We start from the raw sequence: 72,089 nt of genomic DNA, 5'->3' as shown, positions 1-72,089 counted from the left end.
CCTGGCAGACGAAGATACTTTGGCACGAAAATAAAAGGTAAGTGAGCAGCGTTTTTGCATGCCTTACTGTGAAGTGACGTAAAAATGACGTGTCACTCAATGCGACAGTGGCTATACTGATTTCGTGGTATTTCGCTGTTTTTGAATTATAACTTGCAGTATGGCGTTTCAAAACAGCAGTGCTCTAAAAATTTATCACAAACACGTCACCTTCGGTAAATAACAGTTACTCACGCATCAGCTGTAAAAGCTTTGACGATGTACAAAGACGGACAACACTGGAGTCAAAAGTCGCCTGTCTTCATCCTAGCGTAGTGGTTGAGGATGTGGATTACAGACTTAAGGGAAGTAGGTTCGTGTGTTATATTTTTTTTTCATCTTAGCATCCTTAAAACATTCTAGGAATTTCTTATGAATGTAACAAAAGTTTGTTTCGCTACATTCAGTATTATGTACGAGGTCGTGCTGAAATGTAATGTCTCCAAATTAAAAAAAATTTGGAACATTCTTAAACATTTTAAAGAAAACAAAACTTTATTAAAATTATGCATATTTATTCTTCATGTCTACATTCCATTACTCAACATAGTCATCCAGCTGTCAAACACATTTCCCCCAAACAGAGACCAATTTCTTGATGCCGTCGCTGTTGAATGTATGACTTTCTTCACTAAGCCCCAACCTCGTCTCTGCTGGCATCTCTTAATCACTCTCAGAGCGAAGTCTTCGTAGGTGTTCTTTACGTTCTTGAAGTTTTGCAAACAGATGAAAATCGAATGGAGTCAAATCGGGACTGTATGGAGGACGATGTATAACAACGAATGCAAGACGTTGGATCTCTGCAGATGTCGCAGCGCTTGTGTATGGTCTGGCATTGCCATGCTAAAAGAGAGGGTGCTCCAAGTGTGGACAAAATCTTTGAATTCGTGCTTTAAGTTCTCTGAGGATCTCACAGTACACCGCCAAAGATACCTTAAACGCAGCAATGTTACAATGTTGCACGCTGCAGTGGCGAGCCTTTAGCGGCAGAGCGATGCAACCTGCGTCGGAGCAGAGCGGAATTCGACGGAGTAATACGCATTACATGTAATACCACAAGCGATCATGATAACATAAAACTCGTTTCCAATTATTTTTCTGTAAAGTCGTGTATCTTTCTTTCTTTCTTTTGCTACTGCCTCTATGCTGCATTGTGCGCAGGGTCGGCAGATTTAAGTACGCTATTGGCATGGTTAATGTAAGGGGTGCCCAGATGCCTTTCCTGCCGCCACCCCAAAGCCCCTGGGCCAGAAGTAGTGTATCCCAGCTGTCTGTGTACAGTGTAACTCGTGAAATAGTGTGAATGTGTTTCAAATGCCTGCGAGTCGTGTAACTGAAGCGGGACGTGGGGACCAGCCCGGTAATCACCTAGTGGTATGTGGAAAACCACCTAAAAATCACGTCCAGGCTGGCCGGACTGTTCGATCCGGGGCCGGCGCGCCAACCCGAGTCCAGGAAGCAGCGCGTTAGCGCTCTCGGCTACCCTGGCGGGTCTTTAAAGTCGTGTATATTTGTAATTATTGTTTGGTCCACTGAAAGACGTACAGAAATATGTGAAATAGCAACTCTGACAATAATAGAATTCTCACTGAGAAGATACAGAAATGAATTAGCTTTCCTGCACATCACAGAGAAATCGATTCTCAAGTACCTGACTGCGAGTTTGAAAATATTCTTAAACAACTTATAAAGACTGTTCTGCAATACTCCTGTACACAGCGGACTACTTACCTCGACTTGCCGCTGCAACTGCGTGATCAGTAACATGCCAAAAATACTTCCAAAGAAATACTGCGATACACGCAGAGTGCAACGGATGGTCACAATAATTGCAGTAACTACTGCCATATTGTTTTATGTACAGAAATTGTATGATCAAGAGGGATTTGGTCAACTACTGTTAAACGGTGTAAAACATGAAAGAAACCAATGAATACTTTAATTTACTATATTCGAAAAATAAATTATTTAAACACTGTCAAACTTTGCACAGACTTTAATTATTTCACAATGTCTATACTCCGTAAAAACTTCTCTGGCTACAACAAATATACGAATATTACTCTCATTGTATGCATACACAAATCTGACAAAATCTCGCAAGTGCGCAAGCAAGCAACAACTACGTGCAACAAAAAGGCTAATTATCAAAGAAAAAAATCCTTAATTAATATCCAAACCTCCTCCGGCGCTACTAGCACGATCAGGGCAGGCTGCGATCTCTCATGTCGCGCGGCTTCTCTCAACCGCAGGCTGCATCCGACCACTTGCGACTCCTCTCAACAACTATTCGCTCTGCTGGCTGCTGTGGCCGACCAGTTCTATGCACTTCAGTCCGGAATCGCGCTACTGCTACGGTTGCAGGTTCGAACCCTGCTTCGGGCATTGATCTGTGTGTTATCCTTAGGTTAGTTAGGGTTTAGCAGTTCTACGTCTAGCGGACTGATGACCTCAGATGTTAAGTCCTATAGTGCTCAGAGCCATTTAAACAGTTCGCTCGCTGCTACCCGCGATGATAATATCTCAGACCCGGACTTCGTGTATTCACACCAGCACAATCATTGATCAACACTGCAAAGAATTATTAACGTCCAACACTCAAACAGAGTAAAAAATTCGGAGGTAGCCTATTACTCCCAGGAATGATTTTCTTCGATTCTGAGAATTCTGTCAGAGTATCAAACGAAGGAAAAAATTACTGTGAGTGAATACCAGCAGCAATGACGTTTATATTCTTTGCTTGTCAAAAGTATTTGTCTGTTTCATTTTTTTTTTTTTTTTTGGAAACATGATCTAGTTCGACAGGAAACATAGAGGGTAGCTTAATTTACTACTGAAGTGCGCAAAAGTAAGATTCAATGGGGAATAGGAGTACAGGACAAATGCTAAGGGGTTTTTCTTTTTTTTTGGGGGGGGGGGGAGGGGTGTCATCAGTCTTCTGACTGTTTTGATGCCCGCAACGAATTCGTTTTTTCTGTGCCGACCTCTTCATCTCAAAGTAGCATTTACGACCTACCTCCTGAAATACTTCCTGGATGTATACCACTCTGCCTTCCTCTACAGTTTCTGTCCTCTACAGCTCCCTCTAGTACCATGGAAGTCATTCCCTCATGTCTTAACAAATGTCCTATCATCTCATCCCTTCTCCTTATCAGTGCTTACCACATATTCGTTTCCTCTCCACCGATTCTGCGCAGAACCTTATCAGCCTACCTAATTTTCAACATTCGTCTCTAGCACCACGTCTCAAATGCTTCGATCCTCTTCCTTTCCGGTTTTCCCACACTCCATGTTTCACTACCATACAATGCTGTACTCCAGACATACATTCTCAGAAATTTCTTCCTCAAATAAAGGCCTATGTTTGATACTAACAGACTTCTCTTGGCTAGTAATGCCCATTTTGCATTGCTACGCTGCTTTTGATGTCCTCCTTGCTCCGTCCGCCATTGGTTATCTTATTGTTTAGGTAACAGAATTCCTTAACTTCATACGCTTCTTGCCAATCAATCCTGATGTTAAGTTTCTCACTATTCTCATTTCTACTACTTCCCATTACTACCATCTTTTATCGTTTTACTCTCAATCCCAATTCTGTGCTCCTTAGATTGTTCATTCCATTCAGCATATCATGTAATTCTTCTTCACTTTCAATCATAAAAAAAATGTTCAAATGTGTGTGAAATATTATGGGACTTAACTCTTAACTGCTAAGGTCATCAGTCCCTAAGCTTACACACTACTTAACTTAAATTATCCTAAGGACAAACACACACACCCATGCCCGAGGTAGGACTCGAACCTCCGCCGGGACTTTCAATCACAACGGCAATGTCATTGATATCCTTTCACCTTGAATTTTAATTCCACACCTGAAGCTTTCTTTTATTTCCATCACTGCTTCTTCTATGTATAGATTGAACAGTAGGGTGAAAGCCTATATCCCTGTCGTACATCCTTTTTAATTTGAGCACTTCGTGCTTGGTCGTCTCCTCTTATTATTCCTTCTTGGCTCTTGTACATATTCGATATTACCCGTCTCTCTCTATGACATAGATAATGTTGTGGGTAGACCAAACCAAAGACTGCGGATCATTGGCAGAACACTTACAAGGTGCAACAGGTCTACTAAAGAGACTGCTTATACCACACTTGTCCGCCGTATTCTAGAGTATTTCTGTGCGGTGTGGGATCCGCATCAAGTGGGACTGACGGATGACATCGAAAAAGTAAAAAGAAGGGCAGCTTGTTTTGTATTAATCGCGGAATGGGGGAGATAGTGTAGCTGATATGATACGTGAATTGGAGTGGCAATCATTAAAACAAAGGCGTTTATCGTTGCGACGGATCTTCTCGTGAAATTTCAATCACCAGTTTTCTCCTCCGATTGTGAAAACATTCTGCTGGCACCCACCTACGTAGGGAGAAATGATCATCACAATAAAATAAGGGAAATCAAGGTTCGCACAGAAAAAATTATGTGCTCGTTTTTCCCGCGTGCCGTACGTGAGTGGAACGGTAGACACACAGATTGAAGGTGGTTCATTGAACACTCTGCTAGGCACTTTATTGTGAATAGCAGAGTAATCGCGTAGATGTAGATGCAGATGTATAGCTTACCACATTTTCCTGAGAATTTCGAAAATCTTGCTCCATTTTACATTGTCGAACGCTGTTTCCAGGTCGACAGATCCTATGAACGTGTATTTTCTTTAGTTTTGTTTTCATTACCAACCGAAACGTCAGAATTGCCTCTCTGGTCTCTTTGCCTTTTCTGAAGCCAAATTGATCTCATCTAGCACATTCTAAACAGTGTAGAAGCCTTAAAAGTAAAAGCGAGTGTCTACACTACTGGCCATAAAAATTTCTACACCACGAAGATCACGTGCTACAGACGCGAAATTTAATCGACAGGAAGAAGTTGCTGTGATATGGAAATGATTAGCTTTTCAGAGCATTCATACGAGGTTGCCGCCGGTGGCGACACCTACAACGTGCTGACATGAGGAAAGTTTCCAACTGATTTCTCATACACAAACAGCAGTTGACCGGCGTTGGCTCGTGTAAGGAGGAGAAATGCGTACCATCACGTTTCCGACTTTGATAGAGATCGGATTGTAGGCTATCGCAATTGGGGTTTATCGTATCGCGACATTGCTGATCGCGTTGGTCGAGATCAAATGACTGTTAGCAGAATATGAAATTGGTGGGTTCAGGAGGGTAATACGGAACGCCGTGCTGGATCCCAACGGCCTCGTATCACTAGCAGTCGATATGACAGGAATCTTATGCGCGTGGCTGTAACGGATCGTGCAGCCATGTCTCGATCCCTCAGTCAGTAGATGGGGACGTGTGCAAGGCAACAACCATCTGCACGAACAGTTCGACGACATTTGCAGTAGCATGGACTATCAGCTCGGATACCATGGCTGCGGTTACCATTGACGCTGCATCACAGACAGGAGCGCCTGCGATGGTGTACTCAACGATGAACCTAGGGCACGAATGTCAAAACGTCATTTTTTCGGATGAATCCAGGTTCTGTTTACTGCGTCATGATGGTCGCATCCGTGTTTGGTGCCATCGCGGTGAATGCACATTGGAAGCGTGTATTCGTCATCACCATACTGGCGTATCACTCGGCGTGATGGTATGGGGTGCCATTGGTTACACGTCTCGGTCACCTCTTGTCCGCATTGACGGCACTTTGAGCAGTGGACGTCACATTTCAGATGTCTTACGACCCGTGGCTCTACCCTTCATTCGATCCCTGCGAAACCCTACATTTCAGCAGGGTAATGCACGGCCGCGTGTTGCAGGTCCTGTACGGGCCTTTCTGGATAGAGAAGACGTTCGACTGCTGCCCTGGCCAGCACATTCTCCAGATCTCTCACCAATTGAAAACGTCAGGTCGATGGTGTCCGAGCAACTGGCTAGTCACAATACACCAGTCACTACTCTTGATGAACTGTGGTATCGTGTTGAAGCTGCATGGGCTGCTGTACCTGTACACGCCATCCAAGCTCTGTTTGACTCAATGCTCAGGCGTATCAAGGCCGTGTTTACGGCCAGAGGTGTTTGATCTGGGTAGTGATTTCTCAGGAAGTATGCATCCAAATTGCGTGAAAATGTCATCACATGTCAGTTCTAGTATATTTGTCCAATGAATACGTGTTTATCATCTGCATTTCTTCTTGGTGTAGCAATTTTAATGGCCAGTAGTGTACCTTGGCGACAACAGTGCGTCCACTCTGTTGCTAGCTTACCCGCTACGCACGTAGTGCGATGAATTTCAGAGCCGGCTTCGACAGCGCGGTGGGTCGGTTCTTGTGCGGCGTCACGGCGGTCAGACGCACCGTCTGCTGCCACCGCAGTTAAGCTACGCGACGCGCGGCGGCTGCTCAGTGGAGGGGACGCGCGTCTCGACGCAGCCGCCCTGCCCGACTGACGTCAAAGCGAGCAGCGCCGTCTGGAAAGAGAATTATTTAACATTGTTTTGCTGGCAGCAGCGAGCAGACGACCGCGTTAATCAGGGCGACACGGGCCTTTCCTGATCCTCCCCGGAACTGGCGTCTGCAATATTCACGGCACGGTTCCGCACGTACTCATTTCACCCCTGCCTCTGCATCTGTACGCTCCGCGGCGCAGTCGCCCGAGAGGGGTATTCCAGATTCCGCGAATGCGCGGAACCGGTTTGCCGTTTGCACGTTCACCTCCAGGAACCGCGTCCGTGAAAAGGGAATTGCGATTCAATCGTAATTGTGTGTACGCGGCAGTCCAAGTGTTGCGAATATAATGTGAAAGGCGTCGCCTGCTCGCGGTGACTCCTTTCGGTAGGTGGGATAAGTTATTCGCACGCAAGCTTATTCGAAAGTGACGTCAGAATGACGTAACCATGCTCAGCAGCATTTTCCAAGCAAGCCGAGCGGCATAGTAGCACAACTATCAAAATGATCAAATGTGTGTGAAATCTTATGGGACTTAACTGCTAGCTGGCTGGAGTGGCCGTGCGGTTCTAGGCACTGCAGTCTGGAACGAGCGAGGTGGCGCAGTGGTTAGACACTGGACTCGTATTCGGGAGGATGACGGTTCAATCCCGCGTCCGGCCATCCAGATTTAGGTTTTCCGTGATTTCCCTAAATCACTCCAGGTAAATGCCGGGATGGTTCCTCTGAAAGGGCACGGCCGACTTCCTTCCCCATCCTTCCCTAATCCGATGAGACCGATGACCACGCTGTCTGGTCTCCTTCCCCAAACCAACCAACCAGTCTGGAACCGAGCGACCGAATCCTGCCTTTGTCATGGATATGTGTGATGTCCTTAGGTCAGTTAGGTTTAATTAGTTCTAAGTTCTAGGCGACTGATGACCTCAGAAGTTAAGTCGCATAGTGCTCAGAGCCATTTGAACCATTTTTTGAACTTAACTGCTAAGGTCATCAGTCCCTAAGCTTACACACTACTTAACCTAAATTATCGTAAGGACAAACACACACACACACACACACACCCATGCCCGAGGGAGGACTCGAACCTCCGCCGGGACCTGCCGCACAGACCATGACTGCAGCGCCCCAAACCGCTCGGCTAATCCCGCGCGGCATACAGCTATCTCTTGCGGGTTAGTGGACCCTCGGAAATCGCAGAATATTTCACTCACAGTAATTTGAACTGTCCACTGAAATTCCTGCCCAACCACATCCTCGGAGTTCGCAATACATGCGAAAATAAACAGCCAAATATTTGTGACAAGGAACAATTTGCGTTTTTCAATGCTCCAGTCTTCTTCTGAGAACATTTCATTAGCGCAGATGATAAAATTTTGGACATTGAAAACTAGTTCCAGCAAATCAAATTGCAACATTCAGATCACTTACTACAAATGAGAAGTGTCTACGTGCCGGCACCTGTGGCCGAACGATTCTAGGCGCTCTGCACATGTTATTTTTCTTAGCCGAGCGGTCTTAGGCGCTGCAGTCGTGGACTGTGCGGCTGGTCCCGGCGGAGGTTCGAGTCCTCCCTCGGGCATGGGTGTGTGTGTTTGTCCTTAGGATAATTTAGGTTATGTAATGTGTAAGCTTAGGGACTGATGACCTTAGCAGTTAAGTTCCATACGATTTCACAAACATCGATCTTTGATATTGGACAATTTGTCGTAACTTTGTTCCACAATTTTACTCACAGTAAAGCCAGTATTGTGGCACGCCCCTTAGCATATCATAATGTAACAGGTACATTAGAATGGTACAATAAGCAGGTAGCAAAATTCGTTTCGCGTAGTACTGTGTCGAAGGTTTGTCCCTGATGATAGAGGTGGGCCTACTTTGTGATCCTGGATAGTAAAGTGTTCTCACAAGACGGCTACAGCGTTGATAATTACAGATCGCCTCCTACAGGACAATGTCAGGTAAAAGTAATTTGAATTTCACTGATGCTCACTTATTCCAGGAATTAATTAAGCTGCCCTCATATGTTCCCTCCTAAACACACCATGTTGAGGGAAAAAACAGCCAAATACTTTTGACAGGCACGGAATATAAGTGTCATTGCCGCTGATTTCACAGAAGTTTCTTACTTCGTTGTCGAATCAGCTAACTTGCGTAGGGGTCCATGCGCGGATATAAGAAGGCGTTCCCGGGCGCTCCGCGGATTCTGCAGTCCGCGCTATCTGTTGGGAGTACGCGGAACTAGAGGCGCCAGCCTCCGCCACAGGAGCGCGGCGCTTCTTGCAGCACACGGGTCGCGTCTTCCCACTCTGGATACAGTCTCCCTACGTGACGCTACAAAATGTTAAGTATCTTACCTCTTCGTAAGCTGTTACGTTAACAAAACAGTAGCCACAAGTTCCAATTATCACAGAATTATCAAGGACTACTTTGTGGTCTAACTCTAGATACCCTCCCAATCAAGTATGTATCTTTTACTTCCCATGTTATTCACTCTATATAATTTTCTGAACATTTGTTGGAGTAATCCCCGAAGCATCCATCCTGTCCCCAGTCCCATACGTACTGTACACAATCTACTTTTCCAAACCACCTCCCCATAACTTTCGCATCAGTACGTCGACAGAAACGCCTTTCTAGCCCTCCATGCCATAGACCCATCCAGCTGCAAGCTAACTGTGTCCGCGTAGTGAAACCTACGGTTCTCGCGTTCATTTCTACCAAGATTGAAGCAACAATTATAAGACAAACAACCCGCCGATTCTGTTTCGTAACTATCAACGCACATTTCACAACCATTACACAGAAATCTCTAAACTATCTGGGAATAACATTCTACCGCAAACCATCGTAGAAGCACGACTAGTTATGTACCTATGAGAACATTTAAGAATCCAAACTTGCCACGACTGGTATTACACAGAGAAATAATTCTGTCCATCCAAACTCATTCACATGGTGAAATTGTGCCCCTCGTCATTGATGAGGGGTATTTGCACTTGTTACCAACTCACCTTCAACTCTTCGCAACAATGATCATACATAATCTACTATCTTATCATAAGTATCCGGACACCACCAAGTAATTAAGAATTGAATGTTAGCTATCATGAAAGCCCGACTCACCAGTATAAAATGGGGAAGGCAGTCTTGTAAGCGAAGAAGCAGGAACAGCTGAATGGTTAGGTCTGGAGAGCTCAGTGACCTTGAAAGTGGACCAGTCACTGGATGTCACCTGAGAGACAAATCCCGCCCTTCTGAAGTTGCGAAAATCGATTGTTGCTCATACGATTGTGAAGCAAAGACACGAAGGAATAACCACAGCTAAACCAAGAGCAATTAGAGACCGTCAAGCATTTCGAAGGGTGGCTGTAAGATAATTCCTTGAAATCAACGGAAAGAACCACTCATGAGTTCCAGAGTGTTATCAGGAGTAAATTTAGCACAAAAACTGTCTGTAGTCACTTGGAAGGAAAAGGGGAAAATTTTCTTAGAAATCCTCAGAAGTCATAGATCTATGCAGCCGTTCAAATGGCTCCAAGCACTATGGGACTTTACATCTCAGGTCATCAGCCCCCTGGGCTTAGAACTACTTAGACCAAACTAAGCTAAGGACATCACACACTTCCATGCCCGAGGCAGGATTCGAACCTGCGACCGTAGCAGCAGCGCGGTTCCGGGCCGAAGCGCCTAGAACAGATCGGCCACTGTGGCCGGCTGTGCAGTAAGTAAAACGTAGAGCATTTGTTAGTAAGTGGAAAAATGTTTCAATATAGACTGTCATACAACTCCCTTCACAACCTCTGCATATTTCATTTAACTCATGTTGTGACCAAATGCATAGTTATGGTCTGGGACAAAGTAGACATTAAAATTAGGGACCATATGCAAGACAAAGGAAGGAATTCTCCTAATTTGGAAGCAAAACAATGCATGAAGACCGATGCGAAGAGGACATAACCAATAGACGATCATGGGAATAAGCTTTCCTCTCCAAATGAAGCCTTCCATAAAAAAACTGGCCTTTTCTTCAGAATAAGTTTTGTCAGTGTGCATGTGGAGAACAGAATTCTACAGACTCAATAAAGAATCGTGAAAAAACAATAAATCGTAAAAAATGAGACTCAGAGCGTTTGGAAGTACCGACAGAGAAGGATTCTCAAAATTGTTTGGCATGGTAAAATAACTGACAATGTTCTCCAGGGAACTGGACAGGAAAACAGTAGGCCGAAATTAAAAATAAACGATAATGCGACATGTCATAACTTCCACATACTATAGGGAGCCACGGAGGGTAAAAATTGTTTGCTAAATCTTAGATTGATATATATGTAATAACTGACTGAGAACGATGTCTTCAAGTGCTACTCTAAGATTCTAGAAGGAAAGGTAATCATGATGAGCCACGTCAACCAAAACACTGATTAGACCAAAGGGTTATGAAACTATGTAATCCAGTGGTTCCCAATCATCATTTCTCTTCCCATCGTCATTAGCGTCCAATAGAATTTTAAAACCAAGGTAACTGTCTTGGAATATTTTCATTTTTAAAATGATGAAAAATAGATGATGTCGGGTTTCGAAGATGTTTATTGAAATACGAACTTGTGAGACAGCGGGGCAATATTGATACGACTTATTTCTAGGAATGTCTTTTACAGAGTGACGAAGCAATTCTGAGTGCATCAAGAGTGCTACCCACTTCTCAGAAATGAAAGCAAACTGTTCACATTGGGAGGAGACAGCTGTTAGTAATCATGCTTCCTCTGCGCCACTCCCCCTTCCAGCGACGTCTATTTCAGCCGCAGCCTGCTCTCACATTTAAAATCGACCAAACTGAAATATGTGATTGTGTTGACGCGACAGTTTGTTGAGCGTCAATAGGTAACATGATCTATAATTTTTACTTAAAGTGTTAAATAAGAGTAATAAATGTGAAATATGATCATAAGATACAAGGAGCAGTCAAATGAAAACCAAACAGCCTTTATAATGGGACCATGGAATGGTTACCATACGTGTTACGACGTTTATCCCACTGTAAGACTAGAAGACCAGTTCCTTTTTGTCTGGTCGCGGTCGGCCGCTGACGGATCCACAACCGTACCCACATTTGCACTTTCTCGTCCGACTGAATCCGACATCCACCGATGTCTTTCTTTCGGTCGCCATAAATGTGAAAATCACAGGGTTAGGATCCGGACTGTACGGCGGATGTCGCAGTGTTTCCCAACCAAACCAATGAAGCGTAGCCTTCAGCCATTTGGCAGCGTGGGGCTTGGCGTTATCTCGGAACAGGATGATTCCGTCCGACAGCATTCCTGGGCGTTTGGACTTTATGATGCATTCCACTTTCTGCAAAGTCTCTTCTTAGCACTGCGCATTGATTGTGGTTCCAGTTTTGGGGAACCCGACAAGCAGAGGGCCACGGCAGTCGAAGAAGGAGGTCCTCGTGACCTTACCGGAACGTGTGTGAACAGCTCTGATTTCCCTTTGAGAGTGCGATGTGGGATGTTTCCACTGTTGGCATTGCCGTCTCCCTTCGGGCTGTCAGAGTCATCCTGTTGCCATGTAACCCCGCCACCACACTAGAAACGGAACCGAAGTCCCCGCCACAGCGATTTTGCTGGGGAACTGCAACGTTCTCCGTACAGCCCCAACCTTTCGCCGTGTGATTTTCACATCTGTGTTGACCTGAAAAAAAAGACATGCGTGGACCTCGGTTTCAGTCAGATGAAGAGGTGCAAGAGCGGGCGTGGTTTTCCATCCGTCAGCAGCCTAATCCGTTCTACGAAGCAGGGAATGATGCTCTCGTCTCCCAGTGGGTTAGATGTCGTAGCACGTGTGGTGAATGCTTTCGAATGGAACCATACCGTGGTCCCGTTGTGGTGGATGTTCGGCTTCCATTTGACTGCCCCTCATATTACGATCGAGAAATACATTAAGACGTGTGTATCGCATACTTCAATATGAGATTCAAGGCTGTTATATTACAAATTCTTTCAAATTCAGCGAATCTTATCATAATGGTCGAAAAACATTTTTCACACGGTATCTGTAATTCCTACATACACTACTGGCCAGTAAAATTGCTACACCATGAAGATGACGTGCTACAGACGCGAAATTTAACCGACAGGGAAAAGATGCTATGATATGCAAATGATCAGCTTTTCAGAGCATTCACACAACGTGCTGACATAAGGAAAGTTTCCAACCGATTTCCCATACACAAACAGTAGTTGACCGGCGTTGCCTCATGAAACGTTTTTGTGATGCCTCGTGTAAGGAGGATAAATGAGTACCGTCACGTTTCCGAGTTTGATAAATGTCGGATTGTAGCATATGACGATTGTAGTTTATCGTATCGCGACATTGCTGCTCGCGTTGGTCGTGATCCAATGACTGTTAGCAGAATATGGAATCGTATCAGTAGCGGTCGAGATGACAGGCGTCTTATCCGCATGGCTGTAACGAATCGTCCAGCCACATCCCGATCCCTGAATCCACAGATGGGGACGTTTACAAGACAACAACCATCTGCACGAACAGTTCGACGATGTTTGCAGCAGCATGGATTATCAGCTCGGAGACCATGGCTGCGGTTACCCTTGACGCTGCATCACAGACAGGACCACCTGCGATCGTGTAATCAACGACGAACCTGGGTGCACGAATGGCAAAACGTCATTTTTTTGGATGAATCCGGGTTCTGTTTACAACATCACGATGGTCGCATCCGTGTTTAGCGACATCGCGGTGAACGCATATTGGAAGCGTGTATTCGTCATCACCATACTGGCGTATCACCCGGTGTGATGGTATGGCGTGCCATTGGTTACACGTATCTGTCACCTCTTGTCCGCATTGACGACACTTTGAACAGTGGACGTTACATTTCAGATGTGTTACGACCCGTGGCTCTACAGTTCATTCGATCCCTGCGAAACCGTACATGTCAGCAGGATAATACAAGACCACATGTTGCAGGTCGTCTACGGGCCTTTGTGGATACAGAAAATGTTCGACTGCTGCCCTGGCCAGCACATTCTCCAGATCTCTCACCAACTGAAAACGTCTGGTCAGTTGTGGCCTAGCAACTGGCTCGTCACAATACGCCAATCAGTACTCTTGATGAACTGTGGTATCGTGTTGAAGCTGCATGGGCAGCTGTACCTGTACACGCCATCCAAGCTCTATTTGACTCAATGCCCTGGCGTATCAAGGCTGTTATTACGGCCAGAGGTGATTGTTGTGGGTACTGATTTCTCAGGATCTATGCACCCAAATTGCGTGAAAATGTAATCACATGTTAGTTCTACTATAATATATTTGTCCAATGAATACCCGTTTATCATCTCCATTTCTTCTTGGTGTAGCAATTTTAATGAGCAGTAGTGTAAAATATTGGATAATGAGCGACAAATATGAAATATGTTCGAGTCATATATTTGAAGCCGTGTATCGCATATTTCAATACGAGATTCAAAACTGTTGCTTTATAAGGTCTTTCAAAATCGGCGAAGCGTCTTATTTTTAGCACGATACCAGTAATTCCAACGTTAAATGTTAAATAATGAGTAACAAATCTGAAATTTGGTCATAACAGAGTTATAAGCTATATGCAGTGTATCGCATACTCCAAAGCTGTTACATTACAGGCTCTTTCAAAATCGATGGATCTTTTCATTGGGGTCGAGAAACATTTTTTTCGCACAATTTGCTTGGCTGTGACTGTGTGGATCCCGGGTAAGAGCGCGGTGTCGGGTTCGTGCCTAGAGAGACCCGCAGGGCCTGGATGTTAGTCGGCTGCGCTCAGCAGCAGACGAATAACACCCTCCACGTAATTTGGAGGCGGCCGTCTGCGCTGCACTGTACGCCCCGCAGGAACGCCGGCCGCAGCCGCGGTACGCCCCCGACGTATTTTATTCCGTCCAGCCCTCCATCCCCCTCCCCCAGACACCCCACAACTGGGCCTGCTGATTCTCTCTTCTTCCTCCTCCGCCACACAGCCTCCACCTTCTTCCTCGCATTCTGTTTTTCTTTTTCTGGCCTTTCATTTTAATGTTTGCGCTGCTGTGTTCTGTTTCTTTTACAGGCTAAATTTTTTAGGTGAAACAAGGAGTGAATATTCATACCTCGGAGAGGGCGCAGTGCGAAAACCGCGGAAAACGTTTGGGGCCAAGTTGCGCCCCGCCGCCGCTGCTGCAGCCGGGACAAGCCCCTGCAAACCGCTCCTCCCCTACTGGCGCCGTAAAACCCCCTCCCCCGAACCTCCCTCGTGGCTTGGCTTCGCGCTGCAAACATATTCACCAAGTTGCGCAACTTGGAATGAATAGCGTTCTACTCGGCGGTGTTAATGCGCGTCTCGGGAGAGCAATGCCGAGCCGCCGTCGGCGTCGGCGCTGCCTGCCTTACGCCGCCGTTTTATTAATTTTTATCGGGTTTCGCACCTTCTCGCGCGTGGGAGAACTCCCCAAGATGCGGACGCGCCACCGCGCTCTAATTATTAAGTACACGCGCCGCGGCGTCTACCGCTTGTTCGCCGTTAAGCGGGCTGACGAAGTGAACAAGGTACCCACTCTCTTCTTGCTGAGGACTTACTGATTGAAGCAGCTGCTTACGAACTACTTGTGGTTCAAATGGCTCTGAGCACTATGGGACTTAACAGCTATGGTCATCAGTCCCCTAGAACTTAGAACTACTTAAACCTAACTAACCTAAGGACAGCACACAACACCCAGTCATCACGAGGCAGAGAAAATCCCTGACCCCGCCGGGAATCGAACCCGGGAACCCGGGCGTGGGAAGCGAGAACGCTACCGCGAACTACTTGTGACCGAGTAAGCAGTTGCGCAGTGAGCTCACTTTTAGTATTTCAAAAGCAGTTAATCCCATGATGGGATCGGTCATGTGTTCAACGCAAAATGGTTACTTGATAGGTTGAAATTTACACCCGTAAGTCGGACAGATGAAGCTGTTTAGTAAATTAAATCAAATTCTTAGTACTACACCGAAGTGCCAAATGTCACTTCACAAGGGGAGGCCGCCAATTGTGAAATTCAGATTCGATTCATACTGCGCATAATAAAAGCTCATGGCCAGAGGTGTAATGTGGCAAAGCACCAAGATGCACTTCTCAGCCGTTGTCGAGAAAATCGACAGTTAATAGAAACCATTGCGGTGAAATACTCTCTATGATGTATAACTTTCTATAGCGTCGTGGCGCAGCGGTAAGTGCTTGGGTTCGTAAGTTAAAGGTCGCCGGATCGAATCTCGCGACATGCAATTTTTTTTTAGTATTTGTTTTTTGTAATTCAAATCATGGGCTCTCTAATTCGAACGTTTGACTTACACTATACGTATTCGTTTCGGAATATCGTTTCTACATCTTCCGTTAACTACACGTGTAAACATTATGAAGACAATTAATAACATTTGTGAAATACAACTTTGTTTGCAGAAAACATAATCATGTTCGAAGTCGCCAGTTTTTCCACGACAAACTACTTTCAACAACTTTTTATATGCATAATTGTTGCAACCGATTGCCGGGAATTTTATATATAAATAACAAATACTAAAAAAAAGTTTCATGGCGAGAGATTCGATCCGGCGATCTTCGGATTACGAACCCGAGCGCTTACCGCTGCGCCACGACGCTGTAGGAAGGTACTAATCGTAGAGAGTATTTCACCTGAACGGTTTCTTTTAACTGTCGATTTTCTCGACAACGGCTGAGAAGTGCATCTTGGTGCTTTGTCACATTACACCTCTGCCTATGAGCTTTTATTATGCGCAATATGAATCGAATCTGAATTTCACAATTGACGGCCTCCCCTTGTCAGACTCGAGGTCGGAGTAATGCATCTCATATACCAAACATCATTCAAAATTTTAGTAGCCTGGAACGCAATAAAATTTGAAATTACAATTTTCTAATAACCATTTTATGGTGATTAACTGACATCTCCAGAGCATGCTTACTAAAGAACAACTATCTCTGTTCAGTGTTGGGCTCAGCACTGTTGCTATAAAGTGTAACTTTGATCAGGTTTACTAAACAGTTACTATGTATGTACAATTGGGCAACATCATCGTTAGTAAATAAAGGGCAGCTGCAGATGGCAGGAAAGTTTGACACTACAGCTGTAATGAGCTCAGTATACGCTCATTATACTCACCAGAGCGGCATATGACGTCATCTCCGAACTCGCCATTTCCGTAGACTCGGAGGCATAGTGATTATTAAATATCAATACAATAACCGATCAGGTAGTAGGGAATACTTATTCCTATACATTTGCCACGCCAGGTTTAAGCTTAGGACCTGTTCTGGTATCACCCTCTCTTCCTTGGTAATATTGTTATTGTCCTTAAATGTGACTGCGACCTACCGGATAACACAAGCTATTTTAGTTGAATCTTCCATGTTTGAACCTGCTCTCGTTTTTTCGCTGTGTATTGTTTTTCTTTCTTCGGTGCATTTTGTCCCTGATCTCCTGGTCTGGTGGTCATTTCATACCCTAGCACAAATTCCGTTTTGCTACTTTCTGTCTGCGTGAGACTATTATATCCCGGGATTTGTTTTTCAAAATTTTCTGCTACAAACACAAACAAAATATTTCATGTACATGTATTCACGAAAATGCCTTTGAATTTACGAAACTGTAGTCGAAACAACCAGGCATATCGCACAAATATATAACTGCAGCATCCCACCTACAAAAAAATAGTATGAAAAATACAATTTCCCCGTATTTATTGTTTAACTCAGAACTTGATTATATACTATATTCCCGGTTATACGTTCATTAGCTACATCGCGATTTTGTAAACGTGTCTATAGCAACTTCTCTTCAGAGGTGTCAGACGGCTACTGTTTTCGCCTAAACCTGCGTGCATTTCGCAGTTGAAAGCTGTCAAAAGCGCTGCCAGATGTCAGACTGTAGATGTGCCTTGATAGTGAAGTATAAACGCATTAAAACTTCATGCATGATGCGGAATTTATTCATGCATCTGAATGTTTATGATGTCATGTCTCCTCAACAACGTGAGATAGGTGGTTCTTACCCCCCACAACGATTGTTGGATGACAGTAAGGGATGTGTGTAGCACTTTTCCTTGACATTAGTCCTGTGGCGTAGAATGAGATGTGGAACATACACAAACATAATTCTTACCCCCCGCCCCCTAGCGATTGTTGAATGAAAGTAAGGGATATGCGTACCAAGTTTGGTTGATATTGGTCCAACGGTGTAGGATGAAATGTGGAACATCCACAGACATATACACATACATACAGCTATTTTTACAATTTTGTGTATTTCGAAAAGGCGACGTTGTTTTGTAAATGAAATCTAATTCATAGTAAAATACTGAAGGAGTACTGACAAACTTCTGCCCTTACTCGACGTCGGAGTGCTGCATCGTCTATACCGCACTTTATTAAAAATTTTAATTGCCTTGATCGCAATGAAAATAAAATTGCATTACCCTGTTACTCATTTCGAATGACTGACAAGTATCTTCAGATCACGCTTCTCTACATACAATGCTGATCATCGTTATTAAGTATATCCCCGAACGCGACAACAATAGAGTGAGTATGTAAGCAAAAATTAGGCGAAATTAAATTAAATGTTATATATCAGTAGTCAATGTTGGTTAAAGCATGACTGTTTACGTATAAAAATATCAGAGGACTAAGCGCTGTTGAGAGAGACGACCAGTAGACCCCCCATTCTTTAAAGATTGGAACTCACATTATAAAACAGGTCCAAACATCTGTTTATTTTGCACATGAATTAATGTGTTACGTATTTGAGATTAAGCATATAATCAAGAACAAATCTGGGAAAGGTTTTACATTTGTTTAAAGGTTTTTGGAAGTCGCAAAGCGTACTCTTTATCAAGTAATGGATACGTATAGCCGGGAAATCTACGTTCCGTTTTAATAGCAGGCTAGTTTTTCAGGTATCTCAGTGTTTATGATGTTTTATCTGCTGATGTATGTGCCATATAGTGATACATTTTGCAGGTACAATCACTGATATATGAGCATGCTGCGTGCAAAGTGTGTTGCGGATAGAGTTAGTAAAAAAAAAATGACTCAACGAACAGCGGACAACGTAGTAAGTGATTACCAACTGCCAATTCATCTGGTGCTTCACTACACAAATAACTTCACAAAACGCAGCTTCGCATGCACTTTGCACCCTCTCTACTGGTATCGACTGGCTTAGCGATAGGCAGAGGTCGAATTCGGCATGGCATGCTCTGCGGCCTATAATGGACGCCTGCAGATCTTTGCAGATAAAAGAATTTCACCGGTGCTTTAAAAGACCTATAAATGATCCCACACGGGGTTGTGGTTCTAATGTGCTTCCTCAAACGCAAACAGTTTCCTTGTCGGTTTCATATACTCACTTCAAGGAGCCAGGATATCGCGTTGTCTGTCACATTTCGAATGGTTTTGAACCTGTCTCAATAGAAGTAATTTCTCACTTCATGCAATTATTACAAATTTACAAGTTAGCTTTGAGTGACATAATTCTGTTGAAACAGCTGTTACTTAGCGACCATCTACCATGTTAACAATCGCTTCATCAGAGTCTGTTGCCAAGTAAAAACAATCTTTCTGGAATGACGTACTAGCGGGCACACTGTACAACCAGCGGCCAATAAATGTACCGAATAAAACCTTTTCTTCTTATTTTCTTACCGGTATTTATAAAAACAAGTATTGCAACAGACAACGATAAAGTATTTAGAGCGTTACAGACATTTTTACCTCAAGACAAGAAAAGTAAATTTACGACCACCGCCTGTTGTTGGAGACAACATACACTATTGTGGTCAAAAGTATCCCAAAACCCCCAAAAACGTATGTTTTTCATAATAGGTGCATTGTGCTGCCACCTACTGCCAGGTACTCCATATCAGTGACCTCGTTACACATTAGACATCGTGAGAGAGCAGAATGAGGCGCTCTGCGGAACTCACGGACTTCGAAGCGGTCAGGTGATTGGGTATCACTTGTGTCATACGGCTGTACGAGAGATTTTGACACTCTTAAACATCCCTAGGCCCACTATTTCCGATGTGATAATGAAGTGGAAACGTGAAGGCCCACGTAAAGCAAAAGAGCGTACAAGCTGACCTCGTTTGTTGTCTGACAGAGACCGCCCTCAGTTGAAGAGAGTCGTAATGTGTAATAGGCAGACATCCAACCAGATCACACAGGAATTCCAAACTTCATCAGGATACACTGTAAGTATTATGAGAGTCAGGTGGGAGGTGAGAAAACTTGGATTTCGTGGTCGAGCGGCTGCTCATAAACCACACGTCACGCCGCGCCGGTAAATGCATAAGACGCCTCGTTTGGTGTAAGGAGCGTAAACAATGGGCGATTGAACAGTGGAAAAACGTTGTGTGGAGTGACGAATCACGGTACACAATGTGATGATCCGATGTCAGGGTGTGGGTATAGCGAATGCCAGGTGGACGTCGCCTGCCAGCGTGTGTTGTGCCAACAGTAAAATTCGGAGGCGGTGGTGTTATGGAGTGGTCGAGTTTTTCATTGAGGGGCTTACACCCCTTGTTCTTCTGCGTGGCATTATCACAGCACAGGCCTACATTGATGTTTTAGGCACCCTCTTGCTTCCCACTGTTGAAGAGCAGTTTGGGGATGGCGATTGCATCTTTCAACACAATCGAGCACCTGTTCATAATGCACGGCCTGGGGCGGAGTTGTTACACAACAGTAACATCCCTGTAATGGACTGACCTGCACAGAGACCTGACCTGAATTCTATTGAATACCTCTGGGATGAATTGGGATGCCGACTTCGTGCCAGGCGTCACCGACCTACATCGATACCTCTCCTCGGTGCAGCACTCAGTGAAGAATGTGCTGCCATTCCGCAAGAAACCTCCCAGCACCTGATTGAATGTATGTCAGCGAGGCTAAGGGTGGACCAACACCATACTGAATTCCAGAATTACCGATGGAGAGCGCCACGAACTTGTAAATCATTTTCAGCCAGGTGTCCGAATACTTTTGATCACGTAGTGATGACTTAGTGTATTTCGACATGGCAAGGAACCGAGGACCTCTGTATTTGAACTGTCTGAGAGGAATTATCTTACTCATAATTTTAATAAGGACACCAGAGTGTCTGGAAAGGGTCGATTCATGGTTTCCGCAAAATGTTTCCAACTGTGAGGTTGTTGTAAAGTGCCTATGATATATAGGACGATACGTGAAGACGAAAATGACTGTTCGTGCGAAATCTTTGTCTGGAATTTTTGAATCACTTTAATTTTTCTCGGCAATAGTCTGCAAGATTGATTTCTTTTTGAAAAAATAAATAAATATTTTATTATATAATTAATTTGTTACTATCAACATGTGTAATTTGAATCTGAAATATGTCCTTTTACTCGCAATACTGGTTCTTTCGGTTTATTTAGTCCTTTTTAGCGTTCCAGCCATTATGCCTTAACCCGTCGCCAGAAATAGCCCATCGGGTATCTCTAACATATTGACGATTTAGATGCTTTCCTTTTGTCTAACGAGAATGAAAAGAGTCATAGGGATAGGAAGATAGTCTGACTGTACACCGTTTTGTTTGGAGTTCCTAGATCGATTGAAACTTAGAACAAAATAATTGACAAACCTTATGGCTATTGTCATCACATTCCTTCACTACTAGCTGTCTCTCTCTCTCTCTCACGCATTCACTCTGTGTCTCTGTCACACCCATTCACATACAATACCCTAACAATGAGAGTGATAAAATTACCGGTTTCGGAAAATTTAGATGTGGTTGATCGATTGACAGCTTCATAACGATATATAATAATTCCTATTATGCACTTTGACCGTCAGTAAGTCGTATAAAATATGCCATGTCGTCGCTTAGTAAGAGAGACTGACATTGAAATTTGCCGCGCGCTATTTGTATGAGGATTACGGAAAGGGGGCTATGAGAAATGAGAAGAAAAGAGCCAATGGCAAAGAGAGGCATAAAACAGCGCACTCTAAATTCAATTATGATTGTTCTATGGAATTTTTAAACAGGAAATCTCAAAAATACGAACTAGAGTGAACATAATGAAACTTATAAGACTGTACAAATTTTAAATATCTCTTCTTTGAAAAAAGTGGTATGAAAAAATTTATGCACATGCCAGTGACTGTCGTATCTGAAGATTACGTAAATTCTGCAAAAAGGTATTCTACCGAAAATACAAGTGATCACATTAAAAACATATACGTATGTAAATAATTGGCGATTAGCAGAACCATGCACTTTTAAACTTTGTGCCATGAATGAAATAGGTGCAGTAAAAGAAATTCATTAACAAAAATCAGTCGTAAAAGGTGCATCTATGATAAAAATGATGGCAGCTAGTTACTAAAATTATTAATGTAAAGTTACACACAAATGAAGTAAAATTGGTTGCTCTCATTTTAGATCGACATGACTTTTACAACTGACTAATATTAACTAATTTTTCTTGCAGTACATTCTTCATTAACCCTAGCAATACCAACCTATTTTCCACAACACTAAATACCAAGAATGGGGGAGGGGGGAGGCAGTGGTAAAGCGGGGAAGGCATGGTAAGCTACTTTGTGCGCACCACCAGAAACCACTTCAAAAAAACAAGTTTCGTTAAATGTGTTTAACCTCTATTACCAACATACATTTAAGACAGGTACTGATAAATAGTGTACAGAACCTGAAATCTTTTAGTACAATCTTACCAACACCAAGTCATTTTTTGTAATGGCGATACCGAGTGAATGGTACTTTATGACCACCACAAAATGATTTTTAAACATTTAGTCAACTGTCGTTGATTTTCGTCCACAACACACTTTAAAGTTACGTAGGTGTGTAACAGAGGTCCTGAACCTGAAAATATGAAAATGGTATTTGTTGTGAAAAGTCACATTCACTATTAAGATTTAATTTTTTTGTGTTATTGAATAATTTAAAACAGTTACGGAATCTGATACAAGCATTCATTAAAAACAGGAATATTTTTCAAAATAAAATATACAGTACCAGACTTCATTTCAGTACTTACAAAAAGTGGGCACAAAGTAACCCGTTCCCCCTTGGTGTAGCGAGGATTTATTATTAAGCGATCTTGACGTAATTGCTTATTATTCAAAACATTCATAAACGTCACACACTCCCTTCCTTTTGGCAACATACAAATTCTTGAAAAATTAGTCTTAGTTCTCCGTTTATACCTATATCACCTGTACCACCATACATCTTCATACCAAAAATATTGTTCAGCATTCTCCTGTAGCTCCGATTCACCTGAATAATCAGTATCGTGTCTTCTAACGTAAGGCGTTGCAAACTGGTTTTAGTTAATAAAAAGTGCCAATTATTCCACCCACAAATTGATGTAGCTCTGTTTCAGTAATTTCCGTCCCCTCTTCCAACTCCCCCGTCCCCTCTCCTATTTCCCACAAACCAACTTACCCCCACCCACTGCCGTAGAACACACGTCCTTCTCATCGTCAACTGCGTAAAAGTACCAAAGCCCGTCGTCAAGCCAAATAAAGGTTGAAATAATCCTTTGCAAAGCTTACAGCATCTCTTCCTGCATCATCTGTCTCATTTCACCTTAGACCAATACCTTAAACAAAAAAATTACTGTATAACAAACATGCTGTGGTATGAGAATACGTGAAAGTTTTTTCTGTTCCGCAACGGAGCAATGTTCCGACAGGCAGCTGTGCGTGGCGTGCGATCGAAGGAGGGTAGACTCATTTGAAGCGACTGTCCCTGGAATGATCTTTCACCTTATATACGAGAATTTGTTAGAAACTTCCACCCTTCCCAGAATTATATCCGGAGCTCAACGCCAGAAAAAGCGTCCTCTGTGATGCAGGCAGCTCCTTAATAAATGCCGTCTTCATTTTGTGAGACTTACGAATTATAAATTGAAGGCAAGAGTTGGAACAAGTCACGGTAAATAAAAGACGCTACAACGGTACGAGCTGAAAGAAGTCAAATATTTAAGGAAAAAAACAGCTCCGAGATACAACAAGGTATACGAAATATATGAAAACCTCCGTCACTGAAGCGTGGCACTGATGGTGAAAAAAGGGAAGAAAAGGAGAGACGGAGACAGCAAGGGCCAGCTCAGGTCGAGACAGATGACAAGGAAACGCCGGAGAGTATAAAATAAAGGGGACTGTAATGTAAACAAAGGAAATGAAACGTCCTCAGTTGAATCTGCGACCCACCGGCAGCTCAGCTAAGGTGCCTGCTGCTCAGACTACCTCGTAATGCTCTCCAGGAGCGAGGCGATTAACAGAGGCCTACCTATTTAAAATGAGCGAGTGTATTATAAAGAATTTTCTCAGCTAAATACCGAAGACACAAGTGAAAAGCACAATTTAAGGGTTTTAAACGTAGGAAGATGTCGGTAGCAACGTAATGACTACACATGTAAATAAGCTGTAAGAAATACGTTCAATAATTGTAAAACGTGGCACTTGTGATGGAAAAGGATATTTTCACTAATACACGTTAGACAGTACGTATTACGACAATTCTCGTTTCCTAGCAAACAACGAAAAATAACTTTCAAGACTAAATATGAAAAAGATTCAATCAGTTTGTTGAGGTAACAGTTAACTTTTGTGGAAACTGTTTAATAAAAGGCTTCTATGGAAGAACAGGTCTTTTGAGTATTGTGTAAATTCATCTGAATCGAAACATAAAGATTCCTGTGTCGACAAGTTTTTCAAGTGTCAACTCTAGGTCGCATTATCAGTAACTCAGTTATCCATTGAGAGGAGGAACATCGATTTTAATACAAATTCATTAGCAGGGCCTTGGTAACTAAGAATTCAAATTTCGCCTCCAGTGAATACAAACTGCTCTGCAAAAGTTAAGGACGACCATCCAATGTTCTCGACTGCGCTATAAGGGGAATGGAACAAATGTCATTTCTGTTTGACTCGTTGCGTATTTCCTTCAGTTACCTTCTTTACTATGCTGTATCAGTTGTTTCCATGTATGGCCCAAGTTTCGAACTGTATTACTTGGTAGCGACACATCACGCGAAAGTGATTTTCGTCCTGAAGTTTTACATACCAGTATACTTAATATGTGATAGATGTTTTCCCATTTGGTTGCTGTACTCTACCAAAGAAATTTCTTAGTGTCTAAAATGATGAGAAAGGCCTGTTCATTAGTGAAGTTTGGGTTGATTTAGGAGAAGAGACCAAACAGCGAGGTCATCGGTCTCATCGGATTAGAAAAGGATGGGGGAGGAAGTCGGCCGTGCCCTGGGAAAGGAACCATCCCGGCATTTGCCTGAAGCGATTTAGGGAAATCACGGAAAACCTAAATCCGGATGGCGGACGCTGGATTTAAATAACAATTTCAAAACGAATTTCACTCTTAAATTGGGAATGTGCTTATTTGAAACTTCCTAGACAAATACGCATATCGAACCCGGGGCCATTGCCTTTGGCGAACGAGTGCTCTGCCGATCTAGTTATCCAGGCTGACTCACGATCAGCCTTTCAGCTTCGCTTTCACCATTATTTCTCTCCTACTTTCCAAGTTTAACAGTTCTCCTACATACATTACGAGAGTAGCACTCATACAAGGAACGATTTTACGGGAAATGGCTTAGCCGCAGCCTAAGGGAATGCCTTTTGAGAATGAATTCACCCTGTAGCCTAGTGAGAGCTGATTTGAAATTGCTGTAAGGTAAGAGAGAGCTTCTGACGAAAGTAAAGATTGGAGAACGAGACCCTGGATATCTAAGGCGTAGAGCATTTTCCCAGCAAAGCCAGAGGTTCTGCGTTCAAATCCCAGTCCGACAAACAGTTTCAATCTGCTAAGAAACATCAAATTTACATATTGTTATAAAATTACTGTGATGCGATACTAATGAACTTGACAGAGCCTCGTAATTGCTAACGCACTCACAATGTGTGTTAATTTCATAGTTGGCTATCGATTATTAAAGCCAAGACCAATACGAGTATTAACGAAAGACTCTTCGCCCAATGCCTATATTGATAATTCATAGTTTCCATATTTTTATACCCAAAACATGTTTATACAATAGTACTACACTGCTGATTGCTTTCTGAGTCCATGGATACCATATAATCCTCTTCAAAACGAGTTTGAGGAATTGTGTGAGAAGTTAAAGCTTCTAAAGTAGGAACCAATTAAATTCATCTCTCCATATTTTGCTACCATGAACTCAGAACCTATAACGGCTAATTATCCTAATAGTGTAATAGATTTCAAGGAGGACCTACTCTTTTGGCTACTTACAACGACAGTGTTTATCATGCATTAGAGAAATTCAGATAAGCGACCACTTTCAAATGTATCCTTCATTCAACCAGTGCTAGAGAATAAAAGGTCGTGTTTTACACATGCAAGTGCAACCGAATTGCATCAGGTCAATTATTATAAATAATGTATCAATCGTAATTTACGATTCTCCAGAACGTCGGAAATAATATTACAGATTCGCAAAATCTAAGACTAGTTTTCTTATCAACAACAGATTACCTTCAACATGATTTCTCTGCCTCGTGATGACTGGGTGTTGTGTGATGTCCTTAGGTTAGTTACGGTTAAGTAGTTCTACGTTCTAGGGGACTGATGACCATAGATGTTAAGTCCCATAATGCTCAGAGCCAGAGCCTTCCACATAAAGTATTTTGCACATCTATTTACAGTGGTTTTAAGTTTCTATTAAATTACGTTTATTTTAGTTTGCTAAGATGGCGGAACGGTTTGTACATGGAAGTAGAGACTCAATTAATGTCGGTAGCACATTAGTAAACACTACGATTAAAAAATTGTAAATTTGTGGTAAGGTCTTACGGGACCAAACTGCTTTGGTTATCGGTCCCTAAGCTTAAGCAGTACTTAATCTAACTTAAACTAACTTACGCTATGGATAACACATACGCCCATGCCCGAGGGACGACTCGAACATTTCGACGGGGGGAGCCGCGCGGACCGTGTCAAGATACCCCAGACCGCGCGGCTACCTTGCGCGGCGCACTACGATTAGTGTAGTACACAAGAGGGTCAGCGGGCAGGAAGCGTTTCCAGTCAGAGGCGCCGTGGTTGACGCTATGCTCTTCTAGAGTGGCGCTACAAATCGATTGCATTGTCAGGCGTCCACCTGTTCCCTTTGTTGCTCACCTTCCGTCAAGAACGTCATTCTGGTCAAGTCACGTGTACGCTGGCTAGGCGACTGGAACTCACTCCTCAATTTTCACACGACTTTCTGAGAGACTCATCTACGCGCTAGTCCACGCTATATGATAGTCTGTCAAACGACACAGTGTCAACAACTATTTTTCACTGGCTTCTTAGATTCATGACCTTACTGAATTCCGCGAAGAATAACACCATTTCAGCATAGAATATTCCATCAGAGGAATCATATTCGGCGTTTGCTGAAACGTGTTCCTTTGCTTGTGAAGTGATGACAAAGAATATAGTTAATCATATTGGGACAGTGTGCTGTACACTCTCCCAACTCAATTAGTCTGACAGTTCATTTAATCCGATTGCGTATGACTAATTTCGTTAATATCTAGGGATGAATGTGGTACAGAAAAGAAAATTCTATTCTGTAGTCACACTCAGAAACTGTCGTAAAATTCACTTATTGTTCACTTATTGGATTTCTTCGTTGCCCAGATAACCAACGATATACACTCCTGGAAATGGAAAAAAGAACACATTGACACCGGTGTGTCAGACCCACCATATTTGCTCCGGACACTGCGAGAGGGCTGTACAAGCAATGATCACACGCACGGCACAGCGGACACACCAGGAACCGCGGTGTTGGCCGTCGAATGGCGCTAGCTGCGCAGCATTTGTGCACCGCCGCCGTCAGTGTCAGCCAGTTTGCCGTGGCATACGGAGCTCCATCGCAGTCTTTAACACTGGCAGCATGCCGCGACAGCGTGGACGTGAACCGTATGTGCAGTTGACGGACTTTGAGCGAGGGCGTATAGTGGGCATGCGGGAGGCCGGGTGGACGTACCGCCGAATTGCTCAACACGTGGGGCGTGAGGTCTCCACAGTACATCGATGTTGTCGCCAGTGGTCGGCGGAAGGTGCACGTGCCCGTCGACCTGGGACCGGACCGCAGCGCAGCGACGCACGGATGCACGCCAAGACCGTAGGATCCTACGCAGTGCCGTAGGGGACCGCACCGCCACTTCCCAGCAAATTAGGGACACTGTTGCTCCTGGGGTATCGGCGAGGACCATTCGCAACCGTCTCCATGAAGCTGGGCTACGGTCCCGCACACCGTTAGGCCGTCTTCCGCTCACGCCCCAACATCGTGCAGCCCGCCTCCAGTGGTGTCGCGACAGGCGTGAATGGAGGGACGAATGGAGACGTGTCGTCTTCAGCGATGAGAGTCGCTTCTGCCTTGGTGCCAATGATGGTCGTATGCGTGTTTGGCGCCGTGCAGGTGAGCGCCACAATCAGGACTGCATACGACCGAGGCACACAGGGCCAACACCCGTCATCATGGTGTGGGGAGCGATCTCCTACACTGGCCGTACACCACTGGTGATCGTCGAGGGGACACTGAATAGTGCACGGTACGTCCAAACCGTCATCGAACCCATCGTTCTACCATTCCTAGACCGGCAAGGGAACTTGCTGTTCCAACAGGACAATGCACGTCCGCATGTATCCCGTGCCACCCAACGTGCTCTAGAAGGTGTAAGTCAACTACCCTGGCCAGCAAGATCTCCGGATGTGTCCCCCATTGAGCATGTTTGGGACTGGATGAAGCGTCGTCTCACGCGGTCTGCACGTCCAGCACGAACGCTGGTCCAACTGAGGCGCCAGGTGGAAATGGCATGGCAAGCCGTTCCACAGGACTACATCCAGCATCTCTACGATCGTCTCCATGGGAGAATAGCAGCCTGCATTGCTGCGAAAGGTGGATATACACTGTACTAGTGCCGACATTGTGCATGCTCTGTTGCCTGTGTCTATGTGCCTGTGGTTCTGTCAGTGTGATCATGTGATGTATCTGACCCCAGGAATGTGTCAATAAAGTTTCCCCTTCCTGGGACAATGAATTCACGGTGTTCTTATTTCAATTTCCAGGAGTGTATTTCGCGATACCGCGCGACTGCTACGGTCGCAGGTTCGAATCCTGCCTCGGGCATGGATGTGTGTGATGTCCTTAGGTTGGTTAGGTTGAAGTAGTTCTAAGTTCTAGGGGACTGATGACCACAGATGTTAAGTCCCATAGTGCTTAGAGCCATTTGAACCCATATTTCGCGACGATGTCCCTGAATAAAAAGGTCTCAGTAAACTTGCCGCGTTAAATTATGATAACATTCCAAGATTTCGATGATTGCCTCTATCATCGTCTTCTGGGACAGCGTCTGACTGTCATGAAACTGGTGAGGACTTTAAAACATGTAGGACAGCCGGACTTAGCCCCTGACAACGTTATAAAGAAAATGAGTTTTAAATCGGGATTTGTATTATCGATATGTATCAATATGGACTGTTGGGAGCAGCTATCAGAGGAGGGCATTAATACGACAAGTGATCGATGATGGATCAAATGATGCTATGGCAGCCACAGTTAAAGTCGACACCTCGCCGTTTAAGAACGTGTATAGGACAAGAATCTATGAGACCTCCAAACTCTTCACTATAATTCCGGAAAGACCATGTGACTCTATCCCAAGACAACCAACAACTATTTAAGGTCTATAAAGTAAAAAAAAAGATGTAAATGATTCCGATCGTCATCAACTTAAGCAGTAACAAAACTGGTCCAGGCCCACAATAAGAACAAACCGTCATCTCGACACAAATTTGTGAACGTTCCATACCCAGTCTGGACATTAAAAGTTAAAAAATTAAAAAGAATAAACGCTGCGGGCCTACATGCGTTGCAGTTGGAAGTCAGTATCTTACAACCTGCATTCATCCTAAAAAGATATTTGAATTTTTTAAAATTACAGTAGCGCATGTTTTTTGACATTTTATCCGCGCAATTTGGTTGTAGACTTTCACTTGGATTCATTTCTTTTGGTACAAGTAACGGGAAATTTTACTAAGAAAGAAATAAGTATTCTCTTTTGCATTCTTCTTGTTTTTAGTATACTACAAGCAAGAGCTGGCATCCCGATTAACAGAATAATCAATTGTGAAATCCACCATCAGATGACTTGTCCACAGACGTGCTTACCAGTCAAACAAACATTGAAAGTCCTGTGTCTAATAAGTTTCAGTTTATACCTCAGTGAACAGTGGATAAATGAGGTTGGCCATTTAAGAAAAAGCGAGGGAGAGGTTGCAGATATTAATTTTGAGTCTTTTCGAGCAGAAATTCATTAGAGACTGCGTACAAACTAGAATGTGGCAGATAATAAGACCCGTCGGACTCAAGGGAACAGTCTCGACAGTTACCATAAATGATTCAGAGAAATCATAGACATTTAATCCTGGCTATACAGACACTGATTTGACACCCAACTCTTGGGACACCAATCATTAAACCACCTCGCTTAGCATGTGTTTTAATACGGCATTTCATTGTTAATCTCAGGGCAAATTTTAGATGCCTTTGTGAACTCCTTATTGAAATCCACGAACTGAAAGATATGTAAATGCCGCGGGAGTGGCCGAGCGGTCTTAGCTGCCACATCATGGAATGCGCGATCCCTCCCGCCGAAGTTCGAGTCCTCCCTCGGGCATGGGTGTATGTGTTGTTCTTAGCATAAGTTAGTTTATGTAGTTTGTAAGACTAGGGGCCGATGACCTCAGCAGTTTGGTCCCTTAGAAATTCACACGCATTTGAACATTTTGAGATATGTAAATGGATTATGAAGGGAGAAATTTGTCTTCAAAATTTGTGCAATTCTGTGTATATAGAGGTGACAGAAGAAATCCCAGAGCGTAAAAATAAATAGCAGTTTCTTTTCTTCATTTGTAACGCATGTATGGGACCTTCTGCGTCGTTGAGCAAACTTAAGGTGGTCTCCCGTATACGTTATCACCGTTGAATCACCAGGTAGATAGTAGTATGAACGATGGAATAATATTAGCGAAGCTTACGAAATATAATTGGTAGCATCATGTCTAAGACTCGAGCCTTGGAAATTCTGTCTACCTCGTCAGCAGCTGTTAGCTGCTAAGGATGATGACGAATATCTCAGAAAACTGGAGTCTTAGCCATGATGCGATGTCGTATTTGAAACAAATTTTCTACATACAAAAGACACCGTAATTAGAATGCGGTCAACGTTTTGAAGCAAAAGGACGAGTAGCGTTCGTATGACACAGACTAAGGTATTTTGAAATCAAACTGGCTTGATAATGACTCGAACACTGTCTTTCTCCAGTACGACTCCCGTGCCCTAACCGCAGTTCTCCCTCACTTACCATTATTTAGCAATTGTGACAAAAGTAGCTCATACAGAATAGACACACACATACATGTACGCGCGCAGACACACACACACACACACACACACACACACACACACACACACACACACACACACACACACAAAGAGAGAGACAGCAGCAGCATGAGCTCAGTACAAACGTTAAGTGCGACAGCACGGCCTCCCACGACGTGCTCAGCGCGACCGTGGCGGTTCCTTCGCCGCCGACAAAGTCCTCTTAAGGTCTCCGCAGGCTACCCCATCCGCCCCCTACAGTACGTAAGATTAAAATTAAATGGCGTGTGTAATCTAGAGAACTTGGTTAATGTTTCGCAAACAACGAGAAACGGTGCTTACAACTTCAGTAATTTTAACCCCTCCGCCTGTTCCTTGGGTCCGTAATATTATTTGGCAATAAAGGTAGGCCTCTTTCGTCGGACAGTTAGTCAAGGCTGCCAACCTCCCGGCAACAAAGAGACGTCGTCGCCCCGCCAGGCAGAATAACTTAATGTTTGGGACCGTACGCTGGAAACGATCCATCTTCCCCGAATCTCTTCTTACGTATAGTTAAAGAGAGAATATTCGAACAAAAAGCAAGCTCAACAGTGTTTAGTATACCTAATTACTATTTTATGCGTAAGTTAGCAACAAGGGCATATAGAGGGACTGTCTTATAGGAAATAGCATACGCATTCAGAAAATTCACTTCCATTTTGTTCAAAAACGGTTCAAATGGCTCTGAGCACTATGGGACTCAACTGCTGTGGTCATCAGTCCCCTAGAACTTAGAACTAATTAAACCTAACTAACCTAAGGACATCACACACATCCATGCCTGAGGCAGGATTCGAACCTTCCATTTTGTAATTCGTCGATCTCATTAGGCGCTTCCTACATAATTCATAAAATTTGCTATTCTGCAAACTATAGGACGATACAAACAATCCTGTCTGTCGAAGGACAATACGCAACTGAGCATTACACCACAGGCTGAAAATACCGTTGTTTTATTTAGAACACGATCGGTTTCGGGCTCTTATACGCCCAGAGCTGTGCTCTGCGCTCGCTAGTAATATACCGCGCTCTATACTAGTCCACTGCGGAGCTCGTGGTCACAGCACGAACTAATAAGATGAGGGTATAGGAGCCCAAAACCGGTCGTGTTCTATATAAAAAATCCTTACTACTCTAGCGGCATTTTCAACATCTAGTAATAGTTTCTTCAAACTTTTCTGTACAATATTTTCACTGTGTTGTCGTTGTTCACTGTAATTCTGATAGAATAGGCGTACTACGTCACCCAAAAACAGCGACCGCCTTGAAAACAATATTTCTGCGTCGGGTCACACAGGAGATACTGTCATCAGTTTATAGTTCTCAGAAAATCATCATGAGAGGATATCAATATTTTGTTGACCCTTTCTTCTGGTGTGTTCAGTTTTTGATTACTATGTAACGTATTCAAATCTTCTGCTGATGGTATTCAAAGACATCGAGAACTGTTGTGATGCTACATTTGTGTCCAAAATTAAGTCAGAATACGTAAATTTTGCATGTTTGCGTTTATTTTGCCACAAAACAGTATAAACAGGTGATACTAAAGTAAAAGCAACGTAAAGAGTACTCGAACGTAATCAACCACAAAATGGATAACGCTACACAAAAATGTTCTTTTTTTTTTTCAACTTAAAGATGTGCATGCACGTTCTGACAACTGAGTAATGAGCTCAGTGTGGGGTGTCACCACCTCTGGCACCAATACAGGCCTGACAACGATGGGGTATGCTGAGAATCTCATCAATCTCATCTTGAGGCAATGAAGCGCATGAAGATCTGTTCAAAAGTCGTGGAGAGTGGTTAGTGAAAGCTGACGTGGTGGAACCCATCTCCGTAGTGCATCCGAGACTCTCTCTATGGGATTCAAGCCGAGAGAGCGAGCAGGCTACGTCATGCGTGTAGTATCTTCAGTTCCTAAAAAGTCATCAACGCCCCCCCCCCCCCCCTGGGTACACAGTGATTCTGAATGCAGGACTACCCCGCTTGATAAGTAAGTGCCCGTCGTCATTGTTGGCATGGATGTCCCTTGATCGGAATGCGATCTTCCGTGATGAACACGATCGTAAAGACATGTGTTGACAGTTTGTATGATTATATCGTGAAATAGATACAGGACGGGGAAATAGCAGTTTGTTACTCTAATTGTCAACACTAGTGTATTTGAGTAGAAATTTAAAAAATTCGCTTAATTTACCAAATTGTTTAGTAATAACATAAAAGCAAATAGTTCTTTAGGAGACAAGCGGGTAAAAATATATGTTGTCTGTTGGAATACCTCATGCTACCATAATTTACTCAATCAAAAAATTTCTAGCTTTAAGTTTCTATTCGACAGACAGTTTACGAAAACAGTTTTTAATTTACAGAGCAATTGGCCGAATGATACAATATTTTTTCTGTGTTGTACTGACGAAAGCGTTTTCTCAGCTTTTCAATTATGACGTAGGAACAGTATATGTGTAAAATCTTTACAAAACTCCACACATTTGAGAAGCATGTTCAGAAGTGCCACGTTGCTTCAAACGTGCGATGTTGAAAGAGATTTGTTTGTCAATGTCATTATTGAGGAGTAAGATTGGAAGTTTGAAGGGATCTGCTTGCTGTAGTCACTAGTGAGCATAAAGTATGAACATGTCTGCGTACAAAAAGTCTGCGAGGAGCTTTCGTTATAAACTGAGGAAGACGTCGACCAACTCTTAAGTAATTTAGGAGCAACTCTATGATACAGCAACTGAGAGTGGAAATAATTTAATTGTGACATATTTCTAAACTTTCGAGGCCGAAAGAGAAACTATACTCACCTATAGCCATTGACTCGTCGTAAATCTAGTGCCGGGAGCACACAGGAAATGCAGTACCCATTGGTTACATACCAGTCAACAGACCACCATCAAATGGGCTACCATCTCGATGCTTTACCGTCACATACTCCAGTGACTGACGACATTTCACTAATGTGGCACGTTGTACTACTTGTTTCGCAAATTAAAAGGTGTGCAAAAAAAGAAAAAAAACACGCCATCAAGCTTTAGGAACAGGTTCCTTTTCCCAACACTAGAACAAAAAAGGTCTAGTAAACAGGACTCTAAAAGGCATACCTAAAGAGCTGTGACACGTTTCCTATTTTATTTTTTTATTTCTTTCTAATTTTATTTATTTATTTATTTATTTATTTATTTATTTTTTTGGCGCCCTGTATACAGGATGAGAAAATAAAAGGGGGCAACTTTAGTTGGGCAACCCAACTTGCATCATACTCTCCTGATGCGGAATAAGTCAGCTGGGTTGACCTTTTGAGGAGCATGAAGCATACTCTCGGCAACTATTATTTGGCCCATCCTATGCAAGAGACTTTGTAAACAGATGCATGAGTAAGGGAAGTAGTTTTCCGACCCACAAGCATCATACACTTTTTCATGAAAACCAAAATCCATCATTACAACACGGTCACATAGCCGTTGTGCCATACATTCATCTGAGTGTGCGGGACTGCTACGGTCGCAGGTTCGAATCCTGCCTCGGGCATGGGTGTGTGTGATGTCCTTAGGTTAGTTAGGTTTAAGTAGTTCTAAGTTCTAGGGGACTTATGACCTAAGATGTTGAGTCCCATAGTGCTCAGAGCCATTTGAACCATTTGAACCATCTGAGTGTCTTACCTTTTCTGTAAGACATTTATTGTTTATATCAGAACGAAACTACAGAAACTCTTACATAACGTACCGGCTGGAAAGTTCATATAAAAATACAATAGAAAAAATTACGAATAGAATGTGCACACATGTACGGCCACATGTACACGACGAATGACTACAACATTTTTCACTCGAAAGCGAAAACAAGAATACTGGTGTATATACTCAAAACGGATCAAGAAGAAATATTTACAGAGTATGGAAACAAGCAACATCAAGACTCACAAATCCAAAAAACGTCCAGAAAAGCGGAGACGAGAAACGGACAACTGGTTCTTAGTGGTTGGATGAATGCCGTGCTGAACACAGCGAGTTGGTGACAAGCTCGGGAGTAAACGAAAAAAAAAAAATTGAAGTGGAAACAACCGTCAATTCTGTTACTTGTTTATCGCGGTCAGAAATGTTTGGATCACTTGCATATCTCCTAAAGCGTGTGAGTTCAGATTCAAGGGGTGCACGGAATAAAAGAGTAAGCCTTCTGAAATTAAAATATTAGGTTTACTGTGAAATGGGAACATGAACAAACCGGAATAACGGTAGTGTGTTCGGAAGTGTACATCTCTGCACATTTGCGAAATCGAAATCTGCTGCTATAATACTATGTTGCTCCAAACTGCCTCATTCTGACATGCTTGGATGCCCTTAGTAGGATCTCCACGAGATGTCTTGATACTACACAAGCCTGTCCCAATTTTCGATGGCAGGGCTTCTGATGTCATGTAATGTGAGTTGGGGGTTCTTACTTTAATTTTTGTCGTTAGCGCGTTGCTTCTCCTGTCCATCATCTCGGAGTGGCAATTCCACACAGTTTCCTCAATTATTTCCTGGATATATTCCCATTTTACCTCTCCCTGTAGCTTGTACGACCTGCAGCTCCCTCTTGTAACACCGGAAGTAACTCGTGTCTTCTCGTCCAATCCCCTCTACTTGACACATTTTTCCAGTATGTTGTTCTATTGCCCGATTCTACGAAGACCCTACTCATTCTTTATTACAGCAATCTTATATTTAACATCCTTCCTTAGCCCACCAAGTCAAAAATTTGATTATCTTTTCCAGTTTTAACAAATGCATGATTCAGATCTAAACAACGCTGTGCTCCAGATGTATACTGTGCGTAACGTATCTTCAAATTAACGGTGATGTTTGATAGTAGTAGATTTATTTTTGCGAGATATGACCACTTTACCCGTGGTAGTCTGCTTGTTATACCACCCTTGCTTCGACGGTTACAGGAAATTTTGCTTCCAGTATAGAAGAATTACTTTATTTCGTCCACTTCGTGGTGCCCAATTTTGATGTTAACTTTCACGCTAATCTCATATCTGACCTACTTCTGATCCATTATTCAACGATTCATCCCATTCAACATGTCCTACAGTTCTTCCTCACTTTCATTTTTGTCAGCTATTCTTATCAATGATATCCTTTCACCCCACATGTTCACTAACATTTGAATCGACATTTTTATTTCCTTCATTCCTTCTTAGATGTATAGAACAGTAGAGTCACAAGACTACACCGTTTTGCTATATCCATTCTAATCCGACCACGCCATTCTTGGGTTTTCATTCTTGCTTTCCTCTATTAGTTCTTGCACAAATTCTATATTATCTGTTTTTTTTCCTATACCTTACATCTATTTGCCTGAGAATAAGAAATCTTAAGTTTCCAAAATTCTACGTCAGCGGTGTTGCACTCTAGTTTCTTGCGGGTATAAATATAAAATTTTATGTTAATTGTTGACTGTACTGTTAGCTAACCAATTACGCTAAAATTGTCTGTCCTTCCTACAAGCAACGTCACCCAACACATCGTATATGACACTGCATGTACGGACCACTAGAATCCCAGACGTTCTATATTCCACCTTTGTGACAGAACAGTACAGTATATGGGATAAGTCTCTCTCTGGGGCCGAGGACATAGCAGTAACCCAGAGCTCGACCGCACATCCAGCGCTGTAATTGCACGGGACCGCTATCTGATCAGCTGTGGCGGCAGTTTCGGGAAGGCCCTGACCGGCTTTACGCTGATGGAGTACCTACAACCTACTGCCCAGCTCGGCGCAGCGCTCACCTACCACCTCCATCGCTCAGCTCGGTGCCGATACGGCAGCGGCGGTAGCAGCCGCAGCCGGAACAATATCTCGCAACTTTCCTGCGGCCGCCTGCTACTTACGACCCATAGATTAGGGCGCTTAATGGGCCGCGAGAAATAAACCGGAAATAAGACGAGCTCCAAGAAATGTGCGCCGGTGACCTAGAAAACCAGCGGCCGGGGCACGAGTCATTTGCTAGCAGCCGGCGGACGCCGGCAGGGTAGGCCGCTCCGCCAAACACGGCTGCAGCTGGCTTATTACAATAAAGTTTTCTCTACATGGACCACTACGTGAAAGGGTAAGTTTCACGCAGGTATCTGCGAATTATAGCACGTGAACTTGGTGCTTGGGACACTTCCGTGTAAGTTTCAAATTGGAAATTTGTGTAAAGGTCTTATGGGACCAAACTGCTGAGGCCATCGGTCCCTAAGCTTACACTAACGTAAACTAACTTACGCTAAGGACGACACATCCACTCATGCCCGAGGGAGGACTCGAACCCCCGACGGGTCGAGCCGCGCGAACCGTGACAAGACGCCCAAGACCGCTCGGCTACCCCGCGCGACTGTATGTTTCACTTCCATCGAATTCTTGAGATGTGAACCAAGGGAGTTGTAGTCTTAAAATCCCTTCATGTTTGGGTGATTTGAAGGTTACTGGAAGATCGCCAGTTTCTAACAGTACAATGCAACTGTCAAAACAGTTCTCAAAAGTCCAATTGAAGAATAAAGCAGAGTCTAGGGCTGTTAAGTACAAAACATTTGTAAATTAATGCGGCTATTGGTATCTGAGACCATAGCGTAAAAGTATTGTAAGATATAGTCGCTGGTGTGACTTTCCCTAGTAGCAACATACGTTTTTTACTTTTATTTAAACTCCATAATTATCTATATAAATAGAAATATTATGTAAAAATTATTGAAATTTATTTTTTAAAATAAAAGTGGCGTAGTTTTAATTTCATTACTGGTCATATGAGAATATTAAAAATTTGATGTAGAGGTTTTGAATGCCTTGTTGTTAAACAGAAATGAATAAAATATATCACTAATACTCTTCAATCTGTAGATGTAAATAATTAATTGAATAACGTCTTATGTAACACGTTTTCAAATTGGACTGAAATCGATGCGTGTATACTTCACCCATAAATATCATCTAATGCATGCGCCCCACAATTTTCGTTATAAATCTTGCAAGCATTGTCACAGATATTACATATCCAGAAACACAAATTTTCACGATAATCTGTGCAGGATTAGAAATCTGTATGAGACCAAGAGAAATTATTTTATGCTTTATAGTCTGACTTAAAAACTTGTTGTATCAAAAATTTATTTTTATTTAAGTAATTATTTTCTGCTCTTCAGTCTCGTGGGTGTAAATTTTTCTGAACTGGTTTTAAAGATTTTGACGAGATTATATATTTTATTTTAAGTAATTATATATAGATGTATAGCTTTTAACCTGGGCTTTGCCCATGTACACATACGTCCCATATATTACACATATCTCTCCGTCCACCTTCTCTTACCGCCTTCCTCTACTCAGCTGTGCCCATCCTTCACATTCTGATACTACCCCTATAACACGCCGCTTCTGGAGCTAAGATGTCAGGTGTTACCAACGTTTTTTGCCTCTACCCCAACTCCAAATGCGCAAACTGAGCTCATGATGGATTGTCATCCATTGCTGAACTATGTTTAATAGTCCAATTCATAAGGAAGTTACCTAAAAATCGATTGCGGAAATTATACCAAACAAACAGACAGGCAAGTAAGCGACCTACTAAGAACAAGTTACAAAGTATTTGATTTTCTTTTTGACATTTCGTACTGCATCACGAGATTTCAATTGTTGTGAATACCGGCATTTGTATATTGGTACTTTCATCTGATGTACAATTAAAAATACAAATATTTTATAATTATCAGAAATGACCCAATATTTATGACGTAAAATGCCATTGCATCGTAAATATGGTATTTAAATAAAAGTAAAAACCAATTATAGTGAGCTTCGAATCAAGAGCTTTACAAGACTTTCACTACGCATTTTCTTTATCTATGAAACAAAGATAAATTGAAATGTGAGAAATAAAAGAGAGGCACTTTTAAAATCATATTATTCCCTCATCCAAGTACATATCTGTTATTGGTTTTTAACTGCCTTTTATTGTATTGTTCATTCTGCTCTAAAATCAGGTTCATATAACCATCGACAGAGACAATCGCTCACAGTTTATGTGTATCAAATAATTTGCAAATAAAGTTATGAGTCCATGGACTTCTTCAGTGTTCGGTAGCTATGTTTCAGATTTTTAACCCATTTCAGTTGCACTGGACTTTATTCTGTTACTTACTTATGAAATATCAGTTTTAAAACATCACCAATTGTTTATTGCCATGTCGAAAACACTCAGCTAGCGACGACTTGTCGGTATTTTACAAATGTTTTCTAACGAACACTCAGAAATCATTAAATCACCAAAGGACTTTTTCCTTTTTTTTCAGAACTCCGCCATATTGTTTTGAGGTTTTGAGTTGGGCACTAACCTTCAGCTCTTTTACGTCCAAACGTCTCAAGTTCCCCATTTAATATAACCAATAATTTAATTTTCATGAATTGTAAGATGATAGTTCCTACAGTTTTGTCATTTGGGTCATGAAGGGATGTATTCTGTTTACATTAAATGATAACCTATTTTCACGACACAATTACAGCCAATGTTTCAAAAAGATTTATTTTCTAGTGTTGAAATGATTCTGTATCCAGAACTGGAAATTACTGTAATACAGTTGACACTATTAAATTTAATTGTATTCTCTTTGTGGAATAATATCGTTATTTTAGAGATATGTGAAATCTAACAATGGAAAATCTAAGATGGATTATGAATAGGATAGATTGCTACTTAGCACATAGAGGTGACCGAAAGTTTAAATGTTTAGCAGTATTTTAATTGTGCTTTTCGGCGACTCAACGCCTCATCCATTTAGCGGCTACCTAGATTCGCCACAGACTGTATTATCAAATTACCTCACAAAAAGTTATTAAGCCTACAGCATGGTGTGACAGAGCTGTGTGGATCTTAATACATTTTTACTGCCATAACGCTTAACAATCCCCAAGGGGAACAAATTAACTAACTGCCACACAGTGTCATAAAGTGACTATTTCAGATTAAAAAAACCAAATATGCCCAAAAATGCTTTCCTTTAATAAAACTGCAGGGGTTGTGGACCAATACATAAAAACGAGCAGCAGAAAAAGTCCTAGTGTCTCTATACAGTTCTTAGAAAATGTGCTACTTTTTGTATTACGAGGATTGACATGCAATACAAAAAAATTTGCAAGAAGAAAAAGGTAGAAAGTTTTCTGCTACTTTGGAAAAATTATGAGAGATGAAGCATAGAGGACATTAGAATCAGACTAGGACAGGGAAAGAGGGAACTCCTTGATAAAAGAATTATACTGCTCTCAAATATATTCCTTATTTTGCGGAGAAAGATTCTGAGAATGAATGTCTGCTGATACAAAACTTTATCGAAGTAAATCCTGGGATGTGATAAAAGTGGGAAAGAAGAGAATCCAGTTCTTTGATGTATAGAGCTGAAATTTAAGTGAATCCATCAGACTTGAAATGGTTAGGTCCTTCCCAGGATGGACGAGGTAAGAAATGCAGGAGAAAATAGCAAGCAGCAAATAGCAGAAGCGAAACGATCGTAGGATATGGATGAAAGGAAATGTGGTGGGTCACGACGGAATAATGTTCGTAGCACTACAGGTAGACGAAGAGAAAGAAGCTGTAAAGAGACAGAGATTGACATACATATAACTAATAATTGACGACTTTGGGGGTAAGTGTTTCTCTGACGAGAAACCGTGGCAGACCGCATTGAACCAGTTAACTCATTTCTCCTCGCAGTTTTCAGTGTACGTCTTATTATGTATTACTTCCAAAACAGAGGAATACATCCTATTCGTGTCAGTCGACTTCTGTTACCGTGTGGTAACTTACTGTTAAGAGCATTATCTCCACTCTCCCGCGGTTACTATAGTTGTCCCTCAAAGGCACACACAAATGTTAAGTCCTCTTTCATTTAAAATCCTTGCTTCACAGAAATTTCAAAGCCACTTATGTAGTCTGGGGACATCACATTTCTGTGTTCCTCGTATAACGTAGGGACGGTCACTTTGCTAATTAATCCGTTTCGTGTGTAATGGCAGCGTTAGTATGTCTTGATCGGTCTTCCAGAATATTCTTCGCCTTGAATGACACCTCTCTGCGTAGAAATACCTTACATCAACGACACAGCGTCATTTCTCCAGAATTTAGTGCGACTTTACTGCTGCTAATTCTGCGTCAAGGAATCACCAACACGTAATTTCACTAAACTCTTCGTGGTTGGTCAGTCAGTGTACACAGGAAGTACGCTCAAAATTAAACAGTAAATAAAGAGGTAATCAGTTGGTGGCATTCTTTCTGTGAGTCGCTGAATGGAAGTTACTTAATACCTCAAAATTACAGGTACTGACAAATTGTATTATTTTAAAAAAAAGAAAAGAAAAAAAGAAAAGAAAGAGTCCTGTAGATGTTCCTAAAACTTTAATTGAGTCTTCAAGGAGATCGAAACGATAGAAATGAAACTAAATAAAACATTTTAACAGTGTTATCGATTACTTAAACAATGTGCGGTGCAAAGAGTAATAGTTATGCAGTAAGAAACAAAATATTCGTCCTTACTAATATAAGTACTAACCTGTAAGGCAAGAGAGTTGGTCCAACGCTTGATGCAACAGAGTCTTCTGTGTCCTCGAAGCAGAAGACATAAATCTGGAAGTGTCATTTCTGAGGCTTAAATAAGTACCGCAGATTGACTTTCTTTCAATTGTCTGACAGAGATATGTAAGTCTGCCGTATGTTACATCATTTCCTCCTACACCTTTCTGCGCTCAGTAGCAGGACCAATGTTGAATGCGTCACAGCAGACAAACAAGAAATACAGTAGTGTACATGCCTTCGCAACTCGGGTACATTTCCCTAACATGTGCTGTTGTATTTGATGGGAGTGGCGAAGAATTCATAAACACTGTCGCACTAACGTGGGCGCCGACACATTTCAGTTCTTTTATTCACTTTTACCAAAAGCTGAAGATGTTATTTGTCTCGTCGTCTATCAAACTCTCTTAAAGACAGTATAACGGTGATCTCGATATAGTATTGGAACGTCAGTTTTTAAAGTATTAACATGCAGATGTGTGGCTCATTTTCACGAAATAACAGTCAGCTTCTACGACCTCGATATTTATGTGCACTCTGTCTGCGACAACGAAGGAAGACAGAAATTACTTCTGGGACTTTCTCTGTGTGTGCGTGTGTGTTTCATCGTGTTTAACGCATAACAAAGACCACATAGCCATTTAAGCCCTCATTTCGTCTTCTACCCTACGTAAATTCTATGGAAAGGCTATAACTGCCAGGATTTAATTTGTATAAATGATTCTCTGTTGACTTGTCGCGTCAGATCAAGTCGAAATCTTGAGGTTTCGACGAAATCTTTGATCGGCATCGTCAAGATCACCTGACAGTCATGGCTTGTGACTGGTCAGCGTACGCCATCATCATGTCATGCTGCCAAAGATTGTGTCCTCGGCTGCGCTCTGGTAGGAAGATAAACGGTTCATCGTCTGCTCAGTGCCAAGAAACACCTCTACGCACCACCGACGAGGACACCACACGTCAATCGAATTTCTACATTTTTTTTTTTAGGTGTTTGTCGTAAGTGAAGTGCAGACCTTGAATTTCAGTTCGCAAAATCATTTCCATACAACTCTGAAAAATTCTCTACCAATTCGACACTAAAGTTTTACAAGCGTCTTCAGTAAATTAAATCAAACACAATATTTCAGTGGGTCGTGTGGCACTGTGGAAGAATGCTCCCCTGTCACGTGGGCTGTCCGTGTTCGACTGCTAGCAGGTCATCTACGCTCATTTTTGTGAAGCATACAATACGTGAACATGCTGAAAAGTAATGCTTCTGAATTTTTATGTGAAAACTCTTAAAGCTTTTTTTTAATAAACAAACTTTATTAATGTTTAATATTGTCATTTTTCACATTTACGTATTTTCAGCCCTCTGCCTCAAGACCGATCCTAGTTGTAGCTTGTGACATGGTAGTTTGTAAAGTAACTATCTCGGTGCAAGAGAAACGGAGTGCCGTAATCGAGTTTCGAATTCCAAGAGTTCGTCTACACATATAGCACCCTCTCCTTCAGTTTGACAATGCCTGACCATATACGAGTTCTGCGACATTTGCCTTGGGTTTGCTGTCACTTTATCATCCTCCATATAGTCCCACATGGCCCCATACGATGTTCATCTATTTCCATACTTAAGAATTACCTTCGAGGACTGCACTTCGAGAGCGATGAAGCGGTGATAGCAGAGGTGAGGTTGTGCCTCCGTCAACAAAGTCAATCGTTCTACAGTAACGATACCAAAAAACTTGTCTCTCGTTGTGATACACGTGTTTGTCGTCGAAGTGATTATGTTGAGAAATAAATATGTAAACACGAAGAATAAAGATATAGAATGTTAATAACCTTTGTTTCATTTAAAAGCTTTAAAACTCTTTATATAAAAAAAATCGGACGCACTACTTTTCAGCGCGTGCTAGTACATAAAGATGGATGCAAAAAATCAGTAGGCTCGAGACATGTACTAACTGGATTACTGATTCGAGTCACGTTTTGGTCATTAGTCTCCTCGTCTTTCTACTGAAAATAAAATTCATCACATAAATGCTAATTAACAGATATGTAATTGTCATTTTTATGAAAAGTCAAGATTTTTTATTTTTAATTATATATCGCGTACAAAAATTCAAATTTTCAATGTACAGATAAATTGTTAATTACCTTGTTTAAAAATGTGCGTCAGCCAGGGATTTATCGCATAGCAAACCTAAGTAAGGCAAGCATTCCTCCACACTGCCACGTGATCCATCGGAAAATTTACCTAGCCTTAAGATATTAAAGACGTTTGAAAAACTTCAAAGATGATTTTGTAGAGAAATTTTTAGAGTTGCATCAACTGCTTTGGACAGCTGATGTTTGAGTTTGGAGCGCCGCATAACGTAAATATATAAAAAAAAAATCCAAAATTCGACTGGCGTGTGGTCTCCTTGTAATATTATTGTCACCGTCCGTGTTGAAGTTGTTCTGACATTTTCTAACTCCTGCTGCTTCTTTAACAACAGAATCCCACTATGTAGAAGCGTAAGACAAGATTTTATTTTCATTAAACACTATTCTGTGTTTATTTGTGATATGTGTTCAATAGTTGCTGATTCTGAGGTTTCATTTGTTATGAGTCTTTGATGTTATGTACAGCGATCGACAACGATGCGTATAGACAGACAGATGTGCAAGGTAAATCAGTAAGTGTCGGAAATTTTGTTCTAATTGCCTTTAGGATGGCTATTCGGCTTTGTGGGTTCTCTAGCTAATATGTTCATCAGCTTCGTCACATCAGTCCGCTTTGCGATGTAAAGATGGCCGCGCCACTCTCTGTTTGCATTATAAAAGGATAGCGTACCGTAATCCGTTTTTTATGGTCTGAAGGTACAGAAGAATTGGCTATTCATCCTTTCAGTACAATACGGGGACCCTGTTTTGTCACAGCAAAGATTTTGCCAGTTGACTGAACAGTTCAAAAGTGGCTTAACGAGTGTGAAGGATGAGGAAAGAGCAGATAGATGCGACTGTTGCCAGTTTGAAACAAGTCCATGCCTTGATTCTGAATAACAGACGAGTGGTTTTTGATGATCTGGTGAACAATAATCTGATTTGGTCCACTTAAAGATGCTTTAAGAGGCTGTCGCTTCAGCTCCGACAAGCAGAAGAAGGAAGCACTGCGCAAACGAAAACCTTTTTTCAGAGAGTATTCATAACCTTGGGCCACGGTGGACCAAATGCACTGAAAATCAAACTATGTCGAAAAATTACATCAGAAAAAATTATGTGTACCTGTAATTAATTAGAAAGAATGATTGCAGATACTTGACTTGACCTCGAAGTTACTTCCACATTCACAACGAATCTCATAAATTTCAGGTAACTTTAGCCCGAGCCTGCCGTTATACTGGCGCAGCATCTCCATAGTCTTTCTGAGTGTTTGGCAAACAGGCCTTGCACCTTGTCTTTCCCTATCTATTGTAGTGGATGTAGCAAGGCAGGAAGTAAGAAATACAATAGCTAGATCGTCGGGTCACTGTTCAACATTTTCGCGGTTTTGTTTCTTTGAGAGCTGTAACTATTTATATCGAATTCCATTGCTATTCCTTCGGAACACCTATTTTAGATGACGAGTTTCTGAATCCAGTCGCTTTTCGGAGAGTCTAATACACGTTTATTTTATGCTGAAATCGCTCTTTTTGTTAATATGTATATTGACGCCAGTAATAGTGTCCGTTGTGGCTCTGAGCACTATGGGACTTAACATCTATGGTCATCAGTCCCCTAGAACTTAGAACTACTTAAACCTAACTAACCTAAGGACAGCACACAACACCCAGTCATCACGAGGCAGAGAAAATCCCTGACCCCGCCGGGAATCGAACCCGGGAACCCGAGCGTGGGAAGCGAGAACGCTACCGCACGACCACGAGCTGCGGGCAGTGTCCGTTGTGTTCAACCAATTGGAGTGTCGCAGTTTTCTATCCTACATTGACTTTCCTACATTAGCAAATTTAGAGAGCCGAAAAGAGCCTAAAAGTACCACTTATAGCGTAGTTCAGATAGTGCACCGATGCATTGATTGAGACGATGGCCTCGTATCCGGAAGGATCTTTGATTTTTCTACCGGGAAAGTAAATGTGCTCTTCATACAATTTTTCTGACCAGAGAAATAATTTGCGACGCGTTTTCAGCAGATGCTAATTCAGCGTTCTCAGGGCCGCTTTCACCACTCGTTTGATGTAGACTGGAACGCCAATTTCCAGAATGCTAAGCCTAAACTACAACTTTAATCGTAACAGCGTCATATTAACGCGACACGCATGTAGCAGCTTGAATCTATTTTTACAACAGATGTTGGAGACGCATAACGTTTCCGGTGAAACGAACCACAGCGAATCGCGACCGCCGCCGGCATTCTCGTACGTCATACCCACTCACATGTACACGTCATGAAATAAAAACGTGTGCACTAAAAAACAGCCAGGGCTGCCGCAGAAAATTCATTTAGCAAATTAAACGACATAACAGGGCGGTACACGACATGCCTCTCGTCATAGGCCAACAGCTGATTTGCATGTCAAGATTTTGATTGCTTTACCACTGAGTCACGTCTATTTAGATGGAGAATGGAAATTTGCTTGTCCATGTTTCATCGTCCATTTCCTGTAACAGTATGTAAATAAGAATTTTCTACTGAAAATCGTTGTCACTCTGGCAGAAATAGCGGTAAGAACTGTTTACATATATTAGGATATTCCGATAGCGGAAAACTCGAGATTTATTGAATTACGATGGTATTCTGAAAAGCAATGCCTTGTGATCCTTGTGATTTATGTGAAAACTGCCACTTTTTTTTAAATTAAAGTTTATTAACTTTCTACATCTTTATTCTTATTGTTTACATTTTTATGAGTCCGCTTATCAATTGGTAGAAACGTAACTCTTTTATGATTACTTTGCTGTCCGTCTGTCCTTTTATCTGTCTGTCTGTTAAACTCCCATTTCCCCGAGAATGGGTAAAAGTATCACGTTGACATTTATTTTACTGAGATCTGTACTCCCGTGGCGTTGTAGTGAATGTAAGCTTCGAAGTCAATGCAGTCAAAAGATAAGGTCATTTGTGCCACATGCGTTATTTCGCAAATTCACTCGTGAGAACTACTAAGCTACTTACCTTTGACCTGGAATCATTATATTTGGCAAGAAGCAAGGTTCCACAGTAAAAGCAAAGGAGACTATCCGGAAATCGTTAATTGTTAATGATATCACACGAAACAAATATTTTTTAAATAATTTTTATATGATTGTTTGTCTGTCCTGATAGGACCCTTATTCTCACAAATGTTTCGACGTATATCTCGAACATGTTTCTCCCAACGAGAGACCTGTTTGTTAAAATAAAAAAAAAAGAAACACACAGGAAACTTTTCACGCCTAGACCGCAGTTTTAATCATGTTTACATATTCTTTTGACGTCTAATGTAAGTTGCAGTCTAGTCAGTAAAACTTATTAAATATTTTTTTTTTATTTTAATAATACAGCTTTAACCATCTAATGCAAATTAGGGTCCAAGCAATAAAACTTATTATGTAATTATTTCTTTAATTTTTAACCATATCTTAATTGTGTAATGTAAACTGTGGAGTAGGCAGTGAAAGCTTTTTGTATATATATATATATATTTATTATTGGTGTTTTGCCCTTAAAGAGCGCATTTGGACTAGACTACATGGCCAGTTCCTCTTGCTGCCTTCCTTGCTGCCCAAACTTCCTTCATTCGCTCGCTGTGTTTCTGTTTCCAGCCCTCTGTCCATGCTTCTTGTCGGCTTTGTGTCTTCGGCTTCATCTTGATTGCCTTTTTGGTTGCCCATATTTCTTTCATCTTCTGGCTGTGATCTTGCTTGCGTTCTTCGGTCCATTTTATGCCTGTTCGTTTGTCACATTGTATCTCATGTAGTTTACTTTTCTTAATGACGTTTCTGAGTTTTATTCTGTCTTTTATTGTGTCTGCTGTTATGTTGAGTTGGTTCAGGTCGTTTTCTACCTCTGCCACCCATTTGTTGTTTCTAGTGGTTACCCAGTCAAAGATCTGTTTGGTCAGCCTGTGTGATGGCATTCTGTATAGGTGTCCATAGAATTGTAGTTGCGTTTTCTAATCTTTTCTGTGATTGTCTCCGTATGTTTGTACATTTTCTCTGTAGGTTTCTTGATCCATATTCCATTGTTGTTAGTTGCGCCAAATATTTTCCTAAGTATTTTCCGTTCTACTTTTTCTAATTGTCCGATACGTGTATTCCCTAGGATTAGTGTGGTCTCTGCTGCATATAGTGCCTCGGGGAGCACCACCGTGTCGTAATGGCGTAATTTGGCTTTTTGTGAGATAGACTTCTTGTTGTAATGATTCCACACTACTTTGTATGCCTTGTCCAGTTTAGTCTTTCTTTCTTCGTTTGAGTCTCTGTTATGTCCACTCATTTGTAGTGTTTCACCGAGGTATTTGAAGTTTGCCGTTTTGTAAATCGTGCCATACTTTGTGTTCAGAGATGAGAGTTTCTTTGTGCTCATAAACTGTGTCTTTTCGTAAGAGATCTGTACTCCAGTTTTGGAAGCGATTTCGTGCAGTTTTTCAATCGCGTCTTTTGTTTCCTTTATACCTTTCGTGACAATCGCCAAATCGTCTGCAAAAGCCAGGCATTTAATCTCTAGGTTTCCTAAGGTTATCCCCTGTTGTGGTGTTTCCCACTCTTTTATGACCTTATCTAACACCAGATTGAAAAGGAGAGGTGAGAGGCCATCGCCATGTCGGACACCTGTGCGAATTTCAAAGGGCTCTGATCGTTCCCCACAGAACTTTACTTTGGAGGTCGTGTTGGTTAAGGTTTGCTCTATGATATCTCGTGTTTTGTTGTCTACTTTGTATTCTGCTAGAATTTTGAAGAGAGTTTTCCGGTCGATAGAGTCGTACGCCTTTTTGAAGTCAACAAAGGTAATGATCAGGTTCTGTTTGTGTTGTAAAATCATTTTCAGGTTCCAAATTTGTTCAGCACAAGACCGCCCTTTACGGAAGCCTGCTTGGTATTCCCCAATCAAGTGGTTGGTCTGGCATTCTAGTCTGTTTAGTAAAGCTTTAGAGAGGATCTTGTATGTGACCGGTAGTAGGGATATTCCTCTGTAGTTGTTCGGGTCAGTCTTGTCACCTTTTTTGTGTAGTGGGTGTATCATGGCAGTTTTCCAGTCGTCAGGAATTTTCATAGTCTTCCAGATGTCTTCCAAGATCCTGTGGATGTCTTTGGTGGGTTCTGGGTCTTGTATCTTCCAGACTTCCGCGATGATGCCATCTTCTCCTGGTGCTCTACGATTCTTGAGTGACTTGATTATTTCTTTAACTTCTTCTAGAGTTGGAGGTTCACTATCTGGATTGTATGTGCTCGTTTCTGTCATCATTTCTTCCATAGGGGTATCCGTATTGAGCAGTTTTTCAAAGTACTTTGCCAGAATGTCACAATTGTTTTTGGTATTGGTTTCTAGGGTTCCATCCGGTCTTCTGAAGCACAAGTTTGGTGGTTGATATCCAGTCATATTTTCTCTGAACGTTCTGTAGAAGTTTCTTGTATTGTTCTTCATGAAGTTCGATTCGATCTCTGTCAGTCGCCGTTTGTCATACTGTCGTTTTTCACTGCGAATGATTTTGCTTGATTGCTTCTGTGTTTTCAAGAAGTTCGTCCAATTCTCTTGGGATTTACGGCTATTAAATTTTTTCCTTGCACTGATTCGTTGGTCAATAGCTTGGTCACATGTGTGGTTCCACCAACGGTGTTTCCGTGTGCGTGGTGCTTGTGCTAGTTTCATGGCCTCTCGGATTCTTCGTGAAAGTTGTGTCCAGTCTGTCGTTTTCTCCATTTTAATTTTGTGTAATATTTGTGTCTGGTTTAAAGTAACGTATTCTGGATCTGGTCTAATAATTTTGTTCTTCTGGAGCTTTTTCTTGGGCAAAAGACGAATCCTCATCTGTAGTAGGTGGTGGTCTGAGTCGAAGTAGCCTTTACGGGTGTCTATGTTCAAAATTTCTTTTTGTGAGTCTTTCTGGACTATTACGTGGTCGATTTGTAGTTCTTGCTTTCCGCTGGGGAATTTTCATGTGGTAAGTTTTCGTGTTGGTTTCTTGAATTTTGTTGACATAATGGCGAGGTCGTGGCTTTTGCAAAAGTCTATCAGATGTTTTCCGTTTTAGTTGGTGTCCTTGTGTGGAGTATGTTTTCCTGTGATATGTCTGTATTTCTTTTCCGAGTTTAGCGTTGAAGTCTCCCAGTATTATTTTGACTCTATGTGCAGGATATATATATATATATATATATATATATATATATATATATATATATATATATATATATATATATATATTAATAAAGTACGTTTAGGGAAACAAATGAAAATCGGACGGGACATACTTGGGACGACTGTATGGAGGATGATCGAATGACAGTGATTGTTACAGATCGTTACGGAAACACTGTTACAGATTTCACAGAACACGTGTATGGTCTGGCATTATCATGCTGACTGAGAGGCCACTCAATTGGAGACACGTTTTATGGGGTAGGAACTCGATTACAGCACAATGTTTCTCACATACCGACATGGTTACGTTACACTCCGCCATATTACACGCCACAACTTGCAGCCGTCCAGAGGGAGAGGTTTGCAGCTTGCATCAGCGAAGTAGGGAGATCGACCGAGTAATATGCAGGTCGTGTCATACGTCAAATTCGAAGGCTTCGCTTTTCAGCGTGACCTTGTAAAATCGTTTGTGACATTTCCATTGGAACATGTTTCAGTCATTAAGTACTATGATCTGATACTCAGTAGAACTACTAAACTATGTTTATAGATTATTTTTTTAGTCGTTCCAGGCAAATGCTGGGATGGTTCCTGTGGAATGGATATTGCTATGGAATAGGCATGGCCAAAGTCCTTCCCCATTCTTTCGTAAACCCAGCTTGTTCTCCGTCTCTAATGGCCGCGCTGACGGTGGTTAAATTTTAATATCCCTCTTTTCAATTGTTTCCGCTCTGGATTCTGGTGGCTTCAATACTGAAAGGTGTTTAGGAAATAAAACTGTTATGTATAAAGAAATCATTTTTGTTGCAGAAAACCTTTAATTTGATCTTATGTGAGTATAAACTTGAATTTGTCCATCCGCTCATCTAGTCTGTCAAAGAATCTGACACCTTTGTGTTTTATTTAACAGATGCCTTTTTCACTTATTCTGCATATTTGTATACTACGAGATTTAAGGAGTCATCTTCATATAGTAAGTTTGCTGTATAGATTTTTAACACGATCGTACAGTATCTTTTCCTGAACGCACCGAATGTTGTCAGCAAAAAACTTATTATTTCTTGAAGCAGGTTTTATTTTTTTCCCTTGTTTCCTGTAAAGCTTTAAGGATTTCACAAGTGCACTTATTGGAACAATATTCCTCATTTAAGTACTACCATGTACAACATAAGGGAAATGAAATTCTCCCAGAAAACACTAGCCACTACAAGCAACAACCCCGTTTTAATTCATCATAATCTTTAATGCATCATAATATTGTGCATATTCTAAACAGAAATTTACAGCTGGGACATTTTTTTCCGGAAAATAGCTTTTTCACTGGTATAGTATTTATTTTTCAGTGGCTTATGCTCCTCATTGAGAGTGAGCAAATAAATAGAGAAACAGTGAAGTTCCAAAGAGACATTTTCCCAAAAAATTCCGTGAATAGTTTGTTGCTACCTATAAGCAATTCCAAAAACAAAATCTGTGTGACAACAGTATATAAGATTTTAAGTCATACTGTAAATATCCTACAGCGTATTCATCAGTTGTAGCTGTTTCAGCAGCAACGTATTTGCAACAGTGTGTTGACAATGGTGCAATTTATTGGTAACTGGAAAAATGAAAATAATGTATGTAAATCTGGTTACCGAATAATTTATCATAGACTTACAAAGAATAAACGTAAACATTTTAGACACTAACGTGCAAATTAGCTACGTATATCACTTGGAAAATATGTCTCTCATTGAAAAGAACTACGTATCGCAAAACAGGAAGACGGCGGTATGTAAGTTGCAGAATTAAATATCTATATTCAGTAAGTTTCCTTCCGGTATGTAACGGACAGTTCTGCTCGCACTTACCTACTTCCCTTTTCCAAACACAAATTGCAGGTCGATTTGCCGCTGTAATTATATACATAGATATATATGACGGAAGTAAATTATGACCCTGCTTGGACAACGCGTTTTTGTCGAAGAAGAACTAACCTCCCCATAACGAACAACGCTCAAAACTTCTCTTGTGGCGCCTGATAACGAAGCTGCACGTATTTCTCCGTTAACGCATTCATTCTTACGTCATGAATCTTTGTTGTAACTTGGTGGGCATATTTGAATGTTGTCTGTCTTGTCTATTAATTTTACGTGTTGAAGGTCACAGACAACTGAGTGATCAAAAACTAGATGACCGAGTGTTTTGGAAGCTACCTCTTTCGTGGGTGGATTATACTTCCTTAAATTTTTTCCAATGAAACTGCTTTTGCTAGTGGTCAACAGAATCGTCCCATTAAACGACGATGCGATGTATTGATTTAAGCACTGATAAAATCATTTTACTGTACACACCATAAAAAAGGTTTGTCGAAACTAGAAACTATTACTTTTATCAGCTACCTAAGCAACAATACGTAATCATCTACAATTATCGGGTTAGGAGTTGAGCAGGTGACTGTTTGGGGGGACGACCAAACAATGTTAAACAGAAAACTCTATAAAAACAATGTACAACAGAAAACTGTAGAGAACTTTATTATGTAGGCTCGGACCCAATCAAAAGTCCCCTTTCACAGATTTCCGCTTTCCTGCAGCATTATGACACAAACATACTGTTATGAATTGCTTCGTTTTCCGGTAGCGATACAAAAAAGTATCCCTTGTTTCCTGAAAGCTTTCTAGTGTATGCAGAAGTTTCACCTATTCTGTTAATGTGAAGTATTTCCGGAAGCTTTGATGATTTTGTGCAATTTATATACATAAAGAGGAAATCATTTTCCTGTATGCTTACGGTTGGGAACATTTTATCTATCATGATACTGAAACAGGTATTTTAACATTAGTCGAAATTGCTGAATACAAATTTATCACAAAAATATCGTTCAATGTGTTTCACTCTTCTGTGTTTGCCGGCCGCGGTGGTCGTGCGGTTCTAGCGCTGCAGTCTGGAACCGCGGGACTGCTACGGTCGCAGGTTCGAATCCTGCCTCGGGCATGGATGTGTGTGATGTCCTTAGTTTAGTTAGGTTTAAGTAGTTCTAAGTTCTAGGGGACTGAAGACCTAAGATGTTAAGTCCCATAGTGCTCAGAGCCATTTGAACCATTTCTTCTGTGTTTTTTATTAAACGTAGAATATCGAAAGAACGAAATCTGTGCACCAAGAAGGTGAGTTAAGAGCAACATATATAAAATCAATAAAAATAATGGTTTATAAAATAATGACTGGAAATCACATAACTCAGTTGCACTATTGGACGTCACCTGAGTGTCGTTAAAATTACATAGTTGCATAAAATATTCTCTTCCTCGGCCATCTCGTTGTATAAAAGATATACGAACATTATTATACATAAAAACACAAAGGACCTTCTAAGTGATCTCGAACTATTGTAAGGACGCAATGTACAGTGTTGCTGGGAAAGTATGGCTCTGTAGATGGCTTGCTGTGAGGATTCTAAGGCGTATGGTAGACTACGAATTAATGATGATCACGTGTATCATGAAATCTTAAGCTTTTCGTCAGTAACGGCTGGTTTAAAGACTTGATCAAATACGTCACTCTAAAAAAGTTAATCACAACACCCAGAGATTAAACAGAACGAATGTCATAGAGGAGGTAAATTCACCACTAGGGTATTCTTTGTTATCGCAGTTAATGAATGAGCTGTTTAAGCGTGGTCGTGCATCCCACTGAAGATAATGTACATCCTGGACGTTCGTAAACCGGTACGACCGAGAGCTAGCGACAAAAATTCAAGCTTCTTTGTTCTGTGATCGTCAGTTGGAATTGCCAGTGGTAGTTGACATCGCACATATCGCTGGACAGTATTTCTATCACATGCTAAACAAACGTTTTGCTAGTTCAAAGCTTATCCCGTAATTGATAATTCTTTTGATAAACATCAGCCAAAAGATATACGACATTCCATTTTACTCAAAAGGTTTTAAGGCTTATTTAAACGCAAGTGAATTATAAGAGATTACAAGTGGATTTGTAACTACATTGCAAAGACTGCAGAACAGTCGAAAATGTAGCTAGTAGAAGATTAAAGACAAACGGTTCCATCTGCTGTCAAAGTGGAGGGTACGCAACTTGAATGTCGACATAACTGTAGCATATTCTAACAGTGATTCCTAATCGTGGCAAAGTTACTGCATGAACTTTACTTTGAAGTTCATTCCCGTCATCGCACTAATCTTATTTCGCACCTAGCAAACGGTAGTTGTTTCCATATTTGAAGAACTGGTTATTATGTGGAGAAATAAATGGAGAAAAAAACTAAACAAAGTTTGGACAGTCCCATAATTAGATCATTCGGAGCCAGGTCGTTTCCTCCTGAGCAGTTTAAATAGTTGAAAAGTCTTATGACTATAACAAGCTGATTTACCGAGTGATTGTGTTTAGAAATGGTGAGTCCTTAATCGCCAGTGGAATTCCATGTCGTTTTTCTCGTACCTCAATAATTTATTAATGTGAAAATGCCAAATTGTACCTCAATTTTGAGGCTAAGTTAAAACTTAAGTCCTCACATAACTCTCTGAGTAAGTCAATTCAAAGATCGGCAGAAGGTATGGGCATATCTCCTCCGATAGAACCATGCCTAGTAAAATTGTACTGTATTTAAACAAACGTTTGGACTGAGCATTTCTTTTACACTTAGTTTTACGATATAGCCACTTCTGTACAAACTAATAAAGTCCGTGCCACTCAATGAACACTCGCTCATTTAATATCACAATAGCAACGCACTTCTTTCCATTTATAAAAGACATTTATACATACTATGTCAGTTTGGGTGCCCATGGTGAGTGCTGGTCCCATCCACAGAGAGTCGGGTAGTGTACTTATTTGTATCGAAATCCTTTTTGCACTTATCCCTATCCATGCTAGTATTATATGAGTGAAAGGAAAACTGTTTCACTGCAGCGCTTTGGTAAAGTATCTAATGAAAAGTATCTAATTAAAACCCTGGTCGCTAGGAGTTGTATATGTGTATTCGGTACTGAGAGACTACTGGGACTTCCTTTCGCACTGATATGTTTCGTAACTGGAGGTGACTCTCCGTCGCAAAACCGCACCTCCTTCACGCTTTTCAGGCATATTGAGGTATCTTTGCGCCATACGTAAGCCAGGTTTACGTTTTACCTGTTTCTGAATAAATGATTGTCTGTATAGTAAGGAGGACAAATTTCAACAGCGACTGAAACTGGCGGCTTATCTAGAAACAATATGGATTCTGAATTTGATACTTTTTATTGTGCCATTCAATAGTGCCATTCAGGCATAGGCTTATCATCAGATGGAACTGCCAGAAGGACGATCTTTTATTGATTATATGCACCTAACCACAAGTATAGTGTTGCTGACGATAGTAACGGATATGTAGGCATTAATGAACTGCCTACGAAACGAAGAGATCTTATGCTTTAGGATAGATACATTGCGATGTCTCGTGGTATCCATGACAAATTCGTTTCGGCAGGGTACATTTTAGCCGGATTAAAACTATGGAAATGAATTTTTCAGACAAACATTTAGAATTTTTCATGGATACCATGAAACAGTGCAATATCGGTGACTTAAAGCATAACGATCTTTTGGTTTCAGAAAAGATTCGTTATCATATGCCTAACTTACTGTTATTTCCCCTGGCACTAACGATCCTGCCTACCCCTATATTAAAAAGTAAAGTTCTTGTAACACATTCTTGCGATGATGAGCTTGCAGTAAGTTATACAGTAAGTCGTAACAAGCTGAAAAAGTGGCCGACCGCGTACATAACCTACTAAAAAGCCATTATATTTTTAATGTAATTAGAGAAATTATTGATCTCCATCGTAATCTCATGTACGTCCATCACCTTTCCAGGCATATTAATTTTTTTACGCCATTGAATTCTATTGGCTAGCTCATTCTTAGAAAAGCGTTACCTTTTTCGTTTATGTTTAAAAAAATTTTTTTGTTCTTTCACTTTGTCAGATTGAGAACGTTCGGACCCTAATATCTGAAACGAATCCTGAATTTTTGTAAGATAACACTGACTTGCATCCGCAAACGGGGGAAAGGGGGTGCCAAGAGGAGGCAGTTGGCTGTTGCGCTCACCGCCCCCCGCCCCGTTTCCCTGGAATAAGGAATACAGATTTCTTTATTGAAAACAGAAATGTTGTACAGTGCTAGAAATCAGTGGATATCCACCGTTTTCCTGTAGTATGATAAGTTTTTTGTACAATCCATAAATTTCAGTTTTTGTGGCACGACACATCTCGAAACCAATCAACGCAGTTTAGTCTCGTATCTGCCCTCCACCCCCTCTCCGCCCGACGTTAACAACTAGCGCGACTCACCATGTATATTGCGACTTCACTTGAAACTTCAGGGCTAACATGCCGTGTTCGATGCATAAACTTTATGCTAACATTTCATCTCCGACTTCGGGACGCATCATCAGAGGTATGCCGGCTTTACCACTCGTCTCCCGCAGTCGGAGATGGAAACTTACAATGGCCCATAAGTCCATAAGATTCATCTCATCAGGTAAAGCAGCTTCATATCTCTCCCAATCAGCAATGAAACGTTAGGAGAATGTTTTATACATCGACCATGGAATTATGATGTGAATATAGTAGTGGTCGTGAGAGCTTGTATGATACATTGCAACTGTACTTTTATTTATTTATTTTTAGGATGAGAAATTTTAGGGCCTTCGTCATAGTCGCCTGTACCTCTCTCATATTTCTGGGCTAAACCAAGGTGCTTTTTATGCCTATCTGCTAGGCCATTTTTTTTACTTTATTAAAATTTTTGTCTCTTTTTGTCAGGATCGAGAACTTCTGAACACTTGTATCTGTTTTGAAAATATGCGAAGCGGATCCCTAATTTTCTTTTGTGCATTTGTAGCTTACATAACTCACCGTCTATCCTGCGATTGTGAAGGAGAAGGAGCTAAGATGTTAGAATGAGTGTTGCGAAAGATATTGGTCCCCGCGTTGAGAACGCGTTTGCGAATCGCCTTTGAGAAGCACGTACGCTTCGCAGCGGCTGCGCCGCGCGGCGCCGCGGCGGTCCGCTCGCGTGCGTGGTCGCCGGCTTTCTGCCGGCCGGGCAGCGCAGCGCCGGAGCGCCGCCGCCCCCGGCCCCGCCGCCGCCGCCACCGCCCGCGCCGCCCCCGCGCGCGCGACGCGCCTCCCCACCTCTCCGCCACCCCTCCGGCGCCCGCCGCCGCCGCCGCCACCCCCTCTCCCCTACCCGGCGGCGCCCCCTGCCACCCAGCGGCGCTCGGCTGCGTCCGCCACCCCCGGCTCGGGCGCGTTCGGCACCCTTCGGCGCCCCCGGACCACAGCGGCGCGACGCCGAGCGCCAGAGTGGTGGCAGTCGCGGAACAGTGAGCAGCAGCACAGCCGGCGCACCGCACCTCCGCGACCGACGGCCAACTGCGCATCACCTCAGCCGCACAACTCCACACCGCCCCCCGCTCTCTCTCTCACGTTCGTACACACGTTCACTGAAACACCTGCTGCGACGATGACGCCGGTGCGGTCGGCCGTGCAGTGAGGAAGCGACCGCAGCTGCCGCCGTTAGCGTGGGCGCCCGACTCGTGCCACGGTTTCTCGCCCGCCCGCTACACCCGAGGCGCGCGCAGCCCAGACAGAGCGAGCAGCAGCAGGCAGCAGCCGCCGCACAGTAGCCGACCGGAGCCGGAGCGAGGCCAGGCGGAGGCGCGTGTTCTGTTCGCGAGTAGCTCTATGCCTGCAGCCAGCCTGCTGCCCTACCTGCCGGTGACGCTGAGCTCGCGCTCCCCGACCGTTCCCATGCTGGCCATGTCGACGCTCATGATGCCGGCGGGCCCCGCCGCCGCCGCCACGGTGCCGCTGCCGCCGGTGGCGCCGCACCAGCCCGTGTCGCAGCCCAAGTTCCCCGCCGAGCCCAACGGCAAGCTGCCGCCCCCGCTCAACCACGCGACGGCCGCCGCCGCCGCCGCAGCCGCCGCCGCGGCCGCCGCCTCCGCGTCGTCCGCCGCGTCGGCCAACAAGTCAGGTAAGCCGCGATCCGCACCTGCGGCCACGTGCCGAGCCCTTCCGACGTCGCCGACGCCACGGCCCCAGCCAGCGATAATCGAATATCGATAGCGCCCTCGCGCCGACGCTGCTCTCGTAATTAATACCACTAATAACTAGCCACTACTGCCAATAAGTTTCGTAGCTGACTCGTTTTTTCTTTCATCCACATAAACTTCCCTTTCATCCACACGAACTTTGGTGTGTGTTGCCATATTGCTCTGTAATCGCATCCTCGTCCGCTTTTCATCCTGTGGCAATACTATTTACTTTTAAAAGTAGTCCCTTAGCACGGCGCAAGAACGCAGACTGATGATGTCAGAATGTAGCAATGCGCTGCTCGTATACACCTGCTCATAATTTTTCAGGCGTGTAGGCCTATCTACCTGTTAATCAATTCTTGCATTTTTTGCGACATATTTGACGTTACTACTGCAACTAACACCGATAGAAGCTAGCCACATTAACTTTTAGTCTAGTGATTCGTATGTTTCATCACTGTGCTCACAGTCACAAGACCGTTTTTCGATCTCTGGCGATACTATTTACTTCCATAAGTGGTTCCTTAATGTGGGGCAAGAACGCAGATTAATGTTATCAGAATATAACAGTACACTACTCATACACGATTCTCGTAATTTTTCACACTCTTATTTACCTCTTAGTCATTGCAAGCACTTCTGTGACCTGACGTTACTCTTGCAATTAGTACCAGTAATACATGAACTTTACTTTATCCACTTCCTTTACTGATTCGTATGTATTACCACTTTGCTCTATAGTCACAAGATCGTTTTTCGGTCTTTACCGATACTATTTACCCTTGTAAGTAGTCTCCTAACACAGTTCAGGAGAGCAAAGCAGATTAATAATACGCAAACGAAACAGTACGCTGTTCGCACTCACCAGCTATTACTTTTTCAGACGTCTCGTCTTACCCTTCATCTATATCAACTTCTCAAGCCTCACTTTCTCAAATGCTTCGAGTACGTTATCACATTGCTCTATAGTAACACTGTCATTTGTCTGTCTCTGGTGATACTATTTACAAGTAGTACATTAACATGGCGCAAGAGCTCGTAATTTTCCACATTCCTATTTACCTCTTAGTCATTGCATGCACTTTTGTGACGTACTTGACGTTACTCTTGCAATTAATACCAGTAATACATGAACTTTCCTATATCCACTTCCTTTACTGAGTCCTATCTATTATCGCTTTGCTCTATAGTCAAGTCACAAGATCGTTTTTCGGTCTTTGCCGATACCATTTACCCTTGTAGGTAGCCTCCTAACACAGCTCAGGGTAGCAAACCAGATAAATAATACGAAAACGGAACAGTACGCTATTCGCACCCACCAGTACTTTTTCAGACGTCTCGTCTTACCTTTCATCTATATCAACTTCCCAAGGCTCACTTTCTCAAATTCTTCGCGTACGTTATCACACTGCTCTATAGTAACACGGTCATCCGTTTATCTGTCTCTGGTGATACTATTTACAAGTAGTTCATTAACATGGCGCAAGAGCACAAACTAGACTAATAACACCAGAAGGTAGCAATGCACTATTCGTACATACCTGGTGCGTATTTAGCTCTTAGTGAACGCACTCATTTTTTGCGACGCGGTTAACTCGACGTTACGTTTCAATTAATATCGATACTAGCTGACCACGTGAACTTTCCACTGGCCCTTTTGTCCATTGATTTGTGTGTCTTAGCACTTTGCTCTAAAATGACAAGATCGTTTTCCGGTCTCCCGCGGTAACATTTACGAGACGCTCATTAACATAGCCCAAGAAAGTTAAGTAGATTAATGATACCTGAATCGAACAATACAGTCTTCGTAGCCACAAACTCTTAGTTTTTCAGACATCTCGTCTTGCCTCTCAGTCACATGAACCTTGCAATGCTTGTTTTGTCCGACGCTTCGAGCATATCATCATAGTGCTATATTGTAACATGGTCATCGTCTTATCTGTTTCTGGCGACTCTATTTAGTTCTGTAGATAAATCATTAACATGGCGCAAGACCACAAATTATACTACTAATACAAGAATATACAATACCGTATTGGTACACGCCTGCTCATAGATTTCCAGGTGCATGTTTACCTCTTAGCCAATGCAAGCGTTTTTGCGATGTAATTGACGTCACTTGCTTTTATAGTCGGTGGTAGTTGGCCACATTAACTTTCCAATGCTCATATTGTCTAGTGATTCGTGTTCGTTATCACTTTTGTCTTTCGTCAGAAGATCGTTTTTCGGTCTCTGCCGATACGATGTACTTTTGTAAGTGGTTCTTTAACACGGCATAATAACGCGAAGTACATTAATAATACCGGAACTTAACAACAGACTATTCGTACACACCAGCTCTTAGTTTTTCAGACAGCTTATTTTTCCTTTCATTCATGTGAACTATTCAATGCTCTTTCAGCCTGGTGTTTCTTGTGTGTTACCGCGCTGTTCTGTAGTCCTGTTTTCGGTCTATGTATATGCTATTAATTTTGATAAGTAGTAACTAGGCCTATATCGGAATGAAACAATGGACTGCTCATATTCTCTCACCTCCGATTGACTTTCTAGTAAATAAATGGATTTTTGCGACATGCTTAATCAACTCGACGCTACTCTTGTAGTTAACATCCGTCTCGTCAAATGACCCAAGAACGGAAAGTGGTCTAATAATACGGAAATGTAACGATTCACTACGCACCTGCTAATAATGCAGTTTTTCTCCCGCCCATTTATCTGTGAATCTTGTACGCGTTACTAGAACACGTATAGTCAAAACTACGTCGGTCCTATAATTAATACTGGTAATAACTAGCCATTAATGGCAATCTGTTTCACATCCAACTCTTTTTGTCGTTAATTCAGGTATAATTACCTATACTTGTCTGTTACTGATTTGCTCTGTAGTCACAAGATCTCTCTCGTTTCACGTCGCTTACTGACACTGATTACTTTTTCAAGTTCCTTTTTACCGAAATCTTTAGCAATATTCACGTGTTCTTGTGTGGTGTAGTTCAATAATCCGAATATAAGACAACTCATTTCGCATCTGCTCATACTTTAACATCTGACCGTTAATCTGTAACTGAGTAAGTGCGTTTTTGGATTATGTTTAGAAGAGTCAAAGTTTTTCCTGTAGGTAGTACCGGTTATAATAAATGCCAATGAGTTTCGTAACCGACTCATTCTTCCTGTTACACTCGTGAAGTTTCCAGTACACGTTTTGTCTCATATCCTGTGTACATGATTAATTTTGCTATGTAGTATTAATATCATCCTTTTCCCGTACTCTAGCGCCACTGTTATCTTTACAAGTACTTTCATAACAAAATACATCTACCTATGACTAACAACGCTCTCGTGTCGTCAATCGATGGAACAACGCTACGTAGTTGAATAATACGAGACTGTAAAAATACGCTACCCACCTGCTCGTAGTTTACACCACACTTATCTTTCAGACATATGTGTATTTTTACTACACGTTTAAGAGACTGTTTTTTCAACACCACTGACGTGTTCTGTGTAGTTATCGAATAAAAACTATTAGATGGTGAACTTGCCGTGGCAGGTAGTTAAAACAAAGGAAACTAGAATGCTAACAATTACCTACCAGCTTTTAGAATCTCCTCGCTAATGGCACGACCAACTATCTTGTTTCGAAGTGATTTACTGATACAAAATGAAGACGAACGCCAAGTAGTTCAGTACTCCAGAATTACAAAATTTTCACTCATGATTTATTATATTAGGGCATTCTTGGTTTTTCGGTGTATGACGATCAATTTTCAATTTCATTAATGTCTAAATCTATTGTTGTATTAGCGTTTTTTACAGAAAATAATACACGTCAATCTCTCTGTATCTGCAGCTAGATCGTGTAACTGTTGAATAATTCAACAATACAAGAGTGCAGTACGTTTTTCACTCGTATTCTTACAGTACATTATTAGCTGCATTCTTTTCCAACTTTATCTGCATACTGAACAGCTGTGCGTTTTGGAAACTGTTCTCCGGCTAGTAGGCATGGCGAATTTCTTACACAATAAATCGTCATGCTATAAATAAAACTAATAACCTTAGATTAATAGCCATCGTCTTGCCCTATTTCGTAATTAGGCTGTAAAGGACACATAGCTGCGAGATACATCGCTTTTTTACAGTCTTGTAACAAGACATAAGGATAAAAAGTTTTAATTAGTAAAGTGGGATTTCGTTGGTGTGATCGTACGGTAATCGGTTGCGTTTTAATGTCTTACAGGATTATTCTGTTCCAGGCACTTGTATTAGTACAAAAAGTGTCATTTCTAGCCATTTTTCAGGAAATAATAACATGAAAAACTCGCCACACTTCGTAATTGAATTGCGCGATTACATACCACAATGTAGTGTAGTGCATCTAACGGAAGTTATTCTCACGGTAGATAAGCCACCGATATTTCGTGCTATTGTACCGTTGAAATATGGTAGAAGGACGTAATTTCAACGTTGCTGTGCGAAGTACCATTGTCTGAAGTTCCGCGTTACACTATAGGTTGTAAGAGTTTCTGTGCAGTTTCGTGACGCAGAAGACCCTGTTGTTTTTGGTAATAGTGTCAACTCTACTATGTAACTGTATATGACGAAATGTACACGGTGTTCTTGATATACAAATTAATTTAGACGCGATGCCATTGTAATAGCTACTGTGTTACTTTCTTTTCAGAAATAATATCTTAGCGACTCTGTTTTTCCTGTAGTTCACCTCACTCTAACGAGTGCGAAGTACAGCTCGTGGTCTCGCGGTAGCGTTCTCGCTTCCCGAGCACGGGGTCCCGGGTTCGATTCCCGGCGGGGTCAGGGATTTTCTCTGCCTCGTGATGACTGGGTGTTGTGTGTTGTCCTTAGGTTGGTTAGGTATAAGTAGTTCTAAGTTCTAGGGGACTGATAACCATAGCTGGGCAATACGATAATCCGTAGTTACAGCAAGGTGTTTGCTCGTGAGGGCACTTGTGCACTGTGCCAGTCTCTTCCGCTCTGTTTTTCGGGAAATTGCCGAACTAAGTACGAGAAGATCCCTCTAATTACATACATTTCATATTATTATAAACATTAACAGACGATAAACAGTGCAGTGAGGTTTTCACTAGTGAATAACTACACACACACACACACACACACACACACACCTAAATGAAGACTTTTACATCTCACTGAGAATGTAAGCATGATGGTAAAACGACTGATAACATTTGCGTCAAAGCTGATTCTGCGTGATACATTTTTCGATAGCGCAGAGGCATTCCTGAATTAATACAAGCGAACCTTGAGCACACATAATTGCCGAACATGTGTAACTATGCATCTTGTAAGTATCTGCAACTGTTCTTCACGTGACCCTTTCCATATTATAAATTTATGGTGAATGTAGTCTCTGTAACTCTTAATCAAGTACACCATTAGTCGGTGGTTTCAGTTCCACTCTAATCTGTGAGACGATTCACGCGTTTTCGGGACGCCTAAAATCATTTCAGAACCGATTACACGAAGCCTGTAGCTGCAGTTGGATAACATTTTACTCATCAAATCGCGAATTACGTTCACTGAACACACAATCGTAGATCGTTAGTTACTTTACTTTTGATTTTGCTTTTCTGCAGTCTTTCGTGACAGTGTGGCAATTCAGCTGAACTGACCACTATTTAGACATTTGCACGAACAGTGGAACGATTTTTATCATTTATAAAAATAGTCATCAGAATTTGTCTCTTTACCCCAGATACAAATGAGAAAAGTTATCCTGTAGCAGCAACAGAGACCTAATACATTCCTAGTTGCCTATGGACACCAATGTTACCCATTTTATTAAGTTTCGAATTACATATACAACCATACACACTTTTTACCAAGATGCACCATACATGGGGTGGTCAGAAACAATCTGAAAAGCTTGTAAGTGTGTTCCAGCGTAAGCTGTACTGAGAAAGGGAAAATATTCGATACGTGGCGCCGTTTCAGAGTAAATTAGCGTTGAAGTTAGTCAACCAGGCCGTGGGGCGCGCAAATTCAGGCTGCCCGCCAGAGACGGTGTCACCAAACGTGTTTTCCATTTGGTCTCTTAAAACCGAACAAGAGGGCTGTACAGAAATTGGACATGGGGCGGTAGTAAGTGTTGTGGATTGGCAGGAGCCAACCCACGGAGTTTGAAGGAAGCCGAAAGGCACGCGTTTAAGCTCACGCAGGCTGCCGCGAGGTGTGGAACAGGACAAGGAATTTAGACTTCAGAAAAAAGGTGGTACTTGGTGGAATACTTAACTTTAATCCATTAATGTTGAACGTAGCTCTTGTCTGTACATTATTCACAATATCAATAGTAACTGAATAATGGCGCCTTGCTAGGTCGTAGCAAATGACGTAGCTGAAGGCTATGCTAACTATCGTCTAGGGAAATGAGAGCGTATTTTGTCAGTGAACCATCGCTAGCAAATTCGGTTATACAACTGGGGCGAGTGCTAGGAAGTCTCTCTAGACCTGCCGTGTGGCGGCGCTCGGTCTGCAATCACTGATAGTGGCGACAGGTGGGTCCGACGTATACTAACGGACCGCGGCCGATTTAAAGGCTACCACCTAGCAAGTGTGGTGTCTGGCGGTGACACCACAGTAAGGATGGAACCCGAGCCAAAGGCTGAGCAGTGTCGTGCGCTGTCATCAATGCTATGAGTACAACTGCGAATTATGTCTGACGGGTGCTTGAATTTGCGCGCGCTACGGCCTGATTGGCTAGCTTCACTGTTAATTAACTCGGAGATGGCGCATCGTATCGGAGTTTTTTCTTAACAAATATTTCCCACCACAACCTTCCATGAAACGCCCTTACAAGCTTTTCAGACTGTCTTTCGCCGTCCTGTATACTTTACTTACTTATGTGCACCTTGGCCGAATGTAATGACTCTTCGCCAGCACTAACTATTCACGGCGTTTACTTTATAGCCTCTCTCTCAGTTGCCAGTATGCTGTGATAGTTGGCCGAGAGATCTGCCTGTGTAGAGTTGAGGCTCGGTTTCGTAACTTGGGGGCGTCTTTGGAGTGACAGATGTAGGGGACGGCCCAAAGTTTGGTCCTCGACGAACATGCGCGGTTGTTTACGGTTTCAATAAAGTCGCTTCGTGTACTGTTGTCAGTGATTTATTCCTTCCCCCCTCGTATTTGAACTGGGTGCCGTTCCAGCTTGTTATAAATAGTTGCCGCTCTGTGAGGAAGTTTTATATTACTTGCCGCTGGCTCTCGGCAAAAGTTTTGAAATCAATACGCAAAAAATCTTCCTACGAGGGTAGCTCCTCACGCCGTTGTCACCTTTTCACGATGTCAGAAGGTGACAGACGACGAACTGTACAGCTGCTCATGTTTTTTGTCGTATTTCTTACAGGAAAGCCCCGATCTGACGATTAAGTTCTTACCTAAAGAGGGAAATCTGGGAAAACGACGTACATATGAATGACCCTGGATTGTTCATACAATGCACGACGCAAAAAGGACACAGTGGTGAATGAAACATTCCGAAAGCTGTCATGTGACGTCAAGTTGCAGTCTTCCGCTGCCAGTCACTAAGAATTTAGAGTGCTTTCGTACCGAAAATCAAGTGCCTCACTAAATGAATGAAGAGGAGAGGGGTAGTTGCATCTCAGTGGCACGTCGGAAACGGAATCACTGGAGACAACGCCCAAATTCAACTATGTAAGATACTATTTTATTTATTTTAAACGGTATCACTCTGTTTGCGAGACAACCATAACGTGTTTCGGTCTTCAGTGGCCGTCTTGAGATACTTGCAGTAGAGAAAAGAAAAGTTTATATTAAGACCTGAAACAAGTACTTTCACTAGGACTACTTGTGAGCTTAGTACAGTGCTATTAACATGTAAATGGTTGATAACTACTGGCGAAATTTAGTTAAAAAGTGTTCTTGCGTTGAGAACTAAATATAAAATCGGAAATTATCGGGAATTATTATGCACATACAACCAAGTGTACGTTTCCGTTCCTACTCTTTGCACTAGATGCAATCGACTTCTGTAAGACTATCTTAAATCGTAAAGGCCACGAAATATGACAAATATTGGAATGATGTTTCAATCAGTTATTCATAAAATACGAAATTAGAATACAGGTCGTTGAAACAGTAAAGTCTATTTAAAACAGAGTAAGGTCAATAGAGTAAGAGAGACCAGAGTACCAATCCTTACGGCATATTTTTCGGTGCCTGACAGCGCTACACTTTAAGTTGCTAGGTATTTTCTCCACTTCACATGAGCTTAGGAGAGTCGACTCAGAAAAGACGTCCAGAGTAGTTCCTTTTTGCAGCTCTCTGGCACTCTTCCTCTGGCTGCGAGATGTTTACATTAGCGAAGTAGAAGAAATGAAATAAACTTCTCAGTGATCAAAATGGATGTGAAACTAACGCTATTTGAATATTTGTGACAATTTACGTAGCTAAGGTAGTCGCTCCTTCATATATGTTCCAGCTGATTATGGGGCCTTCCTACGAACGACTGCCGCATTTTACCGCCTGGGCCGCGTCTGCACTTCCTCTTACGCAGCCAACGTAAATACCTCTTATGCTGAAGAAGTGTGCCACAGAGCTGCAACATGGATCTACCCTGGTCTTGCACTCCTTGTCGTCTCACCTAAGATTACGTACAGTCGCGTAAACACCTAGCTACCCGATGTGCAGCGCGGACAGGCACGAAAAATGTATCGTAAATATTGGTAATCTGTCTCTTTCACTGTAAGGACCTCACTCTGCTTTAAATAGGTTTCAAAGTTTTAACGACCTGTATTCCACTTTCATGCTTCATGAATAACTGAAATAGTGTTTGTCGCATTTTACGATTGAAAATTGTCTTATACAGGACGCGCGTATATAGCGCAGAGAGTAAGGAAGGAAAATAACACTGTGTTGTATGAATGCAGACTGCTTTAGCTGCCCCTGCCTCAAAGATTTTATGCAACCAGCAACGCCTTCAAAATCTATGGACGAGATTTCCATATTCTCCCACACACTACGCGCGCACTATTAGTTCTACGGAAGAAAAATGAACTTTTTTGTAGAACATTTAATGCAGTTATATTTTGTACTGAGACTGGTTTTCGCTGGAGACTATGGTTTTCGAGTTATCAAGAAAAACGCGTTTAAAGGTGACTTTTCTAGGTTTCCTTGAATAACTGGAAAAATAGGGCCTCTAGCGTAAGCGTATCTCAGCACAGAATTTAACCGCAGTAAATTTCCGACAAAAATATCCTGTTCGTTTTTTATGACAGACGAATAGTTTGAGCATAGAGAGCGAGAGAATACGAAAATCTTTTGTGGGGTATTTGAACGCTTTGTTAGTTCCTTAAGACCCATGGGTAGTGGCAACTGAATCACCTTGTAAAATTCCGTGATTTTCTATTTTACGTTTAGCTGACAGCCCACGAACATTTGTTCACCAAATGCCACCCATAGGTACGGAGCATATGCGTGTTAATAGCCCTATTCGAAGCTCAGAAACAGATCTATCGGAAATAATTGTACTTGTGTCAGATCTTATTACAAACTTTCCTTTTCTCCGTTGTAGCACATGAAGATGGCCTTTTAAGGCCAAAACCGTTCATCATTGAATCAAAAGGAAAGTGTTTGTATCAAAAATAAGAAACTACCTTACAGAGGCGACTTCAGGCGTTGGCTCTATTGATACCAATGTCGTGTCATTGAGTTGCTCATGCCATTTTCCGCTTCATGAGGCACTTGAGTTTCGCTATGAAAGAACTCAAATTTTTCTCAGTGACTGGCAACCTTGAGGACAAGTGACAGTTTTTGCGAATATTTTGGCCACCACTGTTTGTTTTCCGCATTGTTTTAGGTGCTCAACATGTGCAACGATTTTGAGGAGCGAAACGTCACTACAGCAGAGAGAACACGTGCGTGAACGCAACGACAGCAAATTTCTTCACTGAGTTGCCTATGTGTAGGCGAGTACTAATCCGGTGCGAGAAATCGGAGCGGATGTTTCGTCTACACGTTCTGACACGCCTGCCCCCTAGTGGCTCGGTCTGCAACTACGATCCGGCACGTATTACAGATCGAAACATGGTGAGACGCTCTATCCACTGATATGTGTAACTTCCCTGTATGTCTTGTAGTTTCCGCGCAGTAGCCTTCAGGAACCTCAGAGGTACTTGCAAATAACCGTGCATTGTCGCTTTCTTGGAGGTAGAACGACCTTACGAGATTTCCGCTTCATTCCTGCGCTGGTAGTTCATTATTGCCGTTTTGTTTCGAATAGTTGGCTTCCTGCACTGTTTGCTTGTCGCGTGCGCTAACAGGTCGGCGCGCCATCTCTTGGAATAGCTAAGGCAGGCAGCCGCATACGATACGCTGTTTAAACGCAGGCGATTGCGAGCAGGGAACGGCCAATTGAGATCTCTGATAACAAGTAGTCGCTATTAATTTTATCTCTCCTCCGTTGTAATTCTCCCTTTCTCCGTAGTTCGGTGACTGCTGAGATCTCAACTTGAGGGAACCGTTAAATTATTAAAGGCGATAGCTGCAGACCAAGTTCGCGTTGTCGCAACGACAGCGTTAAGAAGCCGCGCATTTCCGTCTCAACGGACTTATTCGGCCGCCAGCTGAACAGTTATCCTTTGCGATGGAACTGTGAACTATCTGGCCAGTAACATATTATCTCGCCTTTTTAACTTAACATTAACGTATAAATAATTAACTACTGAAATCACACACACACACACACACACACACACACACACACACACACACACACACACCTGGAAAGAAGGTAATTACTGTCACCGAAAAAAGACTTTGTTTTCCTTGTAACTCAGCATTCTGAAAACTAAGATTCCAGCCAAGAATGTCCTTTATCACCTACTTTATTGAGCATCATTCTTTACTCGATCATATACTTTGCTCTGCAGTATAATAAGTAAGCCGGCCGCGGTGGTCTAGCGGTTTTAGGCGCTCAGTCAGGAACCGCGCGACTGCTACGGTCGCAGGTTCGAATCCTGCCTCGGGCATGGATGTGTGTGATGTCCTTAGGTTAGTTAGGTTTAAGTAGTTCTAAGTTCTAGGGGACTTATGACCACAGATGTTGAGTCCCATAGTGCTCAGAGCCATTTGAACCATTTTTTGTAATAAGTAACTATGAAACATGAACTTTCTGTTCGCAGATGTCCAAACAGTTATAACAGAATCAGAAGGCGATTTACAAAAGACGACCTACAGACTATGTTTGGTAACAAAAAAGTGTGATTTTGGAATGTCTACACCTAAGACACACCATAAATATTTCAGAAGGGCACTGTTCTAAATAAGAGGCCAGCTTTTTTAAGAGATTAATGTATTTAAATACCTTATTTATAGTTTAATTTCACAAATCCAGTAACATTACCTCCAGTATCAAGCCATTCTTAGATGGAAAATCTAGCGTCCATTATACAATATTAGAACCATGACAGTCCCCATAATTCTTTATGGAGTAATGTCGAGCACCGACCCAAAAAAATGAAGAATCCAGGCAGCAAAAATGATAGATCTAAAATGAAGGTGAGTATTTGTAATGAAAGTACTACAAGAAATTGAAGCACACCAAACAATGTGGTTAGATCATATTGATAGAGTGGCCAACAATGCATAATCCAAAAAAGGACAGTCAAATGAAAAAAGTAAACCGTTCATTATCTGCAAATTAATTGCCATACCTGTTAATACATTTATGCCACTCTGAGACAAGACGGTCAATGCCTTTAGGGAACCATGTTTGCTGTTTCTTGCGGAACCATGATGGCACCCAGGTGTGCGCCTCTTCGTCCGAACCAAATCGATGTTCACAAAGATTTCTTCAGAGCTATAATAACATGAAAATCACGTGGGGAGCGACCAAAACTTTATGAAGGATGTGTAAGGGCTTCCTAGCGAAATTTATGCAGCGTGCGCAAGCTCAGGTGTTGCCAAGGTTGTTTCGAGTGCGCAGCAGAATTATCGCTGTGAACCATTTAACATCACACAGTCCAGATCTCTCACTACAATGTTTCAAAATGTTTAGAGACCTGAAGGAGGCATTTGTGGCAGTCAATTTGCTTCGAACGAACAGGTGCAATCCTGCACGCCTGAGTACAATCATGCTTCGGCAGGCAACAGCAAACATTTTTGCGTAAAGGCACTGACCGTCTCATCTCACAGTGGGACAAAGATATTAACAATTACGGTGATTAATTTTGAAGTAATAAATAGTTTACTTACATTTTTGCGGCTATCTCCTTTTCATTTGACTTCCCCTTGTATAATTACGAAGCCACAGGAAGACGTAGTAGAGGAAGAATACGAAAAAGATGGAAAGAACAATTCTGAGATCCCTGAAGCTGGAACAGTTTTCGTAATCTTTAATGTTGATCATGATGAAGACGATAATGAATACCGCACAGCCATAACACGGTTCCTATATTTTGCTGTTTTGACGACATAACGTTAGGTAGCATTTTTTTAACTTGTTTTATTCATCATGGTACTTTCCCTTATTACTCTAGTGGCCAATGAAATTATGTTACATTCGGATTACACTGCTACTAATCATTTTCAAGTCTCCGCTTGAACAGTAGTGTGTGTTGTAATCACTGTTCTATTAACAAAATACTAACGCAGAGTTGCATAATGAAAAAATAAAAACTCGGGAAACGTTTGTAACTGGAACGAGAAAGGTTGGGCGACTGATATTATAGTCACGCTGGCCAACCAAGCGCGTTATTTCTAGAAGTGAAATGCAATGAGCGCATGCCATCATTGGCTTGGAGACCCCATCCGGGGAAGTTCGGCCGCCGAGAGCAAGCCTTATTTCAGTCGATGACACGTTGGGCGACTTGGGCAGCGGTGATGAGAGTGAAATGATGATGAGGACAGCACAACACCCAGTCCCCGAGCAGAGAAAATCTCCCACCCGGTCGAGAATCTAACCCGGGCCCACTTGCATTGGAGGCGAGCACGTTACCACCCAGCTTAAGCAGGCGGACCTTTCTAGAAATATGTAACCAGAAATTGCCGGAGTGCTCCTTTGTGGAGAACAACTCAGTTACTTTCGAATGAGCAACGGAATCAACAAGAAAGTGTTTTAGTACTCCCCAGAGAGGCTGTAGTATTTGGGCGGAGGAATGACCGGCCGGTCTGTCACCTTTATCTAGGTTATCGCAGACCAGATAGCTTATGGGAAAGGCGAGAATAGCTCAATTCTAAAAAGTCTGCATATGATTTTCTGACGATATTAGCGCCCAGTCCAACGTGAACCCATTGGGATTAACTATTAGTCGTGAAATCTGAAAAATACACTCACGAAAATGGGAAATGTTGCACCAAGAGACAGCACTCTAATATTTACAAAGCTTGGTGTAGATTTTCATTAATTAACGGGTGCTAAATTCGTCACTGGAGTCCACCTACGACATCAGTTTCAGGAATGAACCCCATGTGGAAAAACACACCCCTCTATTCGTTATAGCACAGGCACCGACAGCCTCCTAACGTCATCTTACGGAATTCCTTTCTGTGAAGATTTCTGACTGCGTGATGACAGATGAAGTGACTAAGGAGACCATCCAAGAAGCTATATGTCCCTGAAAGCGTGACCTGCAGTGCGAGATGTTTTATTGTCCCCCTAGCTATTCCATCCAATTGTCACACTGGTAATGAAGAACTTAACACCAGAGAACATCGTTCTTGCCACATATTCCTTCAGACAGTTAACGAATCAGTCCTGTTGTCATGTACTGCACTTATCCTCTCCATAAATTCAGCAGTTTGAGAGGTATAAGCCGCGCGGAATTAGCCGAGCGGTCGAAGGCGCTGCAGTCGTGGACAGTGCGGAGGTTCGAGTCCACCCTCGGGCATGGATGTGTGTGTGTGTCCTTAGGATAATTTAGGTTAAATAGTGTGTAAGCTTAGGGACTGATGACCTTAGCAATTAAGTCACATAGGATTTCACACACATTTGAACATTTTTGAGAGGTATAAGTCTCGTGAATCGCCGATTTTTACAATCTTTCACCAACTCGTCTACAGAAACGTTAACGTCGATCGGACCACCACAGACAATAGCTGAACACTATAGTATTTTATCAACTTACCAT

At 42.1% G+C, this 72,089-nt stretch overlaps 1 protein-coding gene across 1 annotated transcript; it reads left to right on the top strand.

Annotated features, from left to right (window-relative positions):
- Positions 1-14,963: 14,963 nt before the first annotated feature.
- LOC126260327 (serine/arginine repetitive matrix protein 1-like) lies at positions 14,964-57,419 on the top strand. Its single transcript, XM_049957652.1, has 2 exons — positions 14,964-15,056; positions 56,904-57,419. The coding sequence occupies exons 1-2, from the start codon at positions 14,964-14,966 to the stop codon at positions 57,417-57,419; spliced, it is 609 nt and encodes a 202-aa protein (XP_049813609.1).
- Positions 57,420-72,089: the final 14,670 nt, after the last annotated feature.

This window comes from Schistocerca nitens, chromosome 5 (assembly GCF_023898315.1).
Source record: "Schistocerca nitens isolate TAMUIC-IGC-003100 chromosome 5, iqSchNite1.1, whole genome shotgun sequence".
Classification (NCBI taxonomy): Eukaryota; Metazoa; Arthropoda; class Insecta; order Orthoptera; family Acrididae; genus Schistocerca; species Schistocerca nitens.
Note: the sequence above shows the minus strand (reverse complement) of the source record. Positions and strands in the feature narration are given on the sequence as shown.

Coding starts and splice junctions, on each gene's coding strand:
- LOC126260327 (XM_049957652.1), top strand. CDS start 14,964: ATGCGGACGCGCCACCGCGCTCTAATTATTAAGTACACGCGCCGCGGC. Junction 15,057..56,903: donor GGGCTGACGAAGTGAACAAG/GTACCCACTCTC, acceptor TACGCTTCGCAG/CGGCTGCGCCGCGCGGCGCC.